At 42.1% G+C, this 66,189-nt stretch overlaps 2 protein-coding genes across 2 annotated transcripts; one reads left to right on the forward strand and one right to left on the reverse strand.

Annotated features, from left to right (window-relative positions):
• Positions 1 to 2,128: 2,128 nt before the first annotated feature.
• Positions 2,129 to 15,166, reverse strand: LOC121863353 (tigger transposable element-derived protein 1-like). Its single transcript, XM_042361972.1, has 5 exons — positions 15,161 to 15,166; positions 8,226 to 8,773; positions 7,576 to 7,768; positions 2,582 to 2,799; positions 2,129 to 2,324 (listed from the first exon to the last, which is right to left on the reverse strand). The coding sequence occupies exons 1-5, from the start codon at positions 15,164 to 15,166 to the stop codon at positions 2,129 to 2,131; spliced, it is 1,161 nt and encodes a 386-aa protein (XP_042217906.1).
• Positions 15,167 to 21,939: 6,773 nt separating this feature from the next.
• Positions 21,940 to 46,390, forward strand: LOC121863354. Its single transcript, XM_042361973.1, has 8 exons — positions 21,940 to 21,992; positions 22,230 to 22,388; positions 29,436 to 29,652; positions 31,755 to 31,889; positions 32,115 to 32,258; positions 42,079 to 42,260; positions 44,950 to 45,060; positions 46,327 to 46,390. Exons 1-8 carry the CDS (start codon positions 21,940 to 21,942, stop codon positions 46,388 to 46,390), a joined length of 1,065 nt encoding a protein of 354 aa, XP_042217907.1.
• Positions 46,391 to 66,189: the final 19,799 nt, after the last annotated feature.

A 66,189-nucleotide genomic window follows, 5' to 3' on the forward strand; every position in this document is an offset into this window, starting at 1 on the left:
CGAGGGTGCAGCGGTAACGAGCAGGAAGATCGTTTCCGCCCTTACAACCATAGAGTACAGTACAGTACAGGGACACACCACTACTCTTGCCCTGTGTTGTGTAGATTATGTTAGTTTACATGAGTGTTTTTCAAGCTGAAATGTAGTTACAGTAAACCCCTCCCAATGCCAGACCAATTCTTGCAAGCCCTGTCCATTATTGGGAGGATTCTGTTATTGAGATTATCTACTGAGGAGATGTTCACTATTGAGAAGATTTACTGCATTCATTAATTTATTGAGAAGTGCCATTCAGAGGGTTTACAAGGTGTGTGAAAAATACACACAGACAGATTGTTGTTAAGATCATGGGATGGTTTGTATTAAAAGAGCAGCATTGTCCTCCCTCTTTAATGTATGAGGTCTCCCACAAGTGAGGACAATGTTGCTGTTTTAATACAAGCAGTCAAGTGATATCCACAAAAATCTGTAAGGAAGTGTATGTACAGTACATTAATTTTGAGGTGTCATGTTTTTTGGAAGTTTGTTTTGAACCTAATACAGTATGTGTAATCGTACATGAGCAGTTGACACGAGCAACAATATACTACACATTGTAATTTGGAAGTATAGTTGTAGACGGTGCTAGTCTCAGAAGCTTTGCCCTCATATCTTGAAAGTTAAAGTTTTCAAACAGTTATAGTTTTACATACTGCACATTAAAGTGAGCCAGAGCTAGGTATCCTTAACACTTGTTAACAGTTCAGTTACTTTGATTTTATTTGCAATATATCCATATTAATTGAACATTATGTACGAGCCGATGAGCTACAAGGGAGGCGGGGCTTGTATAATAAAAAAAAGACTATAGTGTAAGGTAGAGTGAGGTGGATTTCACGATGTCAGTCTTATTTTTGGTTGTCATATACTGTCAACAGAGAATGACCTCAGTGATTCTACGAGCTCAAAAGAAGGTCAACCTGTTCCAGATGACCAGGGTCACCTCAAGCGGGCTTTGCCTCGTAGGGGAGTACATTGGGCTGGTCATGGTGGCTCTGCTGTCATGATTGCTGTCAAAGAAAATACAGATGGGGGTGAGTTTTCACATACCAGAAACTGTATGTAGATAATGCATATGCTTCTAATAACATTAAAACACAACTTTTTCATTATTCATATTGCATGTATATTTAAGCTTTTGTATATATCAAAGCTTAATTAATATTCTGATCAGCTGTTAGCATTATTAGTAGTATAATATAATGCAGCTTGTATTACAGGTGATCCCTGAGGTACAGTTGCATTATGGTTTTTAAAAAAAAAATATTAGGCGAATGATTGTAGTACTGTATATTGAAGGCATTTTAACAGGTTCAACAATTATATTTTTGGAGATCATAAAGGTGTACTTTTTCACCTATGTAGCCAACCCAAAACAGCACCACAAGGTCCATCACTGATTGATAAACACAGGGCAGTCATTGCCAGTCACACAATAACTGTACTGTGGCCGCATACTCAAAAGCATTTACGGGACTGTATCTCTTTGTTTACCCCGTAACTGGACTTAGTCTCCAATCGGTATACTCAAAACAGATACAGTCGGTTCTGCTATAACTCGATAGTTGTGTTCTTGTAAAACATCGCGTTGTAGAAATTCGCGCAATAGAAATAACAGGGCTTATGGAGAAAATAAGGTTAGGTGCAGATGACTCGAAATCGAAAAAAAATTAGTAGTTAGCCTAACACAAATGATAGCACAGTCTGAATAAATTTTACATTCATATCTAATAATGAAATCATACAATAAATGTTATACTTTACCTTGAAAAAATATGAATATAACTTGATGGAGAAGGGTGATGCTGAGGAGCCATGCAGACAGGAGTTGAGAGTTGTCATCATCAGTATCATCATCATCATCATCAGGTGCAGTTTTGGTTGCATGGGAGGGACGAAATAAACGTCCAATTCCAGAAGTGGATGGCTGTGGTTCAGTGTCTTCAGACTGCTTCTTGGGGGTTGACTTAAAAAAGACGTCTAATGTTTGCTGCTTTGCCGTCTTTCTTCTATCACAAAGAAGCTGTTCATAAGGTGCCAAAAAGATTTAACACCACGAACTGCAATCCTGCTCCGATCTGCATTGTAGTCATTCCAAGAGCTGCAACTGCTTATCCACTTCCCTCAGGATAGAAGTCAAAAGAGAAGTGGGAAGCTCTCGTGGTTTTGCATCCTGCACTTCTTCATCTTCGGCATCTTCTATTTCCCCAGCAGCAACAAGTTGTTGTAGATCTTCTGTAGAGAGGTCTTCACAGTGGGACTCCAACAGTTCTTCAACATCAGCACTTTTCACTTCAGCAAAGCCAACTTACTTTGCAAGAGAAACAAAATTTTCTTTTATTTTGGGGTGCTCCTCTGATGCATCAAAGCCTGTAAAATCATGAATTAAATCTGGGAGAAGCTTCCGCCAAACTCCACTGAAGCAGTCCTTACTTACATCACCCGAGGCCTCCACAATGATGTCAATTGCATGCTTGATGTTGAAACTGAAGAACACTGGCCTTATCATCTCCTTCCTCAGTAGCTGCTGAAGAACACTGGCCTTATCTCCTTCCTCAGTAGCTGCTGAGGAACACTGGCCTTATCATCTCCTTCCTCAGTAGCTGCAATGAGTTTCTTAAATGTATGCCTCAAATAATACGCTTTGAAGGCTGCTATTACTCCTTGGTCCATTGGTTGAAGGAGAGATGTTGTATTTGGAGGTAGAAAGAGCACTTTGATATTGTCAGAAAGCTCATCAATGGTGGCTTGGCGCATTATCTAAAATGAGGAGAATCTTAAAATCTATATTCTTCTTCTTGTAACAACTTTTAAAAGCATTTTGAAAAAAATCCGCAAGGTCAGAAAAAATTTGTCCCGTCATCCAACAGTTTTTGCTAGACCTAAAGTGAACTCCTAGAGTAGACTTTATGAAACCCTTTAAAGCTTGCGGGTAGACAGAATGATACACCAGCACAGGCTTAAGCTTTAAGTCTCCACTAGCATTTGCACCCAACAACACTATCATGCGGTCCTTCGCAGCCTTAAAGCCTGGAGCATTAGGGCGTGTCATAGGAGGGAAGATCAGCTGAAACTAATGGCCCATCACTTTTTTGGTAGATTTTAGTGTATAAAAACAGAAAATAATTTCAGTTTCAATATTTTGCAACCTTTTGCTAGGTAAATTTTAGCGTGAAATTTATCGAAAATCTAACGTACAGCTGCATTAGTGCATTACAATTAAATAGTGAACATTGCTTTCTGACTTCATTCTTTAACAACCCACTAACAATATTTTTTTCTGTTTCAGATTCTGATGCATTTATAAGTTGATAATATTTGCGATGGCTGCTTGTGTCAGGACGAGGAACCAAAAATCCAGCCATCTCAGTCACTATCTTGGGTCTGGGAGAGAGCTCCTGAAGTCGGAGTTGCCTACATTGAGAGATGCTTTGAGATACGGTGTTTTAATCAGGCAATCAGTGAAAATAACCAAAGAACTTACACAAACAAAGACATTGCCAGTGATATGACCAAAGCTGTCTTGGCACAGTACACTCTGGCTAACGCTCAGTTCAAGCCTCCAGTCATAACAAGTCAGAAGAAGATTAGTGAGAGATTGCTAGCCAGTTGGGAAAAGGCAAGAGATATCTCTCTTGGGAGAGGAAAACTTGCAGTTAAGGACAGCTTTGCCAAGCAACTGGACCAGTTATTTGACATAATTACTTGCAAGTGCCCAATTGTTCTCTGTCCTGAGTTTGGATGCGATCGTGATTGTAAATCCGAGACCCACATCTCCTGTATTTGCAAGCGTGAACTGAAGATTCCTGTGATCGAACTGGCATTTGTCAAAGCACAGAGAGAGAAGACTGGCAGTATAGGGGCTCTCATGATTTCTAGCCAAGATATTCAGGAGTCCAAGAGACAGGAGGCTGCCACAGAGAGACAGAAGAGGAGAAGAGTTGCCGAGGAAAAGAGACTTGAGAAGGCCCAGGGTGAGGTAAAGGCCGATGATTGGAGTCAAGCTGATTCAGAGTTTAATGACTTCCCCATGGCTGATCCGAGTGCTGACCAGGAGAATGGTGACTTTGTCCCTAACCCAGAAAATAATGATCCCAAACCTTCCAGGCATAAGATTCGAAATAGGAAAGATATCCCGAGCATAGCTCTGGCCAGCATGCGACACCACAGTGGTCTCAGAGAAACTGCAGAGATAGCAACAGCTGCCTGGGTTGACGGTGGTTTGATAACACCTGATGATGTTCACCTGGTGATAGATCATAACAAAGTAAGGAGAGCTCAGGAGAAACTTGTCAGTAACCTAGAAGAGGAGTTTGATAAGGGGATAAGAGAAAATGGAATCAATTGTTTGTTCTTTGATGGGAGAAGGGATGACACTAAAGTGTTCATGAAAGTTGGAGATTCTGACAAGATATTCCCTGCCATGGTGAAGGAGGAACACTACTCCTGCTGCAGTGAACCAGGAGGGAAGTATTTGTGGCATTTCACTCCAGAGAAAGATGACATCAGGAAACCAGCTGAGATAGTGGCAGATAACATTGTGAACTGGCTCAGAGAGAGGAACGTAGACCAGACAACGAGTTGCCACTCAGACATCTGACCCAGGAGCTGGATGGCAAGACTCTTTCAAACAACAGATGGTCTGGTCCTCTTGGCAAGATGCTGTACTCTGCCACTGAGTTAGAAATAAATCCGAGCTTTGATAAAATCACAGTTGGCCCTCCACTCGTTGAGCTTGCACATACTGTCATTGACGACCTGAGTACTGTCCAGTACTATGGTTACATGATTTGCAGTGCCATCAAAACTGGGGTCATGCCTGATAGACTTGCTTACCTGCAGATAGGTCCAGTCTCACATTCTAGGTGGCTCACAACGGCTCTCAGGTTCTGCAGAATTTGGGTCGCTCATCATAAACTGAAAGGGTACCAGCTTCACAACCTGAGACTTATTGTCCAATTCATCGTGAGTGTCTACTTGCCAAATTGGTTCAACACCAAGGTCAAGTCAGCGTTCTCCGAAGGTCGGAGGCATGGTCTCTTCCAGCTTGAGCTCCTGAGGAGTCAGCCAAGGAAGGTTGTTCAGATTGTGGAGCAGACTGTGAGGAGATCATCCTGGTATGCTCATCCCGAGGCAGTTCTGCAGACAATGCTCTGCAGTAAGGATGAGGAGGAGAGAAGAGTGGCAGTCAAAAAGATCTTGGATATGAGACTTATGAGAGGATCTGGGTATGACGAATCAGTTGGTGACGATTCCTTCAGGGTCAGGAAGACTCCTGAAGTCAATCTAGGTGCCAAGACCCTCACTGATCTCATAGATCTGGATAACATCCAGGCTGGCAGTGAGCCCCCTCTTACCTGCAGCCTCACCAATGTTCAAGTCAGAGCTTTCCTGGACAACCCCATGCATGTCCCTGCCTGCACACCCAGAGTATAGAGCGTTGTGTACAGCAAGTGAGCGAGGCCAGCAGTCACGTGTACAGCCAGGAGAGGAGGGAAGGCTACATCCGAGCTCAGGTGGTCAGCAGGGAGGTGATGAGTAGAAACAGAAGCAAGAAAGACATGTTCTCTATGGTGTGCAGCAACACCAGGTCGTAGTAGTAAAACCGGTTTTTGTATTTGATGATTTTGTTTTCTAAAGGAATATTAAATTTAATAAATGTGTCAAGATCATTCGTTTCACTATTCTGGATCATTTTCATCCTAATAAATTAACCTGATACATTTACTTTACTTTAAATAAGCTATTTAGTGGTGTTGGTAAAAGGGTGGGAATACTGAATTTTCATAAGATTTCAAGTTAAAATTTACTTTGCAAAAAATGAAAACTTTTCAAATCTGAAGATATCACGTGATTCTGCACATAGAACTACATCATAAATACCATGGGCCGATTTTTCAAACTAAAAAAAAAAATTCGCCTCCGTATGACACCCTACTGCCATATGGCAAGGCAGTCTCAGTCTGACTGTGTGAGCCGTGCATGGCACACGCGAGTCACCACTTGTATTTCTCTCATCCATAATAAACGGACTTCAGTGTTACCCGGTGTTTCCCTACCCATCACTGCATTCTTCGGGGAACACTTGTAACCATCAAAGACAACGAGACCCTTCAATTGTTCAAAGGCAACGGCATTGTCCCTTTAAATAGAGACCGTTCACACTGCGGAAATCCCTGTGCTTTCAGACCTGAAAAAAATTAGTTCATCACTTCCTCAATGCCCGACTTTTCCCTCAATGCCCGACTTTTCCCGCCATCACAATAAATCACTCCAGCGCCCCGGCTGCATAAACGCCGATGCGGTCTTATCAATTCACGTTAAGAAAATGCCTCAAATGTCACCATATCATAGTAAGTTCTTTTTGTTTAAAATATTGGAAGGGGGTAGATCTCCCCGGTTATAAAGTTAGGTAAGGTTCGGTTGGTTATGTCTTTTTCATACCGACAATTGTTACGTTAAGCTTATTTCATAAATATCCATTTTTGTAACACATTTGCACAAACTACAACAGTGTCTACTATAAAAGCAGTGAAAATCCAGCATTTATATACAGTATTTGTTTTCGATAAATTTTGGCCGCGGGTTAGTCATGAATAATTACTTGTAAGGTAAAGGTTTGTTTAGGTTAGGTAAAGATTAGGTTAAGTGAAATTAGATTAAGGTACATAAGGATTGGGTTTAGTAAAGTTAGGTTAAGGTAGATAAAGATTGGGTCAAGTTAGGTTTGGTAAGGTACATTTCATTAATACTGCAGCAAAAAAGTGCATGACTACTGCTTGTATTAAATCAAAAGCCTATGAAAAAATAAATTTTCTAAGAATTTTTATTTTATCCCCTCTCTCTCTCTCTCTCTCTCTCTCTCTCTCTCTCTCTCTCTGGTTTTACGCGGTATTAAATATTAAACCCATGGAAGTCTCCGTATAAAGCGAAACGCGTAAACAAAATAAAAACCTATGGGATTAATTGAAATAGAGACTGGGCCGACCGCCAGACTACCCTTTTTTGGCTATCGCCGACACAATACGTACATTGTAGTAAAAATAACATCTTAATTTTATGATGGTATGCACACAATTAATATACAAGAGAAATATCAATAATATTAGGTTTTTTAACACTTACGTTAGTAAAAGAGATGGCTGGGCACACGGGGATGGGGGGGGGTTGATTCTGAGGCAGAGGACAGATTATTGGCCCTCTCCTGTATCTATATCCACCACAGGCTGGGCTGGCTGACAGGTGATGAACTCAGTGATGTTTTGTTGACGGCTAGCATCGATGTGGTCGTGATACAGCTGAACATAGAGCTCCTGGCATTATTCGACCCTTGGCAAGGAGGAGCTTCAATCTCTCCGCTAACTCGATGATTTCCTTCACATCAGCATGTTAGTTTCTGCTCTTGTTCTTCTGTAACACCTCGCTGCTCACTGACTTCATCATCTTGCAACATCTCGTCCGCAGTTACCTCAGGTTGACTGATTACCTCCAGGATGTCGTCGTTGGTTGTCTCGGAGAAGCCTGCAGCTGTAATACTTGTGCAGCCCCTGTTGCATTCTCCAATGCCACAGCAACAGACTGAGCCTCGCCAGCCACTGCTTGCCTCTGCCTCCCACCTGGGATACCCTCCAACAAGAAATCAACAGCCTTCTTCACGTTAAACAGCTTCCAGAACTGCTTGACCCTCATTTCATGGTCCGCCAAATCTTTTTCGTGTTCCTCGCTCTCACTATCGGTGCCACTCTAGGTTCTGCAGTTCATCCTTGGCGGAGAAAGCAGCCTTCACGTTGCAAATCAACTCCTGATCCATGGGCTACATTAACGACGTAGTGTTAGCGGGAAGGAAGACCACTTTTACTTTGGGGTGACGATCCAGCAATAGGGGCGAGTGTCCTGGTGCGTTGTGGAAGAGAAACAAAATGTTGAATGGCACATTATTTTCCACGCAGAATTTCTTGATATCAGGAACGAGACAGTTGTCAAACCAGGAGAGGGACAGACCAGAGAACATCCACGCCTTCCCTGAGGTTAGCCAGTGGACATTTAACTTGCTCATGTCCATATTCTTGTAGGCATGCGGCTTGCGGGCTTTGTGGATCACAGACAACTTCAGCTTAGCAGTGCCGGAGGCATTGGTGGTGAACAGTACGGTGATGCGTTCCTTCTGCATTTTGCGTCCCCGGCACTTGCTAGCAGACATGACTAAGAAGGTCTTGGATGGCAATTTCTTCCAGTACAACCCTGATTCATCCATATTGAACACTTGGTCGTCGGTGTACTGTCCTTCCTCCATAATTTTCCGTAAAAATGGGGGAAAATTCCTGGCGGCAGCCCGGTCGGCACTTGCTCCTTCTCCGACGATCTCAATATTCGTGATCTTGCTGCGTCGTTTAAAACCTTGCAGCCACCCAGCGGAAGCACTGATGGGCTTGGGCTCTGCAACCCCCATTTTTTTTGCTAGTGCTGCATAGAATTCTCGGGCGTAGTCCTGCAGTGCCCGAATGTCGACCGCCATGTTCCTTCTTGACTGACGAATAATGTAGCTTACCAACAAACTCTCGGTCTTCAGCAGCACCTTATTGTGGCAATATTTCACCAGCGAGGCACCTACAGACGTGGTAATGTTCATGTGTTCATATATTTTGCCGGCATCCTTCTTGATAGTGCGGATCGTCGATTCATTCACTCCATATTGTCTGGCCAGATCCACTTGTCTCTTGCCTTTTTCTAACTCCTGGACGATCTTGTACTTTACCTCTTAGCTTAGGCGCGTTGCACCTGCTTGGGCCAGGTAGTTCAGGGCCTCTCGGGGGTGGTGGAGGTCCAGTGGAAGCCATTGTGTAGAAAGAAAAAACAAAACCGGTTCCTCGGCACTAGTGAATATACGCGGGACAGTGAGACTGGCGCAGCTGTGGTCGAGAGCACGGGTGGGAGCGGTGGCAAAGTTATAGATCAATCACAGCGCGCGGCGGAGGGGGTGCGTAGGTGGTAAGGATACGTGGCCCAATCACAATCCGCGACGTCATAAGCGCGAGTCTGACGTCAGCGATGACGTCATGAGCGCGAGTCTGACGTCAGCGATGACGTCAGCGCCCAGCACCTTGCCCCGCCGCTTGCCACGTATATGATGGCATTTACCGTATTTTGGTCATTGGTTGGCCATTGTCCTCGAGTATTACTCTTCACTAATGACCTTGAAGTATGTACGTCTAGCAACTATCACATGCGTCGATATCAGCTGATTTCTCCTTCTCTTGTGATGGGTTGATGATTTTGTTAACTGAGCGACGATTGGCCAACATGCTCTTGCAACACCATCTACCTTCGGACAGGAGAACTGAATTTATAGGGCAAACACCAAAGTTACAGACTGCTTACAGATCCTGGGTGTAAATCAATTTTGAGTATGGGAAATTTACGGGACTGTAAGAAAGTCTGGAAATTATGGGACTGTATCACTGCTACTGTAGGTAACTGATGAGGTGTTTTGAGTATGCTGTCCCTGTACTGTACAAGGGCTCCACTGCAGTTTGATTATCAAGTCTTTCACTTGATAATAATGTACAGTACATTACTGTAAATAAGACAAACACCATCACCACAATGTTTTGCACTCTAATAAGTAAACACTTTACAATTGCGTTGACTGCAAATGTACATAAGATGCAACAGCAGTCACAGTAAGGAACACTAACATGGCAGATCAGAGGAATTTTAATGTAGACAAGAAATAGTTACGGCTGGAGCCTAGAGTTGGCGTGTCGATCACTTTGAGATTTGTGACAAGATAGTTACTCATCATAGCGCGGCAGAAGGCTTGGCGAGTGGAGGCGGTTGATCGTAGGAGTGATCGTTAAACCAGGTGTGACCGTTTGTAACTCGGGGATAGTGTTAAAAGTGTGACTACATGGTAACTCAGGGGTTACCTGTATTTGCTAACAAGTCAACTTGACTAAATAATATCTTGGTTGATCTACCCATATTTTTCCAAATTTTAGGATGGATGAAAGGAAGAAATATCATGCAGGTGAAACACATCATTAACCTTAACCTCAGCATTGACTATAATGCTTCATAATAGTTCACTGAAGTTCAGTTGTCAAACTTGTTTATGGTAGCACTATTACATGAACTTATAAAGTGACTGTACTGTATACAGTTTATAAGTAATCTTTTCACATTAATTACATTTCTTAATCTCACCACTTCACTTAGATAACTTGTTTTGTATTTCTTGGTCTTCGTTTCCTTCTTGCACCAGCTTCTGTGTTGTCATTTGCACCACTTCTATATGGGTTTAATCGGTACTAGCTTTGCATCTGTGCCTGGTGTATCTGGGAACATAAACTCTCAGTCTAAGTACAGTGTGCTATCACATAACTTGTGAGAAATCTTTTCATACCTGTTCTTGTACTGTTTTAAGACAGGGAGTGAATTTTGTTGAAGGGAAGAGCCAACTCTTGTATGTAACATGATTCTCAGTTTAGTCTTGGCCTTTGGAAACTTCGACTGGTGCCTGGATTTTTCTAATTTATATACTGTATTTGCCGGCATAAAGACGCACCCCTATTTTACAAGGATATTTTGTAATTTTTTTTTTAGTAAATATCGTCATACAATTATTGAAAGTGATTTTAAAGTGGTTTTGTAGGGGAAAACATTTGATTTTGTGCTTGTAAATGCAATATATACTGGAATCATGTAGTTAATCATATTACCATTAAAATAAAGCAATCATAATGAGATGCGTTCCCAAGTGTGACCTTTTCATATCTTTTGTGTGGCTTTTACCTTCTTTTCCCCCAAAACAATACAATTAATGAAAATTGCAAACTATATTCTTTAAATAATGTTTCACTGCACCTTATACAATATAAATGAATGCTAATATGGTCACAAGAGGAGAGGGGAAGCCTTTTGTTTTGTTTGTGTTTACAGCTGGGAGTCCGGGACGATAGTTCTGGCATGAGAAACGAAGAAAATAAAGACCCTGGTTGTTATTGTAGTTAAATTAATGTAAAAAATATGTATGTTTTGTAAATAATGTTATTTAATGTACAGTAGAAGCAAGCACTGATATTAAAGAAAGAGTGAGACTGATAGTGGAACGCCAATGTATACGTGCGCATTCAAGGAAACATAGTCATTTATCTTAAGAATACGTAAAAAGATTCATTATTGTTTATTACCGATTATGTATTTGATTGAATTAATGTTTATATATGTGAAATGAAATTGCAATTCATCAATAATAAGCAGAATATTAAAACACACACGAGACAAGACGGCATTGTTTTCGAGAGTGACGATGGTTCTACATAAGAAACTGAAGAAATAAGACCCTGGTTGTAGCTGTAGTGAACTTAATTCTTAAGAAATTTGAATACCAGGGTATGTTTTAAGCAATGCTATATTTAATGTTAATAAATGGAACAAGAGAAGAAGCTAACCACTAATGGTGCAAAGAAATAAAGGAGACGATTGGGGACGCCAACGTATGAACAGTGCTACATGTGAAAACTTCTCGTCATTTCTCTATATGAATATGAAAGCAACAGTTATTTACTTGTTCATATATGTTTTAAATAATATTTACGAATGTAAAACAAAAGTTCTACTCACCAATGGTGGTGCAAAGTCTAAAACATAAGGACAGCCACGAATATTGTGCGAGTTTTTACCGATGACGAAGTCATCAGGATCAACTCTTGGCCGAAGTTGTAGGATCAACTCTGGCTGAAGCTGTCGCTTTCCATAAAGCTGTTGCTGAAACTGTTACTGAACCTGTGCTGATGCGAAAGCTGCTTATGATGCTGAATTTGATGGTGGAAAGCTAAGGGTTGATAGTTTAGGCCTTCGAATAATAAAGCTTTCAAAAGAACCTTGCACAGCTGCTTTCTTTCTCATATACATCTTTATGTAGAGGTCATTTGCATTTATTTAAGTTTTAATGATTTTAATCTGTTAATTTATCCACTTCAGAAAATATGTTCATTGCTTGCTTCATATAATATCCACAGACCTCTCACCTTTTTCATATCAATTTAACACATTTAGTTTCTCGACTAAGCGTATACACTTTCTATTAGCTTTATAAACAAGACACCATCATTTGCTCTCTTGCTCATGTTGAATAGGGATGCAAAAATGCTGCAAGAAACCGGAGAACCCTTTTCTCCAGTTCCTGTTCCAGATTCGTGAAAACAAAAGGCCCGCCAAGCTCTGACTTTTGTTTACTACTCATTAGCAAGGCAGCTTCTTTGCCTAGGTGCTCTTCGTTTTTTTTTACAGTAATTTTTTTATAATAAATATCGGGATTTTGTTATTATTTATATGAAAATGTAATTTTATTTTATTTTGGTCGTAAATACGAATGAAATAAGGACGTAAATTGAATTGGGTCCTAAATTAACTTGGGTCTTAAATATGAAAAGTTGTTGGTCAAACCTTTGTTAGCGGAGACTTTATTGAATAGTAACATTATACTGTACAACCCAAATCTACCTCTGATCAGAGCAGCTGTGTGGCTTGTTTATAATTTGGTCAAATATTACCGACAGGATGTGAAACTCTCGTATTTTGCTGTGATGTGTTACGCGATCGGCCACCTGGGTGTAGCACTATTGCCATGTTTTGGCGCCATCGACTCTTGCAATGGGTTGACTGGCGGCTAAACTTTGTTAACATTTCTTGAATATTTCTAGGGGCATTGTTCATTTACATAATAAACAAATGTTTCTTAAAAGTATTAGTCCTTAAATAATATAAGACATGTATCTGGTGTGGGTTACGTATACAGAAGGAGGTACAGTGAGAGATATGTGAGCTTCCCTCTGCCGTTAAGCCAATGTTAGCTGTAAGTTTGTATTTGTGATAATTTGGTTTGTTTTTCAGTATTTTATTATGAGTGATATTATTAGTACACTTTTTTTTTGCTTAGTGGACTACTGCTCGTCCCAGACTACCTAGCTAGGCACCTCCGCTTACGGCACTCGGCCTCCCATCCGTAATACGGGCGCATTAGACGCAGGGTAATTTGGGATATTAAAAAAAAAATGCGTCGTATATGCCTGCAAATACTGGGATCTCGTCCATTATGTAAATAAAGATGAATTAAAACAAAACAAAAATTATAGCAGAAGGTAATATTTACTCGGCTCAGGAAATTTATCCAAAATTTTCTATGAATGATTTTTTGGTCTCTCTCAAAATACATGATTGGGTTCCCCTTTCTGTATTGGCAAACCATGTAAAATATACATAATAGTGGTATATAAAGTATGCACATTACAGCACTTGGAAATCTTGTGTGTGTTGAAGGTAGGTTAAACATATTATAATATAAGTTCTGGTTCATGTCACTGCTTGGGAAAAATATATGAACAGTTGATATTTGATTACACCTGTACTGTATGTGGTTTATTGTCCAGGACTCGTACAGTAGATCCAACTATGATAAACAAACAATTTGTACAATACATAGCTGATTGATGAGTGAACATGGCTTTGTACTGTATATAAATTCGTTCCGACAAAAGATATAAGAATGAATAAATTCGGTGAGAATACACAATAATATTATATAATCTAATTAGCACTTACCAGAGTGTTTAGTTGCACAGCAGAAGTATATTATTTTCATGACCTGTATTCTTGGTTAAAGTAACAACTTGTATATTTATTAATCTGTTTGTCTGTACAGTATGTCCTCGCTTAATGTCGGGGTTACGTTCCTAAAAATGCGACTTTATAAGAAACAACGTTGCTGTATCATTTATCCCCATAAGAAATAGATAAATACGGGAAGCTCCTGTTCCTGGAGCCTCCCTTGCCCCATGAAATATATTAAATATACAGAAAATCATTGCCATTTTCTATAGAAAATAACCAAACATATACAACTACAGTAAGGGCTAAGTTTATATTGGTATTCACCGATAAGGGAGGTAGAGCGAGTGTGTTGTGGGTGCAGTGGTGGAGTGGGCGGGAGTGAGAGGAGTATGGGCGGTGAGTCTCCTGCGGCTGCCTAGGATGAGCGTAGTGTGGCCAGGCAAGAGAGGGTGATGTGCCGTAAAAGAAGTCAGTGATGACGCAAAACAACGTTTTATCGAGTCTTCAGGACGTAAATGAACCCTTGATATCTAAAGATTAGCAACCTAGTACCGAAACAACGTTAAGCAATAATCATCTTCCGTCTGACAGATAAACACCAATCACACAATTTGTTTTTCATGGTTCATGAGAGGCAGTGACTGACTGAGTGGATGCAATGTTCACCTCCTGTTATAAGGTTCGGTTGTTCAATCCTGGGCATTCCCAATCCATACCCAGCTGTAAATGGGTACCCAACTATAATTGAAGTGAAGGTAGTTGAGAGCAATGCCTCGTGTGCTGTATACACATTGTCTGTGTGATAACTCCAATTTAAAGTTTTACTGAGGCCGTCAAGTTTATCCCATAACACAAGGCACATTATCATCAAATAATAGAGTTGTCTCATTGCCGTACTGAACATCTTGATGGGATCAATATTTTTTTTATTTTTATTTATTTAACTTCCCAGGAAGAAATTTTCCAAGAGATGCTAAAATTTACCTCACTAGATATTCAAATGATTCCATTCTTAAACATCTTAGTTTCACACACAAATAACCACTCATTTTATCATAAATAAAATATAGCCTTAATCTTAATCATCCTCAGTCATTTGTAATTATAAATTGCACCAAAATTTCAGCCGATTAATTTTTATGGATCTTGCGATGTAAATTGAAATATGCATGTAACGAACTTCTCTCCATATATATTTTGTTAGATGGGGGAGTTTCACACCGAACGGACCCTTGATATAACGGACTTTCATCTCTATATAGCTCGTTAGGAGGTTTTCACACTTAACGGACCCTCAATGTAACTGACTTTCATCTCTTTATGGGAGCTCCGGACCATAACCTGCTAAAAGCCATATACAGTATTGCTGAAACGTTTTGTGTTAGTGTATTTCCCAACCTTTCCTCTGTCCCTTGGGTGAGTCAAAGAGCCAATTGGGAACCTGTACATGTTGGTGAGAGGCCTTTAAAAAAGGCTATTGTATGTCAATCATTCCTACCTGAGTATTTACCTCCATTTTAGCAGAGTATGGTCTGTAGCTCCTCCTATAGCAGAGTATGGTCTGTAGCTCCTCCTATAGCAGAGTATGGTCTGTAGCTCCTCCTATAGCAGAGTATGGTCTGTAGCTCCTCCTATAGCAGAGTATGGTCTGTAGCTCCTCCTATAGCAGAGCATGGTCTGGTCTGGAGCTCCTCATATAGCAGAGTATGGTCTGGTCTGGAGCTCTTCATATAGCAGAGTATGGTCTGGTCTGGAGCTCCTCGTATAAAGGTTTGTCTCTACAATACACATTGTTGTATCTCAGATGTAGATGATTATTTGAAAGTGTAAATATTAATACAGAAATATTAAACTTAGGGAAGAGAATATTTCTTTTCTGTGATTGATGAGAACTGAACATATAAAAACGTCATCCAAACTGAGAACTTGTTACTATTACAGATATTTTTGTAACATTAGAACATTTAAAAAGGTTGTCCATCATATTGGAATCCTGCTACTGTGAGAATGATGAGAGTATTTCACCTTGTATCAATGTCTTTATTTAACATTTACCTTAATACTTATTACATCTTTTGTGACTGTAAAATGTTTTTATAGTTTGGAAGATTTAATTTGCATATATGTGGTCACTGTCTGTCTCCTTGGGTTAAAAGCTTGAGATACAGTGATTTTACACAACAGAATGAAATGGAGATTCACAACCTAGATTTTGTCATGTCATTCTTACTTATTGTTTATGATCAGTTAAGTTTAATTCAGTTCATTTTGTAATAATAGTAATGGAAGCAAAAATAACAAAAATTATCTAACCTATTATGACCAGACCTATTAATTTAGCATGAGTAATTGTTTTTTCTAGACAAAATGATTTAAACAATTTGTTTTTGGATAAAAGGAGGAAAATTGATCTTGTGTGTTCATTGGTAATATGTGGCAGCTGTGTATTAAATGAACTTCCGAGCAAATTTCTGTACCCTGTGTATAAAAAATAATAATCAATACATGTTCGACGATGCCAAACGAAACCCTGTGAAATTACACCACTACAGCTTTAAATGTATGCTACACCTGTTATGTAGGTAGCAGAGGCATGCAAGTGCGCCTGCTCTCTGTTAGGTCAAATTTTTGGTGGCGTTCTTTGATACATTCACTAAGGGGTGAGGTGGCCAAGTGGGTTCAGTGTTTGCCTCCTGTTTTTAAGGGTCACTGGATTCAACCCAGGACCATACTCTCAGTCCAGCCAACTGTAAAAGGGTTCTTAGTATAGTGGCCACACTGCCTCCTTGTGTCGGTACAGTGTGCTCTATTCACACTGTTCCTACAGGGCATCCAGATTTGTGGAATCACTTTCAGTACTTGAGACATTTCCTTTTTCTGTTTGTGTTGGTATGAGACTGAGCCATGGAGTTCGTACATTTGTATCGTTTAACTTCATAAAGTTTGCTACTGGCAGCGAATCAGTCTGCATCTCCAGTTATGTTAATTCCTTAGTGTGTAATTTTTGTGGCCAGTTTGAGGGCTTATTAACATGGGTGTTCTGGCTCAAAGTCACGGATGGGATTTCTTTCATCTCAACTTGCTCGTCGTGTCAAGGAGATCAAGTCACGGTCACCCTCCCCACTTTGACTTAAGATAAATGATGATTGTATTCATAACCAATAGTACTTCCATATTTATAAGTTTTATGCCTAAATGTTTCTTGTGATTGTGGGAGGTTTGAATCATAGACCACGTTCTTTGTAGACTTTATTCTAACAGCGTTAGCTGGTGACTGGCAACCGGGCGCTGCCATAGACAAGTCCCCACCTCAACAAGGGAAAACATATCGTCGATGGTACAATCTTACAGTGATATAAGATGGTAATTGATTATTTAAGGAACTACAGTGTTCATGTTTTCCATAATCTTTACACAATGTGAATTCTTATTTTTAGCAGCTTGGCACAATTAACAACTTGCCTTTGAATGAATGTAGATTTGCTCTGGGGAACAATTGCAGTGAATGGAGTGGTTTTAAAAAAAATGAAAGTCGAGTTGTTACTAACATGCGAGTGTTGCAGCCCCGGGGGCACGGAGGAGCCGAGCATCCACGACTGTGAAGGAGAGTGAGCCGGGGAAAGATAAGAGTAGGGAAGGTTAATAAGGGTGAAGTAATACAGTAGTAGTATAGTTGATCTTTGTCAAAATTATGAGCAACGCTCATAAGTAAGAAAAGTGGTAATGTATTCAACCGTGGGAAAGTTAAGAATGGAAAAGTAACATTGGGGTGTACAGAATTTGGTATGTACTACTGTACTGTATAGAGAATGTTGAAATATAAATAATTAAGTACATTAATGTATTCAACCAAGATAAAGGTAAGGATAATGTATGTCTGTTACTTATTTTGATAACTGGAAAAAGTAGGATTTTTTTATTTTACTTTTCCCAGTCAGGAGATGATGTAGCAAATTTCAAAACGGAAAAAAAATACTTATTCTTATATAATTTTAAGGATTTCCTGAAATCATGATAGCTCTATCTGAATATTGTCTTGATCCTTTGATTAGATAAATTGTAAAACATAACACAGTATTGCTGAAAATATAAAAAACATCACATAGATCTGATGACTATTTTATTCCCCTTTTCTTTGTAATGTGAGTAAAAATTGTTATAGGTGCAGTTAGCAGCAGTGATGGTGGTGATTCTCTCAGACAACCCAGACATTATTGGTGGACTCTTGGACACGCTGTCATTTTATGGACCTCAAATGCCCATAAACTTGTACTCTCGCAAAATCTTAAGTATCTTGAGGCATTAAGAACAAGCTTATCAAGAAGTATGCCTCTCTTCTTCAAGTTCTTTAAGGTAATGAAATAAGTCTAGTGTTGGAGGCATAATGAATAGTTTATGATTCAGTTAATATTCCTACTGATAGAATCCTTTAGAACTTAACCCTTAAATGGTGGCTAAAGATTACCTACTCCATCCCCATATGTACAAAAAAGGAACACAAGGCATAAGAAACATCCACTGATGATGGCTGCCGTTCCAAGGGCGAACTTTCTCTGATGATGCATGCTAGATTATGACAAAATCCAAAATATAGGTAATCAGACAACTAACACCAGAATTACCCGACTGAAAGGTGTACAGAGAGATGTACAGTATGTAATGTGACAGTGAAAGCTAAGAGGGCAGCTGGGTAATGAGTATTAGTATAGAGGTAGGGCTGAGATGGTTTGGTTATGTAGAGAGAATTTGAGATCAACAGTCATGAGATGGATGGGTTTACATAGAGAGGACGGGGAGCTTCAGAGGTACCCCAAAAGAATAATATGAGGAGAGGGTGTAAGCACTGATCCTGGAGATATAAGAACCTGATGAGAGAGGCTGAAAGAGACCATGCAGAGGGGAAAACTCCCATTATGCTATCATGGCTTACCTATACTGGTGTGGAAAATGTCTTTAAAATGGTAATGGTATTAGGGCTTCATGCAGGGGAAGGTTTGTGGTGTTATGGAGACATTGTGGTTTAATCCTGTAATAAAAGTAAATACACAATTGTGTCACAGTAAGATAAAAGTATGTTTCTTGTTTACTTTTTACTGTAGCAATTTGATTTATTTTATATAAAAGTTTATATATATATTTCTTTTTGCAGAATTAAGATTGTACCAAATACTGTACCTGGATATACAGAAGTAGTAACTCTGTATAGTATATTGTGTACACTTCTCTCAGCATGGTGTGAGTTTATCCTCACTTAATTCTTCTTGTTTTTATTTATAGGACAACAGTGATGTATCCTGGTGACATTACTTTACCTGTCAAGTTTCCTGCCCTACTGCAGCCCTGGTGCCCACTATGGTCAGCCACTGTCTGTCACGGCTTCGAGCACTGCAGCAAGATCAGGTGGTGTAAACAAACTTCACTTGTAACTCATATTAGTACAATCATTTTAAGATGTTTCCCTGCCTTGCAGGATAACACTAAAAGTTTCCTCCTCAGCCTCGATGAAGACCATAATTCTGTACACTTCATGTTATTTTTATTGTTTATTGTCTTTGTTATATACAGTCATCCTGCCCTCATCTTTTTCTACCCCCTTTTTTATTAATCATATTATCATACAAGAACATTTATTGACTCCTCCATTAATTAAAAGTTAAATACTGTACACAAACTTCAAGTGAAATTTTATTTTTAAGGAGGGTAAGAAAGGCTCTTTAAGGGCTGCTCAAGTACTGTACACATTGCTGCTCATCAACCCTGGACCATAAATATTACAAATTTTACAGACCAAAATAATATTTTGAATGGTTTAGCATTTATGTTAACAACATGTTGATATGTTTCAGGAAAATGAGGATGCACATGGTTCATACGTCAATGCCTTCTGTAATTGGAATCGTGCCGTTGATGTCCTAGAGCTGGCCTCGGAGGTTTGAGGAAGCCATGAAGGTTGGCTCACCTACCGGTACCAAGGTAAACATTCGGAAAAGTCTCGTTTCATGTTTTGAGTTCTGGACATACAGTAGCTAGAGAGCCTCTAACACCTCTTATATGGATAGGCACTTGTAATTTTGGTGAGCAAAAATCCTTCCAAACTGTTCCTAAACCTTTGAAAACAAAACAAAATTCACAAGGAACATGTGAGGGAAGTTAGACCAGAGTATCTGAGAGGGTAAAAATGTATGATGGAAGTGTTGGAATGTGGAGTTGCAGGATGGACTATTTTTAGAGAGTGAGGCCAGAGAGGGTTTGGAAAATCGGAATCAACAAGGAAAGTCTCATTGTTGGAGATAAAGTAAAGGAATATTTATTTATTTATCTATCTTTTCACCATTGAGGTAGTTAGTCTCTTCTTTGTTATGACCTTATTGCAGTGTTGTGGGGAAACGTAGATGCCAGGAGAGATTTGAGATAAATGTGCCAAGGAGTAATGGGGTAGTGGAGGAGATAATGAGGTGTTATTATGTGAAGACTGAATTTTAAGTTGTGAGATGGACCAGGTGGAGTGTCTGACCATTAGCTAGTTGGTAAAGATGAGGATCCATAGGGAAGTATTGCTCAACATTATAGTTTGTTAGGGTGGTGTGGACGTATATAATACAGTAAGCCCTTAATTATGGGCTAAGGTTCCATATACACAAAAATGGAACACAAGAACATGAAACTTTCACGGCTGATAGCCACCATACATATACCTAACTTCCACTGGCCACCATTTAAAGGCTACAGAGAAAGGGAACTGGAAGACCTGTTGATGAAATGTTGTATACTAAGTATCAGAAAGGTGGAAGGGGGGGGGGATTTTTCTGAACTATCTCCCCCATAATTGGTTACTATGTTAACTTAAGTACATGGGTAGTCACTATTATACTCATAAGTCTAGCTGCCTTAACTTTCTCCAAGTCTAATGCCTTATTGACATCTGATCTCAAACCTCAGCTAAAACTTGTAATCTCCTTTTGTTACCAGCAAGAATACATTCACCTATGCCTAAACTGTAGTTGAAAGCCTTTTATACACTAGGTAAATACTGTAATAATGGTGATAGGATACAAAGCGGTACATTAATGTATCTCAGAATGTGTATTCTTAGATCAATGATTAAGTAATACATTTGAAACAGTACATTAATATATCTAAAAACTCGCATTGTTTTTCAATATGTAGATGTGTATAGTAGTCCTTTAATTATTCTTTTATGAATTACTATGTTATTTCTTGCATATGATTATGCCCTCCCCCACACACACACAGACACTCCAGAAACGTCGCCAACGTGGCCGTGGTGTGCGCTTCCGTGAGACAAATGTGCCACAGCCTATCGTTGCCTTGCGTCTGATTCGCCACATCCTGCAGCATCCCCTCAACAAGCTATCAACGATGGAGAAGCACAGGCATATGCTGCTGGAGATAACCTACAATATGGACAAAGTTAAAGTGAGTCATGGGGGCTAAAACTTATGAGGCCTTTTCCATCACAATGGATATCCTATGTAAAATGGAGAAGCTTTGTTTATTATCCTCACCACATTTTGGGGAAAAAAGTCAGAGGTGTAATGCAATTGTATTTAACTTTGATTCAACCCGTTTATAGCGGTTTACTTCTTTTGAAAATGATCAACACTTTTGTTTGTCACAGCAGCCAGTCATACTTCATGTAACCTGATGAATATATAGACATGTTTCTTACTGACTAATAATCCCCACCTTTGGTATAAAAGATTTACATTATAAATACAATGATGTACAGTACTGCTATTTGTGACCTCTGTTTGTGATAACTATTCAAACATTAATAGTCAAATTTAGTTTTCTTATTTGTCTTGTCCAGTTTTTATATTTTTACCTAATAAAATTTTTACCCCATGACCTTGTACTGTTACTAAAAAAGTAATAGGAGTTCTCAGGTTGAATCTTCTTTGTCAACCTGAGTGCCTGATATATAATTATACGCCAATACTGGGGAAAGATTTCCATGTATTTCAAGGATCGGATAAATGAGCGTTTAAGCCAGCCGCAGAACTATCACCACTGTGTTCTGATGTGTTCTTGTGTGAGTGTTGGTCCCAGTACACCTCAGCTTAGCGGCAGTGCTCAACAATCCCCCTGTTGAGAGAGCCAGCAACATAATCAGCTCAAGTGAGTCGATGATGACGAGGAAAATCAAGAGGATCTTTTGTTTGATAGTTCAGAGAATGTGTCACTCTGCTGGAACTGGGCTAACAGGTACATGGTCTCCTTAATAACCTCATCCCCTTTCTTTCACTCTTACAAGACCTTCCTGTTGACATGGTGTCATGGGTCAACCTCTCATTCATTCAACCATACTGCTGCAATAATTTGTATTGGTGTGGTTTTGCTTCCATAAAGAAGATCCCAAGAATAATATTCACTGAACCATTTTCATCAATGGATGTTGCACATTCCTTCCATTCCGTTTTTGTGTACATGAAGGCCCAGTCGGGAATCCTCAGCTGCCAGTTAAATGTTAATTCCGTCGGTCGTCCATCCAGTTATTACTTGTCCCTTCAGTCTCATTATATCACATTAAGACTGGTAATTAATGTTTCTTCCCACAGAGTTGTGGTTCCAGTGCTGGCAGAGGAAAATGGAGGAGGTGGCAAGAGGAAGCTGAGAAGTGGATATGTAGTTCAGAGTATAGCTATGTCTGTGCTCAATGCCCTCTTAAAAACTAGTACCAATTTGCTTATGATTGGAGCAACCAACACCTATTTTGTGTACAAACTTTGTGGTTTTATAAACGGCCTTTTGAAGATAAGTAAGACCTTTGTGCCTTTCTTTATTGTCAACAGGTCGAGAAACATAATAAATGTAGCAATAGAGAACACTATAATCAGGGGATAATGTCCTTTGATTTGTTATGTAACTTCAGCCAATGCATTAACAAAGAGAATGCATTATAAGAAATTCCAATTTGTTTTGTTATTGATACAAAGGAATCTAGCCACATTAGGTGGGTTAAAATTACAATAACTTTTTTTCCATAGTCATTTATGCTATCACCCCTCATATACCCACTCCAGTACCATACTTTGTCTTGTAGTACAGTCACCTCACGTATCACATGCGTTTGATTTAATCGCTTTTGGAATAACGCGTTTGTTTAATTAATACCAAAGCCAATTATACTCGCACCTATGTTTGAAAATAACACTCAAATTATTCCCCAATTTGCCACATATTCCGCCTGGCAGCAGGTCGCGTGTGATGCCTGGCAAGGTGCTAATACATTCATAATAAACGTCAATGATTTTCATATTATTATTAATAATACAGGTCCACAATCCCATATCCAGCTATTCTGTAATCTTGAAATGCTCTGAAAACTTATTTTTTGGAGCATCACTCGTGTAATGGACGTCTCCCCTACAACTTCTTACAACTGCATTAGGCACGCCACCACCTGTTACAAAATACAACCTAGCAGCAAAAGCGTATCCGCATTCAAATGTCGCCGTTGCCTAGCAACCAACTATTCACCGCGCGACTTTCTGGTTTTCCCAACATGACTCACTGCTGCTGCAGGGGTATATAGCTCTGTCTCTCCATTGATTCACGACCATTACTGTACAAGCAAATCGTAGTGGACGTCTCCCCTACAACTGCTTACAACTGCGTAGGCACGCCACCACCTGTTACCGTCTAACCTAGCAACCAAGCGTATCCGCATTCCAATGTCGCCGTTGCCTAGCAACGAAACTATTCACCGGCGACTTTCTGGGTTTTCCCAACATGACTCATAGCGGCTGCTGCGGGGTATATAAGCTCTGTCTCTCCATTGAGATTCATTCTGACCATTCTTCTTGAACAAGCAACACCTCCTCCTCCGCTGCTGCCTGGCAGCCCTTCGCTTCTCCTCGCCTGCCTGGCGGTCCTCGCTCCCGCCAGCGAGCATGGCGACCCACCAGCTGTCCTCTGAGCTTCCTCACCAACCAACTCTCATTCTGCCCATCTTCCTGAACAAGCAGCACCTCCTCCAGCAAGCTCCTAGCTATTCAGCATTCATTCAACCAGGAGGCCAGCAACAGGCAACATCTTCTCTAACGAAGCTCCTGCACAACCTCCTTCAACAAGCTACTCACCGAATGTCTCTGTGAGCAGCTCCCCACCACACAGCATCTCCAGCACCAGACTGTCTATCATATAACTTATATATTATACAAGAAAACCACATTAGAGTTTCCTTCCATCCTGAGTGCTAGACAATATTAATATCTCGATACCCCTACAATGGTGACTCCCGGAGATAAGCACTCACACAGGATGGAGGACGGACGGATCTCTCTGCCGACTTTCAACCACAACGTCGAGGACTGGCTTGACCATGTGGAAGCAGCCCTCGCCGGCTCACGAGCGACCGTAGGGCAAAAGTATTGCGCCCTGCTCTGTGCCTTGCCCACGGAAGTGGCCACGCGGGTCTCACAAACCATTTCCAACCCTCCAGATCACAACAAATTCGCTACCCTGCGGGCTGCCTTGAAGACGTGTTATCAACAGACCAGCCCCAATCTCCTGCAAGATCTAGCCTCTACCTCCCTCGGGAACTCAACCCCGGGACGTCTCTGGGAGGAGATGTGTCGGCTGAACTCCCGTCACACAGACAGACTCTCTGACTCTATCCTGCGCCAGCTTCACGCACAAAAGCTACCCACAGAAGTACGCAACATCCTGTCCGCAGTAGATTACTCTACGACACCGGAACTATATGCAACCGCGGCAGATAGAATTTTTAACGAGTGCGCTGCTGCACCCCTTGCCTCCACGGTCACACCAGTACCTACCATCGAACTTGTAAGCCGGGTCAACACCCCTCAGCCGAGCAATACCTCACAAGACATCAAGGACCTGTTGCAAATTTTGAACCGCAGGATGGACACCATTGAGCAGTTCTGCTCCTCCATACCCGCTGCTGCGCCGGTTCCTGACTCACACACTACGCCCTACAAGTTCCGACACACAGCAGCCAACCCCCAGCACAACAAATTTACCCTCTGCTGGTATCACCAGACTTTCGGCCGCAATGCTCGAAACTGTGAGCCCTATTGCACCTATTCGGGAAACGGCAACACCGGAGGCTGGTAGACGCCTCAGCCTCCGTCCCTCCAGGCGTCTCATTACTGCGCGTCACCGACCGCACCTCCGGCAAGAAGTTCCTCATCGACACCGGTTCATCGGTCAGCCTCATCCCTCCCTCACTACGAGACAAGTCAAAGCAACCCTCGTATGACCTGTTCGCTGCCAACGGTACCTCCATCGCCTCCTACAGCGTACGCACCCTCGCCTTAGACCTCGGTCTGCCCAAGACTCTGCGTTGGTTATTCGTGATAGCAGACGTGTCTCAACCCATCCTTGGTTTCGACTTCCTCACCTTCCACAAGCTCGGCGTCAAACCAAGTCATCTATGCCTCATTCATGAGCCTACAGCACGCAAGATCCAGGGTTCTCGTGCCAGACACACGGACGCTATCACCTGTCTTGCGCCTTCCAACGAGTTCTCCTCCCTGCTCGACGAATTCAAGGAGCTTTTCTCACCCCGAGTCTCCCTACCCCCACCACCTACGTCGGGAATTTTCCACCACATCGAAACCAAAGGACCACCAGTTTTTTCACGCCCTCGCCGCCTGCGCCCTGAGCTCCTGTACACAGCCAAAGTAGAATTCAACAAACTACTGCAAGACGGCATCATTCGCCCTTCAAGGAGTCCCTGGGCATCGCCTCTTCACATGGTTCCTAAGCGAACACCCGGCGAGTGGAGGGTGTGTGGCGACTACAGAGCCCTGAATCTCGTCACCAAACCTGACAGGTACCCTATTCCGCATGTCCAGGACTTTCACCACAAACTTCATGGCAAGACTATCTTCTCGAAGATCGACTTGGAGCGTGCCTTCCACCAGATTCCAGTAGCACCGGCAGATACCCAGAAGACAGCCATCACCACTCCGTTCGGACTCTTCGAGTACACTTTCATGAGTTTTGGCTTACGCAATGCAGCACAGACTTTCCAGAGGTTCATGGACCATATGCTTCGCGACCTCGATTTTGTCACCGTCTACATTGACGACATCCTCGTCGCATCTTCGACGCCTGCCGAGCACCGCCACCACCTACAACTCCTTCTCCAACGCCTGCAAAACAACAACATGAAAGTTCATCCTGCTAAGTGCGTCTTTGGAACCTCGGCCATCGATTTCCTCGGTCACAGAGTCTCGCCCAGTGGCATACAACCCCTACCACAGAAGATAACCGCGATTAGGGAGTTCCCCAAACCTGAAACGGCGAAGAAACTCCGAGAGTTCCTGGGTTTAGTCAACTACTACCACCGCTTCATCGACAGAGCTGCCACCGTCCTAGCCCCCCTACACGACCTTCTCAAGGGACGCCCAAAGAAGTCTCACAAGTCTCTCATGTGGACTCAAGAGGCTACTACGGCATTCACCACTATCAAACAGCACATCACACGCCTCACCCTCCTGGCCCACCCCGCACCTAACGCCCGGACCACTCTCACAACAGACGCTTCTTCTACTGCAGTGGGCGCCGTCTTACAGCAGGAGATCAACGGAATTTCATGCCCGTTGCTTTCTTCTCACAACGGCTTCAACCACCACACCTCAAGTACAGCGCTTTTGATCGAGAACTCCTGGCCATATACTTGGCTGTCAGACATTTCCAACACTTCCTCGAGGCCCGTCAGTTCACCATCTTCACTGATCACAAGCCCCTCGTCCACGCCTTCGCTTCAGCTTCCCAGTCACATACACCTCGTGTCCTGCGCCACTTGGCTTACATCTCGGAGTTCTCCAGCGACATCCAACACATTAAAGGCAGCCACAACGAGATCGCCGACGCCCTCTCTCGTTGTATATCCACCATTCTTCCCTCATCTCCACCCATTGATTATGGGCAGCTAGCCGCGGCTCAAGAGAAAGACGAAGACCTGGCAGCATACAAGACATCCCCCTCAGGCCTCATACTCCAAGAACTCCCTGTTCCTGGCACAAAGATAAAATTGTGGTGCGACGTATCCTGTGGACAGCCTAGACCGTTCGTGCCTCACGTCCACCGCCGCGCTGTTTTCGACCGCATCCATGGTCTCAGCCACCAGGGTGTGCGGGCCTCCCAACGCCTCCTCACGCAACGTGTCGTCTGGCCCGGCATCAAGTCTGATACTAAGAAATGGGCTGCCCAGTGCCTGGCCTGCCAGTCCTCCAAAATACATCGTCACATACGGGCCCCCTTACAAGCCTTTCCTATTCCCAAAGGACGTTTTCAAGTAGTACACCTCGACATCGTGGGACCTCTACCATCATCCTACGGTAGCACCTACATCTTCACCTGCATCGACCGTTTCACTAGGTGGACAGAAGCAATTCCCATGCCCAACGCTACAGCAGAGACTACTGTCCGCGCCTTCATGTCCGGTTGGGTTTCCCGTTTTGGCCCCCCCCCCGCAACCGTAATCACTGACCGAGGAGTACAGTTTGAGTCACAACTCTGGCAGCACCTCCTACAGTTCCTCGGCACGTCTAGACAATGCACTACAGCATACCACCCTCAAGCCAACGGCATGGTAGAACGTTTTCACCGGCAGCTGAAGGACGCACTCAAGGCACAGCACGACCCTTACAGCTGGACTGATGCGCTTCCCTTAGTGCTCCTCGGCATCCGTGCGTCACACAAGGAGGATATGGACTGTAGCCCAGCAGATCTGACACTAGGCGAGCCCCTTCGGCTACCCGGGGATTTCTCACTCCCTCCTGATCCCAACCAAACCACTCCAGCCGTTCGTCACGACTTACTCCAAAAGCTACGACAAGCAGTTTCTGCATTCAGAGCTACTGCTCCACGCCAGCCTACTCGGCGCCCTGAACACATCCCTCCTGCACTACTCACAGCCGAGTATGTTTTCGTCAGGCATGATGCTCACCGCAACCCATTACAACGCCCCTACGATGGACCCTTCCAGGTGGTTACCCGTTCAGCAAAGTTCCTGACAATTCTCCGGAATGGCAGACATGACACCGTCAGCATAGACCGAGTCAAACCGGCCGCCTTACCCGTCGGGCCCCCAGCCCAGCAGCACCATCAACAAACTACGCCTGCACCAGTCCACCCGCAGTTACCACCGGCAGCAACACCACGCCCACGACATTTCTGGGCACCCTCTTTTCACCCTCATGTACAACCTGCTCCTGTCATAGAACCTGCACCTGTAATAAACCTCCCTTCTATCATAGAACCTGCTCCTGTCATAGACCCTCCTCCTGTCATAGAACCTGAACCTGTAATAGATCTCCCTTCTATCATAGAACCTGCTCCTGCCATGGACCCTCCTCCTGACGCAGCCCCTCCAGCAGCAGGAGCACAACAACCATTGCTTGTACAACCTCCTCTAATCCCAAACCCTCTTTCTCCTCCTAATTCTCCCACAGGTTTTGTGTCACTGGACGGAGTTGTTACACGTAGCGGACGAGTCGTACATACACCTGCCCGGTATGTGTTATGTGTGGGACACAACCCGGGCAACATCCAGCCTCCCGCCGCGCCGGGAGGGGAGGGGGAGTATTGTAGTGGACGTCTCCCCTACAACTGCTGACAACTGCGTAGCCACGCCACCACCTGTTACCGTCTTCCCTAGCAACCAAGCGTATCCGCATTCCAATGTCGCCGTTGCCTAGCAACGAAACTATTCACCGGCGACTTTCTGGGTTTTCCCAACATGACTCATAGCGGCTGCTGCGGGGTATATAAGCTCTGTCCCTCCATTGAGATTCATTCTGACCATTCTTCTTGAACAAGCAACACCTCCTCCTCCGCTGCTGCCTGGCAGCCCTTCGCTTCTCCTCGCCTACCTGGCGGTCCTCGCTCCCGCCAGCGAGCATGGCGACCCACCAGCTGTCCTCTGAGCTTCCTCACCAACCAACTCTCATTCTGCCCATCTTCCTGAACAAGCAACACCTCCTCCAGCAAGCTCCTAGCTATTCAGCATTCATTCAACCAGGAGGCCAGCAACAGGCAACATCTTCTCTAACGAAGCTCCTGCACAACCTCCTTCAACAAGCTACTCACCGAATGTCTCTATTGAGCAGCTCCCCACCACACAGCATCTCCAGCACCAGACTGTCTATCATATAACTTATATATTATACAAGAAAACCACATTAGAGTTTCCTTCCATCCTGAGTGCTAGACAATATTAATATCTCGATACCCCTACAATGGTGACTCCCGGAGATAAGCACTCACACAGGATGGAGGACGGACGGATCTCTCTGCCGACTTTCAACCACAACGTCGAGGACTGGCTTGACCATGTGGAAGCAGCCCTCGCCGGCTCACGAGCGACCGACGGGCAAAAGTATTGCGCCCTGCTCTGTACTAACTTCCAGTTTTCCCATTTTGCTAGGAGAGGGATTGAGCTGCGTGATAAAAAAATGATCCCTCTAGCTTAAAAAAAAAAAAAGTTTGATTGTTTGAACTTCAAAAAACTTTAAACGCATTTTTCTCTGATTTTTGAATTTGGCACATCACTCCCTTCTAATGCAGAGTGCCTCATTTATTGTGGCAGTTATATGATTTTTTCCCTAACCTGTACCATTTACATGTATTGTTTGGGGAAAAATATGTCTAATTTACGGGTTTTTGAATTATGTGTTGATTTTCAAGAACGTAACCCACACGAAAAGTGAGAGGTTGGTGTACCTGATTTAGACTCAAGCTTTATTCATAAGTGCTTTTAGATGTTTTTATACATTTATCTTTAGTTTGGTTGTCTTATGTAACTTATTTTCTTCAGAAGCTTCTGGAAGTTTTTGGCAGAACAGTTTATTGTTGGCTACGGAGGCTCACGAGTTTTTGCAAACATACGAGCACTTACATGAGGCTGATGAAGACAGTGAGGACGTGACGCCTGTCCACATAATTAACACCTGTATATCATCAACATCAGACCACTTCAAATTGCAAGACAATTTACCAAAGGTGTGTTCACATATATTATATTGATAGTAGGGAAGATGAAGTCCAATATGTGAGTGAGAAAGGGTAATGGAGAGTAGGGGAAGGAATGACAAAGTGAAATGTATAGGAGGCTGTGTGGAACGGAACGGAACGGAACGGAACGGAACGGTACTATGAGATGGTTTGGACATGTGAGGAAGAGGAGGAGGATGCTTGATGGTAAAAAAGTATGTACAGGGTGTGGCATTGTCCTTACCAAGAATATGTATTTTTATATTTGGAAACTGATATTAATGTGCTGGTTGGAGTAGCGAGATGAATTCCTAATTCAGTAAACCACAATCTGGTCAGTTCACTGCTGTATCCAGTGTACTAACTAACCCCTTGTGCACAGGGTTGCCTCTGAGCTTAATAAAGGTATCTGGCACTATCCAAATAGATTATTAAAAGTGATGTCCCAGTGGTGAAGGGTTAAAATCAGTGTTGCCAAGCACAGTATTTTACTGTACCGATAATATAGGTGTGTTGGGTAAAAGAAAATGTTGAGCAGCACTTGAAGAAGAAAAGACAGTAAAGAGAGTTTGAATTTCTTTAACAGTAAGAAAATTTTAGGCTTGATGTCTGATTCTGGCTCACTGGCTTTCAGCTGCACTTAGATTTGACTTTGTTTCAGAAAATATTGTGTGTGTGTGTGTGTGTGTGAAGCAGATAATTATACAGTAGCTGTAAAGGTTTAATCCAGAAACAAAGATCATCCTTGTGAAGATAAATCCCGAAGTGGCATCAGAGACCAACAACACCCTAAATCTTCCAGAACTTTCTTAATAGATAAAAACAAATTAATTATACAGTATAGTCTGGATTTAAGTGGCCAATTGATCCCGTGGAGGCCCGCGTAAAACGAGAAACGCGTTGATGAAATAACAGAACATATGGGATTAATTGAAATAGAGACTGGGCCGACCCCCAAATTCCACTTTTTGCCGACAATACGTACGTTGTAGTAAAAATAGTATCTTGACTTTATGATGGTATGTACACACACATAATATAGAAGATAAATATCAATAAGAGAATAATATACTTTGTCGGGTAAAAGAAAAATCAAGATTTAACACTTACGTTAGTAGAAGAGATGGGTCGGCATACATAGATGGCGGCTGGTTCCGAGACAAGAGGGCAGATTAGTTGCCCTCCGGTGAATCACTTTCACTTCTCGCAGAGGTTTGCAGGGCCTCCCAGACAAACCTCTCAAAGTCCATATCGTCACTATCACTGACTTGGGGTGGTTGTGGTGGGTTGCGGGCGAGGAAGTCCTCAATACTACGTTGACGACTAGCATTGATGTTGTCGAAATAGATCTGGATATACGGTTCCATAACTTTCGTCAGATGGTTATTAGACGCTTCATACCGATGCTTGTCTGGGTCGTTGTTAAGGATGAGCTTAATTTTCTCCCCCAACTCGATTATTTCCTTCACACAATCGTGGCTTGGTCCAGGTAATTCAATGTTTTTCTCTGGTGGTGGGGGGTCCCGCAGAAGCCATTGTGAGTTGTGAGGGGAATAGTGGGCACAAGAGAGAACTGTATACGCGGACTGAAAACAATGAGGCAGGCCCTGCTAGGTCAGCGACTTCTACCCTCTGGTGGCAGGGCACGTCATGTTACATTAGACCAATCACAGCTAGCGGCGGAGGGAATGCGTGGGTGGTAAGGATGCGTGGCCCAATCACAGTCGGATACGTCATATGACGTCACCGATAACGCAACGGCGACCTACTGCGCACCCCTCCGTATGCCGCTTCCCTCCGCTTATAGCCAGGCATGGCGGGAGGTTTGAATCCAAAATGGCGCGGATGGACCGCCAGCTGCTGCTCTGCGTAAATGACCAAATTTACAGCGTAATTATAGCATCTCAATTCTGGCAAGGCACTGCGTAAATGACCAAACGCGTTAACCAAAACCGCATAAATCCAGACTATACTGTATACCTGAAAAATGTAATAATAATAAGGAAAACCTGATGGTATGAAATGGGTGCTAGTGTAAAATGACTCGTGTTTTTTACATTTGCATATGGAGTGTTTGTTGATTATTAGTTTTGGTTTTTCCTTGTGATCAGAATGCTGAAGAGATACATGACACACTGGTGCAGGTACTTACATCATTGGACAAGAATTCAAGACAGGACCTGTCTGAAGTGATGGTTCACATGGCTGCCACCATTGTACAACATGTGTGTTGGACTGTAGATAAGGTTGGATTGTTCTTAAGTTACCCTTAGTCCGATTGAATAATACTGACCAGAAAAATTTTGAATTTCTTGATTGTCTTAATTTATAACAATGAATGCTCAGGAATGCAACAAGTGACTCATTCAAATAATCATGGCTGTTGCTAAATGTCGATTAATATGCCTCTTAAGTACATTTTAGTGAGCGTGTATGGAAGATATTGATATATATATCATTTTGTCTAACAGAGCAAAGGTGTACATACAGAGGTGACCAAGATTGAGGAAGTTGGTGGATGTGTGGCTCTGTTGATCGGTGTTTGTCAAAGCCATGCCATACTCTCTACTGCACTAATGGACGCCATTACCCGTATTTTGACAACAGCCACCAGAGTAAGTACAGTCCAGCATGCCCTTAAAACTCTCGGAAGTTAGGTTCTCAAAATGGCCGCGAATAGCCAAATCCGCAAATAACATTTGCTGACCAGGTGGTAGGGGTACATTATTAATCGTGCGCAAAGAAATGTATACTGTAGTGGCTCCTCTCCCCTACAACTCCCAACTGAGCTCTGGCCGCGCGCCTGCCATCCAATCAGATGCACGCGTACAGCCTAGAACTAGAAAAATGCTAGTGACAGGGGGGAAGGAGGTTCAGAGGAAGAATAAAGATAGGATGGAAGTGAATTTTAGAAGGAGAGAACAGGTGCAGTGGCTAAACACCGCTTGCGTGAGGGGGTAGGCAAAATGCCCTGAGGGTGCAACAACCACAATCAGGACGAGGCAGAGGGAGGGCGGGAGCAGGTCCGGGCAAGCAAAGGGCCAACGCGGGTGTTCTGATTGTCGTCTTAGCCTAGGCAGTGTTGGTAAAACGTAGGAAGAACCGCCCCGCCACGGCGGCGGCGCAAGCCGAGAAACGCAGGTGGACGGACGCACAGGCAGCACACGATCAAATCAAACAGAGAAGGTGAAAATAAAGAAATTTTGCTAGTCGTAGGGTTGTTTGGAGAGAGATGAAGGTAAAGTCTTTGAGCTATGTCAAAGAGGAACGGAGCGAGTTGGAGGAAGGGTTTTTGAATCTTTGAGCTTGAAATGTCAAAGTATTCATAGAAAGGAAGGATGAGCGTATCGTAGGAGAGTTTTTAGTAATAGCAGCAGACAGATTTGAGCTTTTTTGTCAAATTATGAACGGAGACGAGAATGAGATATAGGTTGAGTGGTTTCAGTCTAGAGTTAGGTCAATTTTATTAAGAATTGGATGTCACAGACGTTGGGTATGTTTGATTAGGTTCTGAGAGTTGTGGGTCTTTTAGCTATGTCAGAGAGAAATGGAGAGAGTTGGAGGAAGAGTTTAGAATCTTTGAGTTTGAAATGTCAAAGTATTCGTAGTGAGGAAGGATGAGTGTATCGTAGGAGAGTTGTTTAGTAATGGCAGGAGGCAGATTTGAGCTATGTCAAATTGTGAACGGAGATGAGAGTGAGATATAGGTTGTTAGGTTTCAGTCTTGAGTTAGGTCGATTTTGGTAAGGTGGCTTTGTCTGGCGGGGGGGGGATGTTGTGTTTGGAGATTGGTTGAGGGAGGGGGGGAGTTTGTGTTTGGGGATTGATGGGGGTGGCGGTTGTATGTTAATTTAAGGTGAATTAAAATTGCTTAAGGGGGGTTGTTGTGTGAGTGTGTATGTGTTTGCATGTAAATGTAAGGGGAGAGAGGGAGGGTTAGGATAATGTTATAAGGTCAGGTATGGTTCGGTTGTCGGGAGGAGGGGGGAGGAGAGGAGAGGAAAGGGAGGCGAAAGGGGGAAAGGGGGGCTTTGGAGGTTCTTGGGTTAATTTATGGTATGGTAGGATTTCTTAGGAATGATATGTTTTGTGTTGCTAATGAATAGTTGTATTGCGTCATATGTTTTTATTTATTTTTTTATTTATTTTATTTATTTATTTATTTTTTTTTTTATTAGGAGGGTCAAAGGGGCTTGTTAGAAAGGTCGGGTATATTAAGTTTTTATCTTGGGAGGATTGTAGGTATTGATTTCTAAGAGGGGTTGTGAGTAAGGTTGGGTGGGTTAAGTTTTTCTTTTGGGAGGATTGTAGGTTTTGTTAGTGGTTGGATAGTGAGTTAGCTTTTTTCTAAGAGGATTATGAGTAAGGTTGGGTGGGTTGTTTTTCTTTTGGGAGGATTGTAGGTTTTGTTAGTGGTTGGCAGAGTTGGGTTAATTATTGCATTCTCTCTTTCTTGCAGGTATTGTGAGTTCTGGCCCCATTCTTGAGGGAGAGGGTTTGTGTACAGGTACATTGCACCCCTCCCCGACCTTGTTGGCTAAGAGAGGCGTTCAATGTCGTCTGCAATTTGGTACCGTTTTTATTAGGTACACCTCTCCGACCTTATTGGCTAAGGGAGGTGCCCATAAAACAGTGTTGATAACATTCTTGAGGGAGAGGGCTTGCGTACAGGCACTGTGGAACTCTCACCGACCTTATTGGCTAAGGGAAACGTACATGTCATCTGAGTTAGTATGGGATGGGTAAGTTAGGTATTTGTTTTGGGAGGAGTGATAGGGTGTGGTTAGTTAATGGTAGAATGGTTATTTTTATTTTGTGTGGGATTGCTAGTAACGGCTGGGTATGTTAGGTTTTTGTTTTGGGAGGAGTGATAGGGTGTGGTTAGTTAATGGTAGAATGGTTATTTTTTATTTTGTGTGGGATTGCTAGTAACGGCTGGGTATGTTAGGTTTTTGTTTTGGGAGGAGTGATAGGGTGTGGTTAGGTAATGGTAGAATGGTTATTTTTTTATTTTGTGTGGAATTGCTAGTAATGGCTGGGTACGTTAGGTTTTTATTTTGGGGGGATTGTTAGGGGGAGTGTTAGTGCAGGTTGAGTGGTTTAGTTATTTATTTATTTATTTTTTATTTTTTTGTCAGAGTGGTCTTGAGTTTGAGTTGGTGGCGTGGGGTTTGGAGTGAGGGGGGGGAGGAGGGAATTGGTCAAGTCAGGTAAGGTTAGGTTGGGTGGGAATTATTGGGTGTGGGGTTGAGAAGAGGTTAGGTTAAGCTTAGTTAGGTTAGGTGGGAATCGTTGGGTGTGGGCTGAGGAGAGGTTAGGTTGATTTGGTTAGGTTGGGTGGGAATCGTTGGGTGAGGGTTAAGGAGAGGCTAGGTTTTAATTTGGGGGGAAATTGTTGGGTGTGGTTATAGGGAAGATATTAATACAAGGGAGGTGGGAGGGGAGTGTTTGGTCTGTTTAGTACTTAAAGATAGAAATTCTGAGGTGCAGGGATGAGGTCTAAATTGTCGAGTGACTGTGAGCGTGGTGGTGGTATGAGTGTTGTGTATGCAAGTGAGGGAAGGGCAGTTACGTGACTGTGTGTGGGGGAGTCGGGAGGTTGAGGGGAGTGTGCTAGGTTCGTGTCGGGGTTGATTTCTGTTTCCTTTGGGGTAGTGCCGTATAGGTTTACTTTGATTATTGATTTGGTTGGATGAGTGTATTGTATAATTTTTTTGCTGTCAGGTGTATAGGGAGAAAGGGGGGAGGTGTTCTTCCTCTTTGGTCTAGGGGTCTTGACCACTAGTTCTGTGGGGGGAAGGGCTGCCATTTTATTCTTGGGAGTCTGGGGTGTTAGGGGAGGATTGGGTTTGGTTTGGGTGTTCGTGGTCCGGGAGTTCAATGTAGTCAAGTGGGAGAAGTCGGGAGTAGGCAAGGTCGAAGTGGAGGGGCCGGTATATTTTGGACTGATTACTTTGGGGGGTGAGGTAATGGTAGAATGGTGAGATAAGTCAGGTGTGGGCATGGCAGAAGTGGAGGGGAGGAGGGAGACAGTGGATTCTCTGGGGGGTGGGGGGGGCATGTTGGTACGGTCGGAGATGGGGGCAGTGGGGAAGATGAGGTCGGGACCGGTTCTGAAGGAGTCAGGAATGTTTATGGTAGGGAGGCCGTTAGCCTTCAAACCCTCAATTACCAGTTTTAGAAAAAGTGATCTGTTACCGTTGCTTAGGGTATGTGCCAGAAGTATGATGGTGGTGATTTTTGCGTCAGTGTCGGGGGACGGGAGGGGGGCGGTCAGGTTGTTGGTCCAGCAAGTGGGGAGAGTCGTGGGAGTAGGGAGTGAGTGTTGGGGTGGAGGAGGTGGTGCTGTGGGAGGTGCAGTGGGAGGGGAGGGTCGGCGGGGAGGGAGTGGTGTTGTGCTGTTATCGAGTCTGATTTGGCACTTGTTGCTGATGGCAGAGTGTGGGCCTTTACAATTAGAGCATTTAGTTATAGTGGCAGTGCAGTTTCTGTATGAGTGGCCTTGATTGGCGCATTTTGAACAAGTTAGTGTGTTACTGCAACGGTTGGTGGTATGTCCAAATTGGTAGCAGTTGTAGCATTGGTGAACTGGGATGTAGTGTTGGAATTCAATGTTATGTGAGGGGATGATGTTATTGCCGAATTTTATTCCGTTGGATTTCAATTTGATGGCGTCAGTTTGTGTAGCTGTAGTGATTTTTAACATGGGGAGAGTTCCCATCCGGGCTGCATATGTCATTTGGGAGGTGTTGTGTGTGTTGAGTTCTGTCAATAGGTTAGGGTTGTCAAGGATATGAGGGATGACTTTTCTACATATGAGGGTGCATTTTGCGCGGTATTCGGGTGGGCTGAGGACCGTTAAGCCATTGTCTTTTAGTTTTTTGTTCAATGCTGGGGAGTGGAATTGGTCGGCGTCTTCGTCATTCTGTACAAATATTTTAATAATGTCGTCATTGGTGAAGGAACGTATTTGGAAGATCAAAGTCAGCTGGAAAATAAGTGAGGCGAGGTCCATGCACGGTTGGATGGTACGGTCCACTTTAAGTTTAATTGAAGGCATGTTAACTGTTTGAATTGGAGATTTATGGAGATCTCCCCTAACAGTCCCTAATTTCCTGCGCCCCTCATGTAGGGGAGGCCCTGCACTATCACAGAGGTCCCCAGGCGAATCGGCAGGCTGTGCTGACCCCCCGCCCTTCACACAAACACGCACTAGCGAGGTGTGGGGACAGAGGGCGTTTCCAGACGAATACTCCCCTGTACGTCAACTGACAGGGGAATAGGTCCTTTCACGGCACGGAAGATAAAGGTTAGAGTGGTAGAAAAAGGTCTGAAAACTTACTGCTGACTCTTTCTTCACACCAAGCCCCTCAGCAGCATTCGGGGTTCCTAAGGGAGGTCCGATACTGTAGGAGAGGCTCAATGTGTCGATTGAATCAACAGAATTGTCAGTTGGAGAATGGAGTCAGGTGCTTGTGATTTCCAAGGTTGGTGGGAAGGTGGGAGAGGTCCCAGAACTAGCGAATCAGCTATGTCTGTTTGATCTCCGGCTTCCCCGTCGCTCTGCGTGTCTGCTCTCTGTGGTGGTCCTGGCTCCAATGACGCGTACAGCCATCTACGCCGAGAGACTAGGTCTATGCAGTGGACGCAGGGGTACGATCGCCGACCTAGTCTCTACCTTCAACCTCTGGTTCAGGATCAGAGCGTTTCACACCTTACGCTTAAGCCGCTGTGATTGGTCCTCTCGCTACGCTCACCCCAATACCCGCCAATACCATTAAACACGATCAGCCTTACCAACCAATTAAAACTTCAGGCAACACAGAACAAAGCCATCCTCAGAGCCTCCAAACAACGTCCCCCATACACAACCAAAATTAAAGAGCTTCACGAAAAATACAATATTTTACCACTGAACATAAGAACATACAGTACAGCCAAGCACAGGCAGTATGGTACAAACTAGAAGTAATGGAAGACGAATTATACCATCGACTAAAAACAGAGGACACCAGAAGATCACACAGCTGGTGGCCAAAAAGCCTTCTCCATAACCCTCAAGAGCCAGAACTATTGTGCACTAAATAGTACACAAAAGATGAGAGTATTCTACTAGTTACACAAGGACCTAGCAGACCTCTCCAACTTACACAATTATACACCACAGCATAAATAACTCCTTGACGCCAATAAGATAAAAGATGAGAGTTTTCAACTAGTTACACAAGGACCAAGTAGACCTCTCCAACTAACACAATAACAAACACCCTCTTGCTAGCTAGCTTAGCCTCCTCCCCCCCCCCTGTTCCCTTGAGCTCAGGCGACCTCTTAGTGCGGCCTTCACCACAGCCAATCAAATCGTCTCTGCTAGGTGGATAGCCCACCTGCTCTTATTCTCTACTACTTTACTTCCCGTTTCATAACTTTCCTTCTATCTTACCTCTTCTCTCCCTTCCCATGGCAAACCATTGCCATTTTATCTCCATTATCATCATCATCATCGGGAGACCATTCTACACTCGGCTACTGGACCAGCAACATCTCTCACAGCTCCTCACCACTCGGCTTCCTCAGAAACCTCCTCGCCCTACAGGACCTCTGAGCAAGTTTCTCCTTACCTAGTCACTCCTAAGCACTGCGCTGTACAACAATATATATACAGAAAGCGCATTGTGAGTTTCTATCCTACCTCATTCCTGAGTGTGAGATATCTACATGTACGTACGTTTGTGTTCCCATACAAAGAGAATTGACAACTGGCCACTTACAGTACGCTACAATACTATTCCCTTTGTGTTTGTCCTGAGGAAAATTATTTCTTTTACCTGTATTGTATTTGTGTGTGTGTATATAGACACACACACACACACACACACACACACACACACACACGCACAAATAAATAATAATGGAAAAATCTTCTCACAAATAATCCGAAACAAGACAACAAAATGTGTTAAAAATGTCTACTCTCAAGTCAACTCCATGCTTTGTTATTAAAGTTATAACAAAGCACGTTGTTGACTTAGGGGATAACTAATATTTTTAATACATTTTGTTTTGTTTCTGATTATTTGTGAGAGGATTTTCCCATTATCATTTATTTGTATGTGTTTTATTTTTGTCTGCGAGTGTGTCTACACACACACACACACTTCCTTAGTCATCTCACTAATGGTGACACAGCTGAGCAATCAAACAACCATTTCACAGACGCTCCCCTGGCTTGACACAACCAGTCTCCCTGCTTACCTACCAGCCTCCTTTTCCACTGACTTAGAAGAAGATTTTGAAGTAGAGAAACGTCTGGACAGATTGAAGTTAAATCGGTCCACCACCCCCATTGTCTTACCAGTGAAATCTACAAGGAGTTTGCCCCGGAACTAGCTAAACCCCTCTGCTCCATCATCAATTCTTCCCTCATCCAAGCAAGATGCCCAGCTGACTGGAAGACCTCATATGTGTCACCAGTGCCCAAGTCAACCAGCCCACAATCCTTGAATGAGCTATGACCCATTGCAATCACTCCAATACCCAGCTTAATCTGTGAAAATTTTGTGTTTGACCGGGCTTACGCGGATATTGCAGGCTCCATAGATCCTCAGCAATTTGGCATTTTGAAAACTTCCTCCACCACTCACTGTCTTGTCAGCTTTCTCGACTACATATACCGCTTGCTGGAAAAACGTCTGTGGCTGTCGGCTTCATTGACTTCACCAAAGCATTTGACCTAGTCAACCACAATTTAATCAACAAGGCTATCGGCCTCGGGTTTGGTAGAAGTCTTATACCATGGCTTACAGACTTCCTTAGTGACCGACGCCAAGCCGTACGCTTCCGAGGGGCTGTCTTCACTTTTCAGTCACTCACCTGTGACGTCCCCCAAGGCACCAAGTTGGGACCGCTCTGCTTCCTTATGCTTATAAATGATGCCCTAAGAGAAACCTCTGTTCGCTGGAAATATGTCGACGACTCCACTATTGGGATCGGTGTCACCAACTCGGCTCCCGACTACACGGCCCTCCAGGATTTATTGAACAGTCTCCAAAATTGGGCCACCAAAAATAACGTCACCATTAACCATACCAAGACGATGGTTATGCACATCATCGTCTCCTCTGTTGTTGTTCCATCCCTTTCCATTTCTTTAGGCCCCAACACACTCCAGGTTGCATACTCCACTAAGCTCCTTGGCGTCACTATAGATAACAAACTAAGTTGGAAAACACACGTCAGTGAAGTTGTCAAATCCTCGAGTTTCAGTCTCAACCTCCTCCGCCGACTCAAGTCCCTCGGAGGTCCTGCGCCCGAACTCCTCCGTGTGTACTCAACATTCATACTTCCCAAGATCACCTATGCCTCCCCTGCCTGGTCTTCCTCCCTAAATGCCACACAACGTAAACACCAAAAAAAAAGTGCAAAAGAGAGCATGCAATATTATTCTCTCCCCTTCCTGCTCTACATATGAAGAAGCGCTCAACACACTGACCTTCCCAGCTCTCTCTGACCATCACCACGACCTCACCTGCAAATTTGGTGAGAATCTTCTGCACCATCCTCGACGCCAGCTCCTACTACCACCTGAGACCCCTTGTCCCTGAATTGCTGTTCGATACCACAACTGCATCCAGCCCATACGAGCACTTACTGATTGCTATAAGAACAGCCCAGTCCCAACCATTGTAAAAAAAAAAAAAATAACAACTCGTAAACAACCAGTGTGTTCACTCCCAGTCAATCTTGCCTTTTTGCACTGTTACTATGTTGAAATGCCCTGTAGTATGACCTCCCCACCTAGTTATTATATATCATATTTGTATCACTAATGTTACTTGTATATTATTTGTCAATCAAGAGACCCATTCCTCAATCATGTAACTGAATATTTTCCGCCTTCCAGCTGCCATGCTCTTTCAATAAAACGTTTATTATTAGTATTAGTATTAGTATTAGTATTAGTACTGTATTAGTATTGTTGTTGGTGTTGGTGTTATTAGTATTAGTAGTATTAATAGTATTAGTATTTTAATTTTTATTTTTATTTTTATTTTTATTTTTATTTTTATTATTTTTATTATTATTATTATTTTTATTATTATTTTTATTATTAGTTTTATTATTATTAGTATTATTATTATTATTTTTATTTTTATTTATTATTTTATTTATTATTATTTTTTTATTATTTTTATTTATTATTATTTTCATTTATTATTATTTTTATTTATTATTATTTTTATTTATTATTATTTTAATTTTATTTTTTTATATTTTTTTATATTTTTATTTTTATTTTTTATTTTAATTTTTTATTTTTATTTTTATTATTTTTATTTTATTTTTATTATTTTTATTTTTATTTTTATTATTTTTATTATTTTTATTTTTATTATTTTTATTATTATTATTTTTGTTTTTATTATTTTTATTTTTATTTTTATTTGTATTTTCATTTTTTTTGTTTTTTTTATTTTTTATTTCTTTTATTTATTTATTTTTTTATTATTTTTATTTTTATTTTTATTATTATTTTTATTATTATTTTTATTATTATTATCATTATTATTATTATTATTATTATTATTATTATTATTATTATTGTTTTTGTTTTACACAATAAATAATGGGAAAATCCTATCACAAATAATCAGAAACAAGACCACAAAAGTATTAAAAATATTAGTCTACTCTAATAAAGCACAGAGTTGACGTGAGGGAAGACTCTTACATTTTTAATAAATTTCCATTGTCTTGTTTCTGATTATTTGTGAGAGGATTTTCACATTATTATTTATTTGTGCGCACACACATATACAATACAGGTAACAGAAATTGCTGTCTCTAGAACAAATGGCTCCCTGTCCCGGCCGTGAAAATGTCTGCAACTTTAAAACTACCCACAAATATTCTTTGGTACATCCAGGGTGTCATCCACGAATAATCTAGATCCGTGAAGAAAAAATCTGCTAATTGTCAGTGCATGCTGCACTGTATTTTTTTTACAGCTCTGAAGTGAGTATTGTGATAAACTCACGATTTCTGTATTTATAGATAAAGATGTGTAGTCACTTATTTTTTTGTACTTCAGTCTTATAGTTTCTCTCTCCAATTTTTGAGGTACCGTATAAGACATAGACAAACTATGATAGGTCTGGTGAAAAATTAAGAGCAATCATGTAATGATTCTTTTACATATGGTTGTCAAATTTCTTACCCCAGGCCAATTAATTTGTGATTCACAAATATAATTGTGTGTAACATGTGCAATCTGTTACTGTTAAACATTCATTAGTGACCCATGTACCTGTATATACAGTAAATAGCTTGACCCTGGGCACAGAAACGCACAGCAATAAGATGTTTGTATAGCAGTATGCATATAATAAAATATTTTTCATTTGTGACATTAATATAAAACAAAAACACTATTTACAGGACATCACATCTCTGCTTGCTATATCATACCTTCTCAAGATTCTGGCAAAAGACAGTGGGAAAATATCACGATACAGCCTGAGGCAAGCTGTGATAGCTACTGACAGCATCTTCAATCAGATTGTCCTTCCTCTCAGTCTTGATGAAGATGAGGAGAGTAATATCGCCCTTGGTTTATATGAGTAAGTATTTTTGGTGTAAGATTGTTTTATCAATTGCTTTGTTATGGTTATTCTTTACCAATATTTAGAACTGCACTTTTTTGTAATACAGTACATCCTCATATAACATCGTCCCGCTTAACGTTGTTTAGGTACTACTTCGCTAAACTTTAGAGACCAAAAATACGTTTGTCCCGGTGATCCGTTACTACGTCGTTTTGCGTCGTCACGGACTACTTTCTACGGTGCATCACCTGCTCTTGTCTGGCCACGCTACGCTCTCTCGGCTCAGCGCTCTACCCTCACTCACGGAACATCACAGCATGCCCAAGTGCTTTTGCTCTAAAACTGTACTATAACCATTCGAAATGGCTTCCAAGCGCCCATCAAGTGCTACCGATGCTAGTGTAGTGAAGAGGCAACGTAAGACTATTACCCTTGCAACGAAAATGGATGTATTAACCCGATTTGAAATGGGGGAACGTGCTGTGGACATAGCTGCTGTGCTTGGTCCAACCCTCACAACAGTGCGTACTATCCGGACCAATGATGGCAATATTAAGGTTAGTGATGGGAGTGGTACTACTCTCAGTGCAACTAAAACAACTCGTACTAGAAGTACTGTAATAAAAAAAGTGGAAAAGATGCTGGCTATGTGGATGGAGGACCAGAATCAACGCAATGCGCCTGTGAGCCTTACGGTTATCCACCATAAGGCCAGATTCTTGTTTGATGACATAAAGGAAGATGGTGAAGAATCGAAGGAAGAGACCTTTACGGCCAGTCGTGGCTGGTTTCAACGATTTAAGTGCAGATATAACTTCCACAATATTAAGATGACTGGTGAAGCTGCCAGGTCAGATATGGTCGCTGCCGAGACATAACCGTCAGAATTCAAACGGATTATCCTGGAAGGAGGCTACTTATCGAAGCAAGTCTTCAATGTGGATGAGACTGGTCTCTTGGGAGAGGATGCCTGAGAGGACCTTTTCTCCAAGGAGGAGAAAAGAGCGCCTGGTTTTAAAGCAGCAAAAGAACACTTGTCACTGTTGCTTGGCTCGAATGCTGCAGGCGACGTCAAGCTGGAGATGATGTTGATTTTTTGCGCTGCTTACCCACGGGCATTGAAAGGTTACTCTAAGGATCACCTTCCTGTCATTTACAAGGCAAACAAAAAGGCATGGATAACCGGCGCCATATTTAGCCAGTGGTTAAACGTGTATGCCGTCCCTGCAATGAAAGAATACTGTGCCAAGGAGAACCTTGACTTCAAAATTCTTCTGATCGTTGACAATGCTCCAGCTCATCCTCCCAATCTCGATGACTTGCGTGACAGTGTAAAAGTTGTATTTCTGCCACCCAACACGACAGCGATGTAATAATCCCTGTCTTATAGGCAGAAGTATTTATATAAATGGATTAATTACATTTGATTTATATACTGTATCACAATCTGTAACTTAACACTAGCTGTGAGGTAGCATGTTCAGAGCACGTGGTAAGGTGTGCCCACGGGAAGTTGTCACTTAGTGCTGAGCTAAGGCATTAAGTAGCCGGCTCTCTGGCCACCTCTTGCAGCAGTAGTTTGATATCCTTGACGAGAGGAAGACGTTACTGAGAGCCATCATGGATGGTTCCGTCTTCCCTCGAGGGAGGACGTATATTACCGTTCTCCCTCGATGGGTCTCTACTCATTCTCACTCAACTATCGTATCGACAGGATGTACTTAGCAGAGCTATTTAATGTAACCTCTGTCCTCATTTTAACACTCATAGCTAGAGTGATTAAGTTACGGTGATATACACCTGAAAGTGTACATAGAACTCTTTCTTAATAACTCAACAAAGGAACATACAGTATTGGATTTCCCTTCAGAAGGTCCAATAAACTTTTATCTATATTTTAGTATGTTTAAAATATAAGGTAACGTGCTTCTCAAGTGATTGTTACAAGTGGTGACAACCCAGGAAGGTTGTTACATATGACAGTTTCACAAGTAACTGTTATATCACACTAACAGTCACCTCAACAGATACACAGTTAGTAAAGGTAGAGATATTATGTTCTCCCCATTACTGTGGCATACTGGTATATAAGAAGCAATTGTTACATAGGCAACAGCCTATGGACCAAGGCGTCATCGCCGCATTCAAGCTGCTCAAGGCTACAGACGGAGAACACAAGCCCACGATCCGAGAATATTGGCGTGGCTTCAACATTCTTCATGCAATTGGCAAGATATGGGAAGAGGTTTTAGAAAGTTGCCTGAATGGTGTGTGGCGTAAACTGTGACCCGAGTACGTCAACTGTTTTACAGGATTCACGGACTTCGTCCCAGCTGTGAATAGGGATTTCCTCAGCCTGGCTAGGTAGGCAGGCTTTCATGAGCTGGAATCAGAGGATATTAAGGACGCCCTGGCATCCCATACAGAAGTGCTCACCAATGAAGATCTGCAACAACTAACAGAACAGTCCCGACGAAGACGACGGAGAAGAACCTCAACGAACGCTAACTTCCAAGAGGATGTCAGAATCGTTCAACATGTTCCAGCAAGCATTGCAAATCCTTATAGATGATGACCCAAACAGAGAACGTACATTAAAGGTTGAAAGCAGTATTGAGGACATTCTTGGTTGTTACACTGAGATGTATAAGGAGAAGAAGAGTAGCACCAAGCGGTCAACACTTGATTCATTTGTTCATCGCAGGACGGCAGAAGCAGCTTCTTCACAACAGCTGGAAGCCGAGAAGGATCAAACTTCAACTAAGGAGGAGGAAACGTCAACGGAGGAGGAGCAACCAGCGGTGGAGGAACCCCAGTCAGCGCAGGAGGTGTGTTCCGCTGGTTAATTCCCCAGTTAACCAGGTTAGTACACATAATATATATTGGGCTTTTAGTAACGAAACCCAATTGAAGTTTCTTGTTTTCTTAAAAAGTATTATGTTTATATAATTCCTGAGTGTAGATCAACCGCAAGTTCCACTACTTATGAGTGTAATGAGAAACAGGCGGCGTTTATGTATATAAACGTGGAACAACGTCCGTTCAATAAAAGTTGGTGTGAGTGACTAACTAAGGGCGTCGCTTTGGTGCACGCTTACATCGATGCTGACATATGGGCTTCTCCCTCTTGGGAAAGTTACCGTTCACGTGATCAGTTCATGTCCTCACATATAGTGGAAAAGTACAGGGGATAAATCTGAATATAAATCAGATGAAAATAACCCATTTATATAATACGTTCTGTTGATTAGACGGGCCATTACAGGAGGGAGCCGCAGAGTCTCAGTGACTCGCCACCCTCCTCCTCTCCCGCCTGCCTCCGCTCTCGCCCTCCTCTGCTTCACTACCCACCACATCCACTCATTGGTGGGTACGAATACAAACTTAATATTATATATCTATATTCTATTTTCTATAGAAATGGCAATGATTTTCTGTATATAATGTATTTCATGGAGCAAAGGGAGGCTCAGGAACGTAACTCCCGTATTTTATCTATTTCTTATGGGGAAAATTGATCCACTTAACGTCGTTTCATATAACGTCGTATTTTTAGGAATGCAACCCTGACGTTAAGCAAGGACTTACTGTACTGTACTGTACTTGAAAATTTACAACTGATAACAGCTATAATTTAAACCTTGGGCAAGATCAGGTTGATGAAAAATATATTATTCAAAAAGGGAAAATTATTTTTAATCATGCCTGACAAGAAAAAAGTTGGCAATGAATTTTACTTTGGAATTTTATACTGCATTAAACAACAGTGGCTATGTGAACCTGAATGAGTTCTAGACTTAAATTTAATAACTCATTTTTATATCTAGTAAAAGAACTTGAGAGAATGAAATAAGTTAAGCCATTAAAGTGTTCATGAATAACAAAATGTTAGTTAAGGATAACATGAAGCCATGTGTATCACATTTTCTAACCTACAGTAAACAGTATTTGTATTGAATTTTATTTATTCCTTAATGACCATCTTATCGATCTCCATCCTGTCATTCCTTCCTTCCATTTTATTTATTACACATGTTTTTCTTTTGCTTAAGAACCCTAATACAATGTATATGATTTTCAGAAAATATACCAAGATGACAGGTGATTATATTAAGGAGTTGAAGAGCTCGCTGGGTGTGCTGTAATGATTCTTCACGGACACAGACCTGTATAATTTCATGGAACAAAATTAACTGCTTTTTATACCAGAAAATATGCTTAATACTGTACTTTCATTGATACAAATGTAATATTTTTCCCTCTTATTTAGTAGTGTATGAATTTCATTTTGCTGTATAGAGGAAATAAAATGTTCTATGTTCAATGTTATTCTTTAACCAAATATCTGTTCATATACCAAGAAATAATCTTCCTAATTTTAAACATTTATGAAAAAACTAAAAGATACAGCAAAAAGCAAGATAATCTAATATGTATACAGTCGGCCCTTAACATACGCGGGGGTTAGGTAACAGAGATACCCGTGAATGTTAAGAATCCGCGTATTTTTGCTGCCCCTAAATACACTCCTGGCCCCCCCACATGTCCTTATTTACCGTATATAACTGTGTGTAGTTCGAGTTTTTAAGACCAAATTTTTCGGCAAAAAATTGGGGGTCGACCTCTAAACGGGTAATAGTTTCATTAGGTTGAAAAATATTTATCAGTAACTACCAGTAAACAATGGAAACGACGTACCACCAGCTGTGACTGTCGGTACAGTTGCCAGGGCAGATCTCCTGCATCATCATAGCAAGCCCAAAGTAGCCAAATGCATGGTATGGTAGCACAGGACCATGTAAAACATAAAGTATTCATTTTTTAAAGTTTATTTATAGATACATAAATTTTGTTCATTACATTTGAAACATCAATCTTTGTTAATTAAATATGAAACAAAAGAAAACTACGAGACTGAATGAATATATTCTCAGAAATATATATGAAAATGTAATATTTTTGCTGAAATGATGTACGTATTACAGTGGAAAGTGGGATAAAATCATGACGAAAACAATTCAATTTCAATTGTTTATTCCTTGATAGAGGAAGCGGGATCCTAGTGCTGTCACTGGATACCCCTGTACAATAACACCAGAAGCATCTGGCAAGTGTGACAAGTATATACAGTATAAATATTATAAAGGGGCTTACTAAAGCCTAAGGAAGGAAGGATATTCCTTTAACACATAATCAATGTTATTTACATAGTATCTGGCCAGTATGGGGAGGATCATCGTGTCTCCGTCAGGGGGTCGTGGAGTGGTGGTCCAGCAGGCGTCACGGAAGCGTTGTGTGTGGGGACATCTTAGGAGGTAGTGGATAAGGGTGCGGCTGTCGGGTCTTAAGCATAGTGCACAAGAGCGTTGCTCAGGGGATGCGGGGATACCAATCTCCCAAACAAAGTCATACCCAATGATGATACGGATAGCAATCACGTCCCTTTTCCGCGACCCTTTCCCATAGACATACGAGAGGTCAGGAAGTTGACGAAAACAGTGACTTTCGCTTTCTTTCGTTGTTCAAAAGATTTTACCGTAATCGCTTTTCGAATGGTTTTCAGTTAAAAAACTTGTATTACAATAATATTCTATCCTAATTCACTTGAATAAATACTACGACACCATATTTCTGAATATTTTCATTAAAATCCATCAAAATCATTTTCCTTGTCACCGTCTTCAGCACCAAACAGCTCCTCCCAGTCTTCTCCTTGAACAGGGCTAGAGGGTACGTGTTTTTCGAATCGGTTTCAGTTAATAAACTGTTACATCACATGTATATTTTACCTAAACTGCTCCTGAATGAGTATATTCTCAGAAATAAATAGTAGTTTTGCTGAAACGTGATGTATTTCAATGTAAAATAGGATAAAATACATGACGAAAACAAAAGACTTTACCTAACCTTCCGATGTTCAAGAGATGTTGCTCGTTTTTTTATAGTTTTCGGTTAAAATACTGTTAAATTACAATGATATTCTATTCATACTGTGCTTGATATAATACATTCACGGAAATGTAATATTTTTGCTGAAATGACGTACGTATTATAGTGGAAAGTGGGATAAAATCGTGACGAAAACAATGACTTTCGCTTTCTTTCGTTCAAAAGATGTTACCATAATCGCTTTTCGAATGGTTTTCAGTTGAAAAACTGTTGCATCACAAGTGAATTAGGATAGAATATTATTGTAATAACAGTTTTTTTAACTGAAAACCATTTGAAAAGTGATTACGGTAACATCTTTTGAACGAAGGAAAGCGAAAGTCATTACTTTCGTCACTTTCCACTGTAATACGTACGTCATTTCAGCAAAAATATTACATTTCCACATTCTCAGAAATAAATAATAGTTTTGCTGAAACGTAATGTATTTCAATGTAAATTAGGATAAACTACATGAAAACAAAAGAGTTTACTTAACCTTCCGATGTTCAAGATATGTTACTCGTTATTTAATAGTTTTCGGTTAATATACTCTTATATTAGTGATATTCTATTCATACTGTGCTTGATATAATGCATTCACGGAAATGTAATATTTTTGCAACTACAATGCTGATGTCAACACAAGCGTGGTTAAAGCAAGACTGACTGACTGACTTTTTTCTTTTTTTTTTTTTTTTAGGTTAAGGTGGGGAAAGGGTGGAAGGCATGCTGGGGCTCAAGGCACAGCCAGACATGAGGGATGGAGAAGTCACAACATATAGTCGTGGGGGGAAAGGTTGGAAAAGAAGTTTAATGAGTTAAACAGAGGGGGACGACACACCTTGTTTTACATATTACAGAGTTTGTTGGCTAACTAAGCTAACCTAGGATTTAGAATGAGGTTGCACAATGGTTATTTTAGTAGACAATGACTAGATTGATTTTACAATTACAAGTTTATTAACATCTTATACTGTATTACGTTATGGACTCACTTGATTGTGACTTGTTAGATGTGAATTTATATCATCTAAGTTTTAATCTAAGGTGGATCACTGTGGCGGACATAGATGGATCGCGGGTTGGGTTGTTGTAGTGTGGGCAGACTCCGGGGCCACCAGGCGTGGGGTCTCCCTCCGTTGATGTCTTCCCCGCGTAGGTGGTCTGGGCTGTGAGGGTCGTCCAGGAGCTTGTCCCAAACCTTCTTCCCTAGGCGATGGAACCTGAAGTTGAGGGCCTCTGTTTTATTTCTTTGGTGGATGGTTTCCACTGTCTCCTGGTAGGGTGGCGCTTGGCCACTGGCTGACCTCAAACACTTGTTTTGGAAGCTCTGTAGTTGTTGTAGTCTAGTCTTCCCGAGTGTGACGAGTGGTATAGATGGGTACTCCAACACAGGCCTCACCAGCGCCTTGTACAGGTGAACTTGTATCTTCTCAGGCATCAATTTAAAATGTTTTAATTTGGCTGTGGCGACTTTGGCTTTATTTAGTCTGTCCTTCACGTGGGGAATGATGCCCGTCCTAGAAATGATGAGGCCGAGCAACCTGCCTTGTTTAGAGTACTCAATCTCTTCGTCGTCGATCATCAATGGGGCCGGTTTGAATTTGGCTATGGGTATGACCTCAAATTTCGTTTTGTTTGTTTTTATTTTCCATTTATTTTCATACTCCGAGATCTCCTCTATTGCCCGAGCAGTGAGTCGCGCCATCCTTGCTGTGGACCTTCCTGGGCAGGTGAAGATCTGTGTTATATCGTCGGCATACGTGATGTACTCGCTGCCGACGATTGGGGGTGGCAGGTCAGCCGTGTAGAGTGTGTAAAGGGTTGGTGAGAGACAAGAGCCCTGAGGCACGCCGCTCGATAGTGAGAATTCTTCTCCAAAATGTTCTTGCATCTTGATTTTGGCTCTGCGGTCCATAATGAAGTTACACAGCAGGCGCGTCAAATTTTCGGGTAGCCCCGGTTGTATGATCTTATACTGTAGTCCTGCTTGCCAAACTTTGTCAAACGCTTTGCTGACGTCCCTCAGTACTATATTGCACTGCAGGCGGCCAGTCATGGCATTGGCGATCTGCTCGTAGGCCTGAGCTATGGCTGTGGATGTGCCTTTGTACTGGCGGAAGCCGACCTGGAGGGGATTATGCACGTCTTCGTCCTCCAGATACATCTGCAATCGCTTGTTGACTATTTTTTCGAAGATTTTGGCAGGTACCTCTAGCAGTGATATTGGTCGAAAGTTTTCGACTTTGTTTGGAGGCTTCCCTGCTTTTGGTATGAGGCGAATAACAGCAATTTTGAACATCTTATGGAAGTATCCAGAGGCGAGACAGGCGTTGCATATATGAGCAAGCCTCTCTATCATGTTGTCGGGGAGTTGAGCCAGGATCTTCTTGTTAATGTGACTTTGACCAGGCGATTTGTTTTTAAACCCTTTTATGACGGCTGACACATCTGCAGGAGCTATGCGCTCCGTCAGGTAGCTTCCATCAACCAGTCTGGTGAAGTCAGCCCGTGGGAGCGGCTGGAGCAGGTGCTGATGGTCCTGCAACTGAGCTAAAATGTCCTCCTCAAACTCCCTGTCGAAGCCCTCGTTCTCCTGTTCACTAATGGTAAAGATCTTTCGTAAATATCGCCGATGTAGTTGTTCTTGGTTTTCTTCCTCGAATATTTTTACGTTGTTTTGGTCGAGCAGGTAAGGGACCGTGCTAGAGGTGGAACCCATCAGTCGCTTGATCCCTTTCCAGAAGGTAGCAGAATCGCGGTAATTGTTGGCTGCCTTCCACACCAAGGCGGCCCACTTTTGTGGGCTCTCGTGCTGGATGTCCGTCTGTAGCTCTCGGTACCGGTCTCTCAGCTCCTGCGTCCACCCGCGGATACTGGCTAGCTGTCTCACGTGAGCGTACTGGACACTGAGCTGCCTCAGCTGGTGACTAGTGTGAGGATGGGGAATGGTCCTGTAACTGGTGGTCGGGATATTGTTGTCCATCTCCGTCTTCACATCCTTATACCATTGTTCGACCGCGTCGTCGATGTCATTGGGGCTGGCTTCTTCCAGGTTTCTCCCCTGCTTGAGACTGAGAGACTCCTTGAAGGAGTCCCAGTCTGCCCGTTTGAGGTTTCACCTGATGTTGGCGGGGATCATAATGGGATTGGATGAGAGCGTCACGACGACTGGCAGGTGATCGCTGGTACTGATGGGTCCGGCGGTAACGTGCCTGTTCAGGACGGCCTCGTTGTTAGAGAGGATTATGTCGGGTGTTGTGGCACTGGCGCGTCTGATCAGTGTCGGGAAATCTGGCCCGAGGTGTTGCAGTTTTCCCCTTCTGATGTTGTCATATACAGCGCCACACCTGATGTTGTTCTCATTACCGTGTCCTAGTATGGCGTGGCGTGTATTTAAGTCCCTTATGATGTATGTTGGCTTTCTGTGGCATAGCAACTGGTTTATAGGTCTTGTTCGCAAGTGGTGACGCCCTGGGAGGTAGGTACATTGTGCATATGATAACAGGTCCCCTAGTTGTTCCACCTGCACTCCCAGAACTGAATCCCTCGAAGTCTGGCAACACTCTGTGACTCAGCCGTGACCTGATGGCCACAGCGACACCCCGTTCAGCTCACACCCGTCATGTTCCTCTGGTATACAGTGTAGCAAAATTTTCAGCGCTTACTTTCGTCCTTTATGCCAGTGGTTTAACAGAATGATGCCAGTCCGGGTCTAATTGATAGGCAAGCTAGACAGTTCGTTACGTCTAGTTGGCGGTCAAGTGTAGGACATTATGTTGACAATTTTCATCCTGCTAATGCACTTACGGAGACTGTAGCTTGGGGCGTCGTTTGGAGTGTTTGCTCGGCATCTCATTTCTAGGGACGGAACCCTTAGCAGAACCTCGGACATCTGCTTGTCAGTCATTGGCGGGCTCCTTGAACTTCGTCACCCGTGTGCGGTGGAAGGTGTTCAGGTCCCAAATTTTGCATGTCGTAGTAATCAACTGACGCTGCAGCCGAGGGTCTTGTTCCCTTTGTGGGGTGAGCCGTCATCTGGTCGCAGCCATTGACTGTGGGCTTGCGTCCATGTCACGCCGCTGGGAGTGCATGTAATGGATCGCGGGCATTTACGGTGCCGCTGGTTTTGCGGATCCCAGGGGGACTGACTGGCCACGTCGGGATTGTGGTTATAATTGAGTTTTGCCAAAAGTCAAGGAGATCGCGGCCCATTTCTGGTGTGGGTTGAGGTCACGTCGATAAGTCGTTGAGTGGGTTACTGCCTTAAGGATTTCTTTTGAAGGACTTTGTCGCTTATTTCAACAGGTGCAATGCCAAGTTCCTGGTTATACCGTTGAGGTAGTTTTTGTGAATGAACCTGGATGAACCATGTCTATGTGGATAAGTATGCAGGTAAGACAAGTATAGTGGTGGCTGGACTCCGTCCAGTTGTGAGAGGAGATGCCTGACGCTCTCGGCCACTGGGTTCCTCTATGAAGCCCCAGTGACCAGTAACTGCCTGTTTCCGCTTGAGTCCTTTTGATGGTTCTTATCTCTGATTGCAGGACTTCCATGGCCCGCTGACATTGTTGGAGCTTTTTGGGAGTCTGCTTGAGTTTCTTTTTAGAGCGTACTTTTTGTGCTTCTGGGCTGTGTAAGCCATGATCGTTTGACTGAGTGTCCTTCTATGGTGTTGTGAAATTTCCCTCGGTTTCTTTTGTTTGGTTATTTCGGTCAGTTTCTTCTGTTTCTTGAAGTACCTGTTTCCCAATTCAGGCAGGTGGCAGAGAAGGTCCTGTGGCCCACCCCCGCAGACGACACACTTTTATGGTGCTACATGGCAGTCTTTGTAGAAGTGCTGGACTGATGAACGCTCAGGAGCATATGACCCCTGTATGGGCAGTTCTTGTCATGTGTGGTCATTGTATTTATAGCACTTCATACATTGTTGATGTATTCTATATTCTATTTCCAGGTGATGAGATAAAGCCATATACAGAGCCCCTCTTCCTTCATATTCTTTTTGTGAACTGTTGGGGCTCCCAGCTGTTCACATTATGCTTGCGCATACATAGGATACACCTCCAACTTTGACATATTGCCTTGCTTTTGTATTTCATCTCTTATTTCTTCTGCTATTTTCCACTACATCTTTGTCTAACTTCTTACATACAAGGGTGAGCTTGGCGCCGTATTCCCGTGGACAATGACCTCGTAAACCGTTGGTTTTCATTTTGTCCACATGGCACCAGACTTAAGTAGCGTCTATCAGCATCTTCATCTGTTTCTGTGAGTATGATGTAACCATATCTCCTCAGATCCACAAGTCTATTTTATCCTCACCCCGTCGCTCAATAACCTTTTAGCCCTATCCTAGACCCCTGTCAGGCCCCAGAGATCTTCACTCACCTTGGCCATGGTCAGTGTAACACATACATGAATGAATGAATGAAAATTCTACCTAATCTGTCCACCTCAGCTAAACCCCATGGATGCTGCCCTTCTGTCCGGCTTGCTGGGCGAGTAAAAGAGGGTCTAAGGGTAGGGTGCACAGACAATCGACACTGGCGGGGCCTATAGCCAAGCTCCTAATGGTTTTAGCAGTATTGTGTTACAGCTACCCCATCAAATCCTACCAGAAAAATGGCTGCCACCTTACTGTCTCTGACCAGCCTCTGGTACCCTTTAGTGCCTGCCCTAGTCGTCAGACCAGCGTTATGGATAGGTGTTACGCAGTGTTCAATAATAATGATATCCATAAAAAGCAACTAGCATGATAAAGCAGCTGCGAACGGGACCCAACGCTGAAAAACAAGCAGACAATGTAACGGTCAGCTATTTCCGAATCCGAGCAGGAGCGACGCGTAACGTCCGCTCTCTCTAAGAAGCTGTTGTGGGTGCCCACCACTTTACCTGGAGTGGTTGGCAGCTGCCAACTCGGATTTTCAAATGTCGCTAGGCTGGTACCTAAAAGTAGCTAAATGTCGCTAAATCTTCCATGGAAAGTCGCTAGCTATTATTCCCCCCCTTCAGGAATTTGATGCAAATTATATTTTCATAATGCCGACTATAATGGACGGAGTATAAATAAAATGCATTATGTAAAAATAAAAATATTATTTTTTTAAAGTTTAATGTGCACACTTACCTATTATTCAATAGTAATTGCATCCCAGTCCTCTTCGTAGTCGTCGGCAGTGTGAACAACTGTAGAGCTGGAAGCATGTGAAGTGCTTGGTTCAGGTTCTCGTGCAGATATCTTGTAACTGTATGCCTCCACAGTCCCTATCTTTCTTAAAATATCACTAGGAAGTTCATAACTTGCATAACAGGTGTTCTGTCTTTTTAACCCATACTTTATTGTAAGAATTGCCTTTAATGTCGATAGTTTCATTTTGTTGCGCAATTTTGATTTCACAAAGTTCATATTACTAAATGTGCGCTCTACATCTGCGTTTGAATGCGGAAGAGATAAGGCAGCGAGTGCAATTTCAGCCAGATCATGGTAAGGGTTTTCACCTGTCGCATCTCTGTAATTTGCCACTTCTGACCACAATTTTAGGGTGTTAGATGTTTCTGTCCAGATTGTGTGATGCAGTTTTTTCCACTGGAAATCAATCTTGGTAAGGGTGCTGGAATCTTCTGTAAATAAGTGTGCCAAACCAAGTATATCTGATTTAATAGGCTTCAAGCATTCATCGGCACTCAGAAAAGAAATAGACTGCAGCACACGAATGTTGTCAGGTAAGCGTTGACGAAGTTGTTTTATGAGTTCAACCCGTTCAAATGCATTGTCCCTGTAACCCCGTTGCTATATATTATGGCTCGAAATTAGGAAAACCGAGTTTTCATGGACAGTCCAAAAGTATCCAGAAAGTCGCTAGATTTCTGTGGATATCTCTAGATTTGCGACAAATCGCAAATCGCTCTAAAATGTCGCTAGAAAAAAACAAAAAGCTCTAGATCTAGCTACAAAGTCGCTAAGTTGGCAACTCTGATTACTGGTGCTATATTTCTTGACAGAGCGTCGGCAACAACATTCGCCCTCCCAGGTAAATACCTAAATTCGGGGTCAAACTCTTGAATTGTCAGATACCAGCGTGCTAATCTGCCTGATAAGTTTCTGCCATGGAACAGTTCGGTGACTGCCGCATGATCAGTAAAAACAGTTATCTTGTAGCCAAAGATAATGTCTTTGAACTTCTTAAGTGCCCACACAACGGCTAACGTTTCTAAATGCGTCACCGAATAACGTGTTTCAGCATCGATTAGTTTGCGACTTGCAATTGCTATCACTCTAAACTTCCCACGCGTGTCCTCTTGCATGAGCACTGCTCCGACTCCAATTCCGGAAGCGTCAGTACAGAGAGTGAAAGGTTGAGTGTAGTCTGGGAATGCTAGAACCGGGGCATTGGTTAGCGCTGTCTTCAATGCCGTAAAACTTTCCTCGTGTTCAGCATCCCATATAAACACTGCATCTTTTTTGAGCAACCTCGTTAAGGGCGATGCTAATGTTGCATAGTCCTTGATAAAGGAACGATAATATCCAGATAATCCGAGAAGGCTACGCACATGATCATTTGAGGTAGGACGCGGGAACTGAGATACAGCTTTGACTTTATCATTAACTGTGTGTATGCCCTCACCGTCGACTACATGACCAAGGAAATGGATTCTGGATTTTAAAAACTCGCACTTTGAGAGTTTTATTTTGAGGCCTGCTGTGGAAAGTTTGGCCAAAACTTCACGCAGTTTTATCAGATGGGAATCGACGTCCTTACTGACTACTATTAGATCATCCAAATAAGAGCAGACTGTGTTACCAATTAGTCCGGCAAACAGGGTGTTGATCATTCTTTGAAATGCTAGTGGGGCATTTCTGAGACCAAATGGCATTCGTAGAAACTCAAAGTGGCCTAGAGGCGTGCTAAATGCCGTGATTTCTCGTGATTTTTCATCGAGTGGTATTTGCCAATACCCACTAAGCAAATCTAAGTTGCTAAATACCGCATTATCCTTGCCTAAGGATTGCATTATGTCGCTCAAGATAGGCATTGGGTACCTATCAGGGATTGTTTGATCATTTACGCGCCTGAAATCTATGACAGGGCGCCATCTACCATCCTTTTTCGGGACGAGGAATAATGGGCTATTAAAGGGGGATTTTGAGTGTCTAATGACATTCTCATCTAACATACCCTGTACCATATCTTGCACTACAGCGCGCTGGCTATGAGGTAGTCTATAAGCTGGTACGTAAATAGGGTTGGTTCCTTCCTTTAACGCTATATGATGGGATGTTAAATCTGTCTGACCTAGCGTTTCCCCTGGCAAGGCTACTATATTTCTGTAGTCGGCAAGCAGCTCTAAAAGGCGTGTCTTGCCCTGTGGATGATCGATCACCTTAACATGTGGCGCTATTTGATCTATCCTGGCCAGTCGAGTCTGTTGGCAATTCGCAACAATACCTCGAATTGGGAATATATTTGGTTGCACTTCGACATTGTTGTGATATAATAGAAAATCACCTAAATAACATCCTTTCTTTAAGATTCGTGATATTGTGAAATTGCTGCCGCAATCCCGTAGACTTGTGTGAGTGTGTCTCACAGCAGACACAGCTGATTCCAAGGTCCGGTGACTGGGTCAATGTTCACAAAAATCCTGAGTACAACAAACCGCCGCTAATGGTCACACAACGTCATCCACAATACCATACCTCAGAATGCTGAGACCATCTCTCAGACCGGATGTGTCATCATCACTAGGGTGGGTGCTGGGTGCTGGTAACTGGGGGTTGTTCACGCCATACGAAATAATTTTGTTGACAGGATGTTGAGTGATGAGTAGTCACAACAACTGCAGTCACGTCCTGTCACACCCTGGGCAGTGAACGAATCATTTGCAGAAACTAATGTTCACTTCAGCTCACAGGATTGTTGCGTTGGTGAATTCCTCATTCTGGTAATGGAGAGTACTCTTCAAAATTGCAGGTACTATCTTCCAACTCTTGCTGCTGTAATCACGCTGGGAAGGTGTGTGGTTGAGGTCGAGAGGTATCTCTAATGCATGATCCGCCTTCCTCTTAATAGGATTGGTAGACAACACTTTCGTCCTAGCGGTGAGCATAGGTTCAGAATAACTCATTGCTGTGTAGGAAACACCTTTAAACTTAACACTATTATTACGTGGATGAACATCTATCATGTTCTTTCGAAGAGTTGGTAGACCAAGTAACCCGTCAGCTGGCAAATTGAACTGCTGAACTATATAAAAGTCCGCGTAGAAGGGTGTACCACGTCTTGAGAATCTGAGTGGTAACGTCACCATTCCTTTGATGCTCAGCTGAGTACCTGAAACTCCTTCGAGCTCAGCGTTACTAGGCCTCCATTTGAATTTGCGGTGAGGGAATTTACGTTGTAACTCGTGATATGATGTCAAGGCCAATACATTAGCGCAAGCACCTGTGTCTATATCAAGAGCCAATCTGGTATTATCCACTCTCACCGGCACTGACAACACTTCCATTTTTCTAAGCGCCGCTATTAATGAGGCCGCTATAGAAGTGCTGTGAGGAGGGGTTGGGATTACCCTATCTATCCCTCTCCGTGCTGTGGTGTGCGCTGGTCTTCCCCCGATGACTTGTCCTGGGGACGTTTCTGCTTGCGCCTATACGACACCTCCGTTTCACTTAGGTCCACTCCCCTAGCCTTTATTAGTATATCACACTCATGTGAACTATGAGATGTCGATTTGTGAAGAGCGCACCATTTGCACGCTTTCTGGGTAGGAGGAGGTGCTGCTTTAGCTCCCTCTCTGTTTGACCTTGAGAATGGCTTTGCACCGGGTGTGGCCTTAAAATTAGCACTATTACCTCGGAGCTGAAAACAATCTTCCATTACGTGGCCACGTTTATTACAATGTGCGCACCGTAACGATGTTTTCTGTTTATATGTTAGGCGGGGAGGAGCGATCGGAGCCAAGTGTGTGGCATAAGGAGTCTGGAGGTGAGGCATCTGTGGCATCTGAAGTTGGCCCAGCTGTGACCTACCCCCAAAAATCCCAATTAGCGTTCGCTTGAACTTTTCATAGTCAGGGCTTTGTAAACCAAACGCATTTAAACGACTGCCTGCATAGGAACCCTGCGTTATATGGGAACGTACAAATGCTTTCTTTTCTTCGTCAGTCGTTATGTGACTATTGCGCATGCTATCTTCACATGCACGAATAAAATGTGCGACCCTATAATCGTCTTGTCCCATGAAATTTCGAACATAGTCGCCGTGCTGCATGATATTAATAACATTATCAGCTTTAGGTGTGGTAGTAGTACTGGTTAGGGTGTGTCAATTTTGTCAACATGTTAAAAATCAAATTTGGTAGTCAAAATATTGTGCCTCTTTATGTCTAAACTTGAGATTAGCAAACAAAAATGAATTGAAATAACCCTCACCTACATCAATTATACCTTAAAGTTTCAAATATCAGTATTTCAACAAATTAATGAGACTTGATTAGAATTATTCACTTGATATTAACTAATCTCATGTAAGCATATGGATTATGGAGTATTTTATGGTTCTATAGCTTGTGTACAATATGCATGTCAGAACATGAACATGAACAGGCTCTCCGTGTGGGACAGTTTAATTCTTGTTTTGACTTGTACCAAGCGTGAGGATAAGGCGCCCGGCTCACTCTCCTTCTAGATATCATAGACGGTGGTTTGCTCTCATTGCACTTGCACCTACTCTACCAGACGAATTCTACATTTTAATTATTGTAAGTAGGGCATATTGATTGTCGCAGTTACTTATATCATTGTATAAAACATTATGTTCTAAGAAATTATTATGTTATTTCTGTTACAGCATTTTTGATAAACAAATTGATATTTTTTGAAACAACAATTGAATTATGAAACATTGAAATATTTTTCTATTTGTCAGATAGTGTGAAGATGTCAAAATTGAAGACAAGAAGTCAGTTGTCAACCCACTTGAGCCTGCTAGTTGGTAAAGGGAAGGAGCTTCCTGTATCAGAACTTCCAACAGTGAGAGACATGCTAAGATTAGGGTTACTCCTTCGAGAAAAAAATGCAAAGGACAGAAGGAACTATACAGATAAAGAACTCATAAATGACATGATAGTCCCTCTTCTGCATCAATGGACAAAAGCTAATGCACTATTCAAACCACCTGTGATTAATCAGTGTCGAACTATTGAGCTAAAACTAACGAAATTATGGCACAAAGCAGTTGAAACATCACTTGGTAAAGGAAACTTGGCCAGGAAAAATGAATTTCTGCACACACTTGATACTCTGTTTGACATTTTGACCTGCAAGTGCTCCATACAATTATGTTCTGAATCCAACTGTTCTCACTCAGGTAAGAGAGAAAATAATTCCCACATTGATTGTGGTTGTCCTCGTGAAAAGAAGATCCCTGTTTTAGAGCTTGAATTTATAAAGGCACAGAGGACAAAGGCAGAAGGCCAAGGAAGTATGCAAATGGGTTCAATAGATTATTCAGAAACAAAGAAGCAGATTGCTAATGCCAAGAAGAGAGAACAAATCCGAGAGAGGGAACAAAAGAAGAAAATGAAGAGTGAAGAAGCCATCCAAAGAGAGGAAGAGCTGTGTCAAGATGTTTATCACTTCTTTGATAGTTCTTCTGATGAACAGGAAGCAACATCAGATGATAGTTCCAAAGAGCCATCTGAACCTTTACCAAAGAAAATGAAATACAACACAAGAAATATTTCAAACATTGCTTTAGCTAGTATTCGCCACCATGCTGGACTTCGTGAGGCTGCAGAAATTGCAACTGCCGCTTGGATAGATGCAGGCCTCATCAGCCGAGAGGATGTATCTTTGGTGATAGATCATAATAAAATTAGAAGAGCACAAGAAAAAATAATGAAGGAAATATCTGATCAGCATGAAAAAGATTTAAGCGAGGGAGGGCTCTCCTGTCTTTTGTTTGATGGAAGAATAGATGACACAAAAGTTTTGCTAGAAGTAGAGGGAGTGAACAGAAAGTTTCCAGGTCTCATCAAAGAAGAACACTACTCTGTCTGTTCTGAGCCTGGTGGTCGGTTTTTGTTTCACTTTGCTCCCGAAACTGAAGTAGAAGGGAAGAAACATGCAGAGGTCATTGCTGATCATATTTTATGTTGGGTTCAGGAGAGAGGACTTGGCAGTTCACTGCAGGCTGTTGGTGGAGATTCAACTGCAGTGAACACCGGATGGCAGGGGGGTGTAATGACGCATTTAGAGAAAAAACTAGGAAGAAGACTTGTTTGGATTGTATGTGATTTACATACAGGCGAGCTACCTCTTCGTCATCTCATCCAGGAACTTGATGGTCCTACAAAGAGCAACAACAAGTGGTCAGGTCCCCTTGGCATCATGCTGGATGAAGCAACACAACTAGAAATAAATACAACCTTTCCAAAGGTCGAAGTTGGCCCTCCCCTTCCGGCGTTGTCTGAAGGAGTCATCAAAGATCTCAGCACAGATCAATCCTATGCTTATCGTATTGCCCAAGCAATAAGATCAGGAGAAGTGCCTCAGTCATTGGCTCTCTTGGAGATTGGACCTGTCAGTCACAGCCGTTGGTTAACTACAGCTCTTCGTTTCTGCAGGATTTGGATTTCCAAACACGAATTGAAGGGCAAAGTGCTGAAGAATTTGAGGTTAATTGTTGAATTTATTATTGGAGTTTATCTTCCCCAGTGGTTTAGTGTGAAACTTAATCCTATGTGGGTGGATGGGCCCAATCACCTTTTGTTTCAATTGCAGCTAGTAAGAACACAGAGGAAGGTAGTGAGGGACATCGTGTTACCTGTGGCAAGAAGGTCCGCTTGGTATGCTCGATCAGAAGCAGTTTTGCAAGCAATGCTTTGCAGTCAATGTACCAATCTCCGAACCGAGGCTGTAGAAGTCATTCTAAAGATTAGAGGAACGCTAATAGATGACGACCAGTTGGGAGACTGTTCGTTTCATTCAAGAAAAGTTCCCCCAATAAACGTCAATGCCACCAAATTGTCAGAATTGGTTGACTTGAGTTTGGAAGTCTTAGAGCCACCATTGACAACAAGTCTAACTAGCCAAGAATTGAGAAACCTTAAAGAGACTCCAATGCAGGTGCCGAAGTGGCCTTCCCACACTCAAAGTGTGGAGAGATGTGTGAAAATGGTCACAGAAGCAGCGGGCCATGTTTACAGCCACGAGAGGCGAGAAGGTTACATCAAAGCACAAATAGCAAGCAGACTACTGATGACAAGAAACCAAAGCAAAGAGAGTATGAAGGCATTGGTTACTTTCAAATAGACTACGGATAATAAAATATAATAATTTGAAACTTGAAACAGTAACATGTGTGCAAACGCTGGTTATGTTATAAATTCACAAATATGTACATTTAAAAATCCATTTGATGTAGGTAGGACTTATTATAAAAAAAAATTTATGCCAGAATATTGTTTTGCATGCTTAAAGACTACAATAAATTGCTACCAAATTACTCGATTTTCAATTTAGCCAGTTCACCCCCTAAATTGACACACCCTAGTACTGGTGTGAGGGTTAGAGGACGCCATTGTAGTGTCAGTATTAAGCAAGTTAGTATTCTTACTCTTAACAGAAGGCTGGGTTAATAAGGTTGTTACCGATTTAGCAACAGACACACTATCACCTGTAACAGGGGTAACTGCTTTAGTATACTTAGGTGAGGTACTATAGTGATTACCAGACCATAGGGTATGACGGTTTAAGTCGTCAAATGATTCGTCAATAACTTTCTCACTACTTCCTACCGAATCATTTAACTGTGTTCCATATTCAAAATCTATGTCAGTCTGGGCTTGATCATCGATGAGTTGGTTATCAGCAAACAGTTGTGCTAGGCGTTCGATTTCATCTACATTAGACATGGGAAACTTAGAAATTATCTATTAGCCCCCTTGGGTCAATGAATACTTAACAGTAAGTAGATCACTTACCTCTCATTTACAAGACAAATGAATATGAATTGTAGTTAATTATTAAACTATCAATAAGTAGACAGACACTTACAAACTACTGTAAATTATAGGATTTCAATACATTAATCTTACATTCGACACTTTATCATTGAAATAATCCTATCTGACGAACCTATAGGTGTGAAGATATCTCTCGAACGTGTTCATGTGTGTAGAATTATGTAATTTAAATACCTATTTATACAGAGTAGTACGTCTGTATAGAAAATGTGATCCTTCAAAAGTTCTGAGTCGAGTGGTGGGTGGAGTGTGGGCGGGGCCTCTTCCTAGGATGCGTGCGCTGCTGCTGGTTTCCTTGGCAACGAGAAGACGCTTCTGCTTTGGTGAGAGACGAGTCCACTTGAATTAGGTGAGTTCCTCCTCCGGCGATCAGAAAACTGCTGATGATTGGTTATCACACTGGTCTGTGCTGGGTCGCTGGCGAAACTGCCGTGTGCCAATTCTTCACATTCCACGTATATATGGAGATCTGTATGATGACACCGGAATTCGTAATTCGCGCTGACGACACAACAATACTGCTCAGCTGTTAGTGAAATAACAATTGAAGTCCAGGCTACGAAACTTTTTTTTCAACACTGCAACACTGTAATGTCTAGGGAATGCTGAGTGGAGTCTATCTCAACCGGCTCAATCTGGATATGTACCAACAGGCTGTAATATATGTATATTACGAATTCTGCACGTATTTGTATGTGACAGAGATAAGGAGCGCTCACTACATATCGTCTCAATACGGGATATAGTTTTAAACACTCGGATTATGTAACGCGTCACTGCTGTGTGGTTTCTTGTTTTTCACAAGACACAGACGGATGATACGACTACCAGTTTGAAGAATCCGTACACACCGCTTGCCACCTATATGAATCGGCTGCTTGTCCAATTAACCAGTCCGTTCACACATATTTATATTTGGGTTTTAAGTAACGAAACCCAAACGGTAGTTCCTTTGTTTTATTATAAAAGGTTGTATATATAATTCCTGAGTGTATATCAACCGTAAGTCTCACTGTCTAGGAGTGAATGAGAAAGGGACGGCGTTTATGTATGATAAACGTTAGGTCACGTCCTTACGATATGAGTTGAGGTGAGCTACTGAAGCTTAAGGGCATCGCAGTGCGTGCTTACAGAAATGCTGAGCTATGGGTCTCGCCCTCTTGGGTGAGTTGCCCACTCACGTGTCCATCTCATGTCTTACTCATAGACAGTGGAAAGTTACAGGGTGGTGAATCTGAATATAATATCAGATGTATTGACCCATTTATATAATACGTTCTGTTGATGAGACAGGGGCCTATCACATGGAGGGGAAATATACCTGAAGGGGAAATATACCTGGAGGGGAAATATACCTGGAGGAGAAATATACCTGAAGGGGAATATACCAGGGAATATACCTGAGGGAAATATACCAGGGGAGAAATATACCTGGAGGAAATATACCTGAGGAAATATACCAGGAAATATATCTGAGGGGAAATATACCTGGAGGGGAAATATACCAGGGGGGAATATACCTGGAGGAGAAATATACCTGGAGGGGAAATATACCTGGAGGAGAAATATACATGGAGGGAAGTTATACCTGGAGGGGAAATATACCTGGTGGGGAGTTATACCTGGAGGAGAAATATATCTGAGGGGAAATATACCTGGAGGGGAGTTATACCTGGAGGAGAAATATACCTGAATGTGAAATATACCTGAATGTGAAATATACCTGGAAATTACACATTACTTATAATTAAATGAATTTCCTTGATGATTGATGTAATGATGATAAAGGTATGTCAGTTATAGACAAATTTGTTCAGATATATCGCCTTGTTTTTAATTTTTGATTAATATTGAGATTACAGGTGAGAAAGACACAGGTAGTATTGGACAACAGGTGAGATAATTACAGGTAGAAGTGCTAACTGCGTAGTGATGATTATTCTGACAGGTATGGGAGATGGATGAGAATTGTCAAATGAGTCTAATAATTCCTTTCAAATTTATTTTCATTTAATATATTGTCTAAAATTTTATTACCAACTAGTTTTAAATATAGATGCGAACCAGTGACCTTTAGGATGGGATGTGAGAACTATAACCCTTCAGCCACCTCTTTTGAATTCCCAATCATGAAATAAACTTCATGATGAAATATTTGTACAAACATCCAATTGGGTAATAAAAAGATGTGAGTTATTGATCCCGTTATAAATTAGCCCAACACAACAATCCCCCCTCGTAATACCGGGAATTATCACTGGTGTTTCTATTAGTTCACGCAATGGCCACAGTTTGTCACTTTCCAGAGTTTAATGTCTAATATGATATGTGATCTTAGGATGTTATTTTTGATGTGGGAAACCAAACCTAACCTAACCTAATCTAACGCTTTGGTGCTTCGCCTTACACAGGATGCAAACGGGGTGTCCAATAAACTAGCCTTCGTGTGTAGGAAATTTGAATGAGAATCTTAGTTATCTGGAAGCAGTTCAGGAATATGCATACGTGTCGAGGTGTTAGGTTAGGTTACAGAGGGAGACAGGTAAGATCACCAAGTTGTTAATTTTTATTTTTTATTTATTTTTTTATTTTTTTATTTATTTATTTTTTTTTTTGGTGGTGGGGGGGAGCATCTAAAATTCATGAACGGTATTCGGGGGTTTGTGGGTTTGGGATTCAGAGTTTGGTGGTTCGAAATTTGGATATCTGTTTAAATTTGATTTCAAAGTTGTAATTAGAATAAAGTCGTAAATATGAACATGTTTCCGCTGTTTATAAAGTCTATGGCGTCTAATCCTAAAGTCGTACTATCGGAGACAAGCGCAGCTGTCCACTGTCTGGCTCCAACATTTTCTACCGTAAGTTGAGATTGAAATGGATCATTGCAATAGGTAATATATTTCTCATCAACTCGATAGACTTGAGAGATATCTATTAGAGAAGAGCAATGAAGACTAGGGACGCATAGCATAAATTATACCTGCTAGGAGACCAAACATTTACTGCTCGTGGGGGACTGGTTAACTATAATAAAGCTAGTTTGCTCGACGACAGCTGTTCTTTAAAGTATATTCCACTACCTGATACATGATTCTACATAAACTAGACCAAAAAATATAGCTTTATTCTTTTGCATACACTTACACACATAACACGTAGGAAAAGCTTATTGTGTTATACCAACCATACAACCATACACTCTAATAACAATAACATAAGCTGTAAGTGTAATTCATTATTGTCGGGTGAAATAGGTAATATACACTTGCTATCGTTGCTGTGTATCGTTTGGGAGGAAATTACAATAACGAGAGGGATAAAACGTTGTCTATAGGGAGGTAACAGTGTAGTACCTATAGCTCCTTGACGTGTTAAAGGTGTCGACCGTGTTAGAGTTCCTGTGCCAATACCGTGTTAGAGTTCCTGCGCCGCTACACTGATCGTTTAACCTGTATTTATAATGGCATTGTTATGTAAGTACGCAAGGTTCTGTATGTAGATGTTGTTACTGTACAGGTCTTGTGTGTGTGTGTGTTAGGTTAGATTATCTATGTGTGTGGGTTCGTTATGCATGTGTGAGTTATGCTGTTTGTATGTGAGTTAGGTTAGGTTACTGTAAGGGGCTCTGAGGTACTCTGTTACTATAGGTGTAATATATTGGTGTAAACAAACGAAGGGGGGGTGTTGTTAGTACTCTCAACGACCATTACTGTTGTTGACGTGTTTATTACCCAGATGTGTTATGGCCTCCTGATGTATACACGTGTACTCTGTCACACACACACACACACGGGTATACTATATGTGCACATGAGACCATTTCTCTGACGTGTTTCAGATTTATATGGTTCAGGTTTGGTTAGGTTTGGTTTGGTTAGGTTAGGTGAACATGATATGATTTCCCGGGAATGTTTTCGTAGTATTTGTTGATAGGTGATTCAAACATACAGACTTTATTGGATGATATTAAAGTTTGTAAAAA

The sequence above is a fragment of the Homarus americanus genome, unplaced genomic scaffold (genome assembly GCF_018991925.1).
Source record: "Homarus americanus isolate GMGI-L3 unplaced genomic scaffold, GMGI_Hamer_2.0 scaffold18268, whole genome shotgun sequence".
Classification (NCBI taxonomy): domain Eukaryota; kingdom Metazoa; phylum Arthropoda; class Malacostraca; order Decapoda; family Nephropidae; genus Homarus; species Homarus americanus.

Coding starts and splice junctions, on each gene's coding strand:
- LOC121863353 (XM_042361972.1), bottom strand. Junction 7,769..8,225: donor TTAGTCATGTCTGCTAGCAA/GTGCCGGGGACG, acceptor TGGCACCGATAG/TGAGAGCGAGGAACACGAAA. Junction 2,325..2,581: donor CTACTGAGGAAGGAGATAAG/GCCAGTGTTCTT, acceptor TGAAGTGAAAAG/TGCTGATGTTGAAGAACTGT.
- LOC121863354 (XM_042361973.1), top strand. CDS start 21,940: ATGGTGTCATGGGTCAACCTCTCATTCATTCAACCATACTGCTGCAAT. Junction 21,993..22,229: donor CCATACTGCTGCAATAATTT/GTATTGGTGTGG, acceptor TTCTTCCCACAG/AGTTGTGGTTCCAGTGCTGG. Junction 31,890..32,114: donor TGTGTTGGACTGTAGATAAG/GTTGGATTGTTC, acceptor TTTGTCTAACAG/AGCAAAGGTGTACATACAGA.